This window comes from Castor canadensis, chromosome 11 (assembly GCF_047511655.1).
Source record: "Castor canadensis chromosome 11, mCasCan1.hap1v2, whole genome shotgun sequence".
Classification (NCBI taxonomy): Eukaryota; Metazoa; Chordata; class Mammalia; order Rodentia; family Castoridae; genus Castor; species Castor canadensis.
In genome coordinates, this window is record NC_133396.1 from 100,524,732 (window position 1) to 100,595,459 (window position 70,728).

The 70,728-nt window shown below is 43.2% G+C and overlaps 3 protein-coding genes across 8 annotated transcripts in view; 2 read left to right on the top strand and 1 right to left on the bottom strand.

The window, feature by feature from the left end:
- Positions 1–268: 268 nt before the first annotated feature.
- Cd244 (CD244 molecule) lies at positions 269–27,365 on the top strand. Its single transcript, XM_020174323.2, has 9 exons — positions 269–440; positions 15,739–16,086; positions 16,176–16,445; positions 18,100–18,198; positions 18,669–18,736; positions 20,924–20,989; positions 22,430–22,492; positions 23,923–23,979; positions 25,163–27,365. The coding sequence occupies exons 1-9, from the start codon at positions 374–376 to the stop codon at positions 25,241–25,243; spliced, it is 1,119 nt and encodes a 372-aa protein (XP_020029912.2). The 5' UTR covers positions 269–373; the 3' UTR covers positions 25,244–27,365.
- A 698-nt stretch (positions 27,366–28,063) lies between these two features.
- Positions 28,064–50,817, bottom strand: Ly9 (lymphocyte antigen 9). 5 transcript variants are annotated; one of them, XM_020174336.2, is made up of 11 exons: positions 50,621–50,759; positions 48,098–48,425; positions 47,106–47,435; positions 43,203–43,478; positions 42,401–42,727; positions 40,397–40,666; positions 38,923–39,024; positions 37,879–37,932; positions 31,253–31,557; positions 30,847–30,918; positions 28,064–28,244 (listed from the first exon to the last, which is right to left on the bottom strand). In XM_020174336.2, the coding sequence occupies exons 3-11, from the start codon at positions 47,395–47,397 to the stop codon at positions 28,176–28,178; spliced, it is 1,767 nt and encodes a 588-aa protein (XP_020029925.2). In that variant the 5' UTR covers positions 47,398–47,435; positions 48,098–48,425; positions 50,621–50,759; the 3' UTR covers positions 28,064–28,175. The 5 variants fall into 5 exon arrangements, with proteins under 5 accessions (XP_020029925.2, XP_020029922.2, XP_020029926.2 ...); XM_020174333.2 differs by lacking the exon at positions 48,098–48,425 and having other exon boundaries at positions 50,621–50,817; XM_020174337.2 differs by lacking the exons at positions 48,098–48,425; positions 50,621–50,759 and adding an exon at positions 43,592–43,658 and having other exon boundaries at positions 47,106–47,244.
- A 10,984-nt stretch (positions 50,818–61,801) lies between these two features.
- Positions 61,802–70,728, top strand: part of LOC109693189 (T-lymphocyte surface antigen Ly-9-like) — a 10,774-nt gene continuing 1,847 nt past the window's right edge. The window contains exons 1-5 of one of the 2 annotated variants that reach the window (XM_074047686.1): positions 61,802–61,909; positions 65,978–66,328; positions 68,844–69,116; positions 69,428–69,769; positions 69,866–70,132. In XM_074047686.1, the coding sequence (XP_073903787.1) occupies positions 61,861–61,909; positions 65,978–66,328; positions 68,844–69,116; positions 69,428–69,769; positions 69,866–70,132 (1,282 nt within the window). In that variant the 5' untranslated portion in view covers positions 61,802–61,860. The remainder of the gene's footprint in view (positions 61,910–65,977; positions 66,329–68,843; positions 69,117–69,427; positions 69,770–69,865; positions 70,133–70,728) is intronic. The other variant, XM_074047687.1, reaches the window with a different exon arrangement.

Below are 70,728 nucleotides of genomic sequence, written 5' to 3' on the forward strand. Positions count from 1 at the left end.
CCCCATTTAGGTCTTTCAGTATTGCCAGTAGGATGGCGGAAATTGGAATGTTTCTTGGGCAGGTACCCTTTGAATGAAGCTACTGGAGCTCAGGCAGAGCAAGGGATAAGGGTTTGAAGCTGGTTTTATGACTCACTGTGAACTCTGAGCACTTGCCCACTTGAAGCAAACTGTAAGACCAGGTCTAGGGACGGAGGCTTTCTCAGTGGCCTTGTCAGCTTGCAGCAGAAGTGAACAGCCTTGAGTTGAGGAAATTGTGGCTGGACAGGCAGTGAGGCAGTTCTGCTCTACCTCACCTTCCTGGCTGACTGGTGGCTGCTGTGCGTAGCTGAGCTCCCAAGGGGGAGAGGGGCCCATTTAACCCCTCTGTCCTATGGGAATGTTGGAACACACTGTCACCTTTGTACTCCTCCTGCTTCTCAAGGGGCACCAAGGCCAAGGTAAGGAGTCCCAGCCTGGTATGGGTGGAGACTAGCAAGGACTCAGGGATGTGCCCCTCTGGGAGCCCAGAGCCAACTACATGGTGACCTGGGAACAAGAGGAGAGATGAAGGGGAAGTGATCTAGGTCATTTAGCTCAGGTAGGGCATTGTCAATGCATGGCTTTTATTCTGTGAAATGGGAAGCCTTTGAAAGACTTTTGCTAAGCTGGAGATTACTATGTGCACTGGGGCTTTGCACCCCGCCCCCATGGCTTTCTCTCCCTGGGTGTTACTTCTGTATTGCTAGTGGGTTTGCTTCTTTACCCCTCCTCTGTTTTGCTTAAATACCACCTTCCCAATGATGCCTTCCCCACTGAAAATGTCAGCTTATCCTCCTACAGTGCCTTATCTTTTGCTCCACTTAATTTTTCTCCATAGTTCCCATCTCTCTTTGTATGCCACCTGCTTTGTTATTTATTTTCTGTCTCTCAGTCTTCTCTTCAGCCCACTAGAATGTAAGGTCTTTGAGATCAGGACTTGCATCTATTTTGTTCACTACTTCATCAGCATCTAGAACATATAGTTTAATCCGCTTTCCACAAATACTTATTTCCACAGTAAGAACCCCCTCTCTATTTCCAGTTGCTCCCTGAGTCTGTTTTGAGTAAGTCTGTACTGTACGGGGCTAGGCACTGGGGATTTAAGGGTGAATACGTTTATGACCTCTTTGTGGAGCTCACACTCTGTCATTTGAATGCATTGGAAACCACAGCCATGGCTATTGCACAACACCATGTCTCATAGAGCAGGTGGTCAAAATATATTTGTTGAGTGAATACTTGAGCTTTTTTCCAGCATTATAGAGGTAGACTTGGATGATTTTTATGTGGGAATATATGGAAGCAGGGATCATCAAATCATTACTCATAGGATGGACTTGAGACCTAAGTTCTTTTTGGATCTTAGATTTAGGCTTTGGTTGTCCAATCTAAGGAAAGCCCAAGGGACAGTCTAGAGGCTGTGAATCCCCAGGTGTTTCAGGGCCAAAATAAGAGGGTGGGGGCTGGGGCAGTGTTTCGCCAATTAGCCCTAAGGGAGTGGTCTCAAATTGCTACTGTTCAGATGGGAATCCTGGTAGGCTCTAGAAGGCTGGAGTCGTCTTCACTCATTTCTTCCTTACTGTACCTCCTCTCAAACCAACTGTGAATGGCAAAAAGCTGGCACAGGGGAGAGCACTGGAGTCAGAGAAGCCTGACCGCAGCACTACCCTGAAGGGAATTCAGCTGTATGGAAGCCACTCCAGAGATAGGCCAGGCCATTTCTTTATGAGCAAACTCTTTTCATTAAGGTGCAACTTGTATACAGAAGAGTGCAAAAATTATAAATGTACATTTCAGTGCATTATTGTTGGAACTACCACATGTTCTCTCCCATCCGTTACCCCCTCTCTCTTCCACAAATATAAACGTTACTCTGACATCAAACAGCACAGGTTAGTTTTGTCAAATTTAAATGGAATTGGTTGGTATGTACTCCTGTGTCTGCCTTCTTTTGCTCAATACCGTATGAGGGTTATTTATGTTACTACTTGTAACCGGTCATTTGCATGGCTGGAAAGTATTTCCTTGTGTGCTTTATACTATAGTCCATCCATCCTATTATTGAAGAACATTTGGGTTGTTTCCATTTTTAAAAATTGTTATAATAATGCTGCCATGAGCCTTTTGTACAGGCGTGTCTGTTGAGAGTGTTTCCAGGGTACAATCATGGGGTGTGTGTATTCATGGGGTAGTCAATCCAAAGTGGCTGAACCAAGCAGTGCATGGAATCCCACGTTGCTTCAGATCTACTGGCCTTTTGTTCTGAGGGCCTGCAGCTGGGAATTGAAATCGCAGTGATGTGGAACATGGAGGGGAGAGGCCAAAGCCAAGAGAGTCACATCTCTGTGGCTTCTCTGCTGTTCTGCATAAATTGCTACATGAGAGTCACTATTGGGAGTTAAATGAGAAGCTTTCTTGAATGAATGAATGAATGAAACAGATTCATTAAGATTTTTTTTTTTTGTGGTACTGGGGTTTGGACTCAGGGCCTACACCTTGGCCACTCCACCAGCCTTTTTTTATGATGGGTTTTTTTTGTGATAGGGTGTCATGAACTCTTTGCCTGGGGTGATTTTGAACTGCACTTCTCCTGATCTCTGCTTCCTGAGTAGCTAGGATTGCAGGTGTGAGCCACTGGTGCCTGGTGAGCCCTTACTACCTTCTAAGAATGATATAAAGTTTTGTTGGGAAACAGAGGTGAAACAGATGTTGATTCTATCCATGAGAATTTTTCAGATTAGGACTGTGGCATAGCTCAAGTGGTAGAGCACTTGGAGGCCCTGGGTTCAATCCCCAGTCACGCACACACACACTCACACACACACACACACACACACTCATTCAGACAGAGGAAAATAGGTATGTACAGTAACAACTACAAGGGAAAGTAGAAAGTGCTTAGTATCTATCAGGCAAGAAACATTTAGAGAAAAAAGGGGACTGAGAAGATGGAGATTTCTTCTAGCTTGGGACATTAGGGAACTGGCCTTGAAGAGCAAGGATTCAGGAGACAGGGATAAGCAGAACAATCCAGGCAGAGGAAACAGCCTAAACCAAAGCAAGGAAAACACAGGGCTTGGTTGGGAGGCACGAAAGGCAAGCACAATATTTATCTTGGAGGAAAATAGCACTGGGTTCTAGATGAGATAATTCAGCTAACTGGTGCAAGGACTAGGACATGGGCCAGATCAACTTTGATAGAGGGAAGGGCGTTGCTTTGCCTGAGGAGAGGAGTTAATGTGGTCAGTAGGAAGCTAATTTTAGAGGAAAAAGGAAGTAGGCTGCCAGCTGTGAATGATGCATTATGATTTTATACGTTTGCCTTGACTAGGGTGGGCCCTGCCTTGGTTGGCACTTTGGGGATCTCATGAGGCTCTTTTCACTTAGTTCTTAGCAGGGACTACCTCTGTTGCCTGCCCCCCAAGCCTAGTAGACAAGCCCAAGCTGAGTGAACCTCAACATCCTTTTGTTGGCTGGTGGAAGTTGTCTTTTGAGACTTTCCCCTGTCCCCTCTCCCCAGGGCTCAGGAAACTGAACTGACTCTTGCTTTGGAGGCTGTAGCTCCTGTCAGTGGACTGAGCCTTGTTTCCTGATGGTCACATGGTCTTGATCATTCTTTGTACTTACTGCCCACTTCTTCCTGGGGCTGCAGTAGAGTTCACCACCTGTCCTCTGCCCTCCCTCTGCACGCTATTATTTACCTCATCCGTTCTTAACCACCGGAAAAGAGCCCCCCCCCGGCTGCTGAGCAGTAGCAACAGCAGTGGCTGTGGTCCCCGGGCCTTCCCTGACCACCGAATCTACTATAGCCTCTCTCTTCTGAGTAACCATACCGATGTGGCTCCTCTTCTCTCTCACTTTAAGCACACGAGAACTGGTGTTGAAGTTATCTTTTTCACATTGGCATTTCTTATCTCTTCCCTTGACACGTCCACTTCTCTGGGGGCAGGGACTGAGGTAATATTTGCCTTTCCACTGTATCCACCTATAGCCTGGCCCCCCATCCTCAACTAGCCCATCTGTGGAGCTCTCCCCAGTCATCTCTCTCTTTCCCACACTGGGCTGTTGAGGGCTGCAAGAGAAAATGCAGCAACAGAGAGCAGATAGTCACAGCCTCCAAGGGCTGGACCCTCAGGCTCCTGAGTCCCCAAAAGATGACTCCAAACCATTACCATCTCTTTATGGCCTGGTCACCATCACGGTCACTAACAGCTGACAACCTCCTCTGAGAAATCGGAGACTCCAGTTAGGGATTTGTCCAAGCCTGTCAACAGTTCCCCGATGTCAGCCTACCTCATCACTTCCACAAACTGCTACTCTTGCCCCTGTTCAGGGCGACGGTACTCTTGTCCTGTCCCTGGCCAGTGCTGGCTTTCCACCTTAGGTCATTTTCCTCCCATTGGAAAAACCAAGCCAACAAACCAAAATGACACTTAGTGATCCCCCAGCTCCTTTTAAAATTTGTGGACAAAGCCATCTTAAGTATATAAACCAATTCTATATTACATAAAAATAAAATATAAGTTTTAAAATGACCCCAAGTGTCATACAGCATCAGAGCTATTGTAGGTTACATATTTGTTTTTTTTTTGTCTTTTCAGAATACCTTATGATTTTTATAGAAGATTTGCCTTTTCTCTGCATATTTAAAAAAATGATAAAATATAAAACGTTTCAAAAACTAAAGATAGTAGAAGGAAAAATGATAGAGTTCTTTCTGCCTTGTCTTCTGAACTTCTCAATCTAACTATTTTGGAAGACTAAATGGATCTTTCTAAAGTGAAACTTGATTCTTTAAGTACTGAACAGTCTAGTTAATGACACTTTTCCTGTATAATCCATATTTAATTTTGTGATAGTGGAGAACTACGTTTTTCTATGTAGACCTCCATGTTCTGATCTGCTATTGGTTACCCAAAAGTTTATAATTATTTATTATATTGTATGTTTATATATTAAGCACCTTTTAACATTTGTGCTACCTCTCACAGTTTTATACCCACTACAAACACCTAAAAAATTAAACTCATGTCTGTCACTCCACTTTCCAAACCTGCTGAAGAGAGCTTTGCGGCCACCCTACCAGACCCATGACAATATGTGGGTGCCTTTACCCATGCTGCTGTGACTGTAATACCCTCTTCCCTCCTCCTTCCTCCACCCACCGTGTAAGCCCTGAACTTTTCAATGGCAGTTCCTGGGCACCTCCTCTGAACAGTCACTCCTAATGCCCCAAGGCAAAGAAAAGCTATCCTTCTGCCCACCATCACACCTTGGGGATACCTCCATGATACCTCTCCCAATACATCTTACTTGGCTGTTTTAGATTTATCTTTCTCTAGATTATAAGCATTTTAAAACAGGGATTAAAACTTTTCTTTTATGTCTTGACCCAATGCTCTTAATAACCTCACTCTTTAAAATACAATTGATGAGGGGTGGAAGCAGTGGCTCAAGCTATGGAGTGCCTGCTTAGCAAGCATGAAGCCCTGAGCTCCTAACCCCAGTACCACCACCAAAAAAATGCATTTTCTCTAGAAAATCATCAGTAACACAAACAACAAAAATGCTGGTAAGGGTGTGGGGAAAAAGTAACTCTTACTCACTGTTTGTGGGAATGTAAATTAGTACAGCTATTATGAAAAGCAGTATGGAGGCCCCTCAACAAACTAATGATGCAGGCATACCAGTCCTGGGCACATGCCTGAAGGAATGTAGCCAGGATGCAAAAGAGCCGCTTGTACCCCATTTTTATTGCAGCACTATTGCTTATTGCAGGTTATACATAAATATGTATATTATCATATACACATACTTGTCTATGCAGAAAGAGAAAGAGAGGGAGAAAGAACATGACTGCAATAGTGGGTCTGTCAGAGGGGACGAGAGGGAGGCAGGAGAGAAAAAGTGAATAAGAGTAAATAATATCAAAATGCATTGCATCTGTGTTTGAAGATAGTATAACTAAATGCACTGAAAACTGTTAAATATTAGGGGAGCAGGACGATAGAGAAAGAGTAAGTAATAGAGGGAGTTAATCTGATTAAAGTGTGATCTATACATGTGTGGAATGCCATGGCAAACTCCCACTTAACAATCAATATACATTTAATGAAGGACAGGAAGGTAAAACAGGTTCTGTCCAGGAGTAGGTAACATTGAGGGGGAAGGGTAAATGGAGAGGGTGAAGGAGAGTGAATGTCATTGATGTACTTTGTATATCTGTATGAAAAAAGAACAATGACACCTGTGGAAATTGTTCCAAGGGGGGAGGAGAGATGAAGGAGAAAGATGGAGAGGCTGAGTCTAACGGTGTCTGTTTTCCCCATTTAGTATGATGTTGCTATCAGTTTGTCATATATAGCCCTTATTATGTTGACTTATGTTCTTTTTATTCCTAGTTTCCTCGAAGTTTTTATGACTAAGGGGTGTTGAATTTTTGTCACAGGACTTTTTTTTTTGCATTAATTGAGAGGATTTTGTGATTTTTGTCTGTTATTCTGTTTATATGCTGTATTGCATTTATTGATTTACATATGTTGAACCATTCTTTCATTCCTGGGATGAAACCAACTTGATCATGGTATACGATCTTTTCAGGGTGTTATTGAGTTTGGTTTGCAAGTATTTGTTGAGAATTTTTGCATCTATGTTCATCAGGGAAATTGGGCTATAACTTTCTTTTATGTGTGTTGTCCTTATCTGATTTTGGTATCAGGGTAATACTGGCTCCATAAAATGAGTTTGGTAGCATTTCTTCTTTTTTCTATTTTATGGAATAGTTTGAGGCGCATTGGTGTTAGTTCTTGTTTAAAGGTTAGAATTCAGCAGTAAAGCTGTCCAGTTCTGGGATTTTTTTTTGTAGGGAGACTATTACTGCTTCAATCTCATTGCTTGTGGAATTTGTTGTTTATATCCTCTTGGTTCAAATTTGGTAAATTACGTGCATCTAGAAATTTATTCATTTTTTATAGATTTTCCAATTTATTGAAATATGTTTTTTTAAAAAATTTTATTTTATTCATATGTGCATATGAAATATAAGTTTTTGAAATATTCCCTAATGATCTCTGAATTTCATTGCTATTTTTTGTGACATCCCCTTTTCATCTCTAAATTTATTAATTTGGGTCTTCTCCTTTGGATTTTGTTTATCTTTTCAAATAACTAATTCCTTCTTTCACTGGTTCTTTTAGTATCCATTTTGTTGATTTCTGGTCAGACTTTATTATTTCTTTCCATCTACTGTTTTTAAATTTGACTTGTTCTTGTTTTTCTAAAAGTTTGAGGTATATCATTATTTGAGAGCTCTCTGATTTTTTTTTTTGGTGGTAGTAGAATTTGAACTCAGGGCTTTGTGATTGCTAGGCAGGCACTTTACCACTTGAGGCATGCCTCCAGCCCTTTTTGCTCTGGTTATTTTGGAGATAGAGGCTTACTTTATGCCCAGGCTTGAGTTTGTGTGTTTGGCATCTATGGCCAAATCATTGATTTGAGGTTTTAATCAACTTTAGTCTTTTAGTTGAGGTATTCTCAGTGTTCAGTAAGACTGAGTGTGGCAGAGTTGGTGTACTATTTCTCACCACTTGACTGTGGGTATAGCTCAGTAGCCAAACATCCATTCACATGCTTAGGGCACCAGGCCCTATTCCCCGGACCACACAGAGAAGAAACCTAGCTGGAGTCTCTTGTAGTTCCTAGTGTACAGATTGGTGTCCTATGTGGGCTAAGGGTGGAGCCAGTTAAGGATCAGTTATTAACTTTAGGACTGTTTTTACTTTCAAAGCTTCCCTTACTGTATACATGAAGCCACTGCTGGTTGCAAGGAGTTTTGCAGATTGTGGGCTGGGTTTGCTCCCCAAACCTTACCCGTACCCCGGTTTGTGCCTCAAGGGGGAGCAAGCATTCAAGTCTAGGGATGTACTGCAAAAGAGACCATGTGGGGAGCAAACAGAGCACTGAGTTCTAGACTGGAGTGGGGAAAATGAGGGAATAAGGCACACTGCCTGTAAGTCTCAGTGCTTTCAGACCCCATCTAGCACTTAACCACCTAATGAGAGGGATAAGGCTGGGGAAATTGTGTGATCCATGAGACTAGGGTTCAGAGATGTTAATGCCACCCAATAATGATCCCCACATGACTGGGAGGCAGAGGCTGAGCACAAAGGTCAGTTTCTACAGTGATCCTCAAGCTATAGAGATCACTCCTCACCAAAGAGGGCCAGGCTACCAAACCACTGTGGCATGACTGCCCAAATTCTCTGCTCCTTTAACTTCTCAGTAGGTCCATGCTAGACCCTTCCCATCTCATGATATCTACTGTGGCTATATCCCACCAAACACTGTGGCAGGGTGTCCCCAGGCTCCTTGAGCCACAATTGTTCCTTGTTTTCAAGTCCCCAGAGTAGCTTAGTCTTACAAAATAGGCCCCTTCTCAAGATGGTGCCTGGTTATCCTCTCCCTTCCCCCTCCTACTGATCCCCTGCTCACGCACTACTGACACTGCTACAATCATCACCACCACCACCCCCGCCATCACAATTGTCATCATTATCATTTTAGATCTGAATTCCACATATGAGTGAAAACATACACTGTTTCGCTGTTTAAACTTGGCTTATCTTGCTCAACCTGATGAACTCCAATTCCACCTTCTTCTTTATGGCTGAATGGTACTCCATGGTGTATATATGGCACATATATTTTCTTTACCCATTTATTGGTCGTTGGGCACGTAGGCTGATTCCACTGCTTGGCTCTTGTGAATAGTGCTGCAATAAACATGGGTGTACAGGTATTTCTCTTGTATGTTGATTTATACTCCTTTAGATGTATACTCAAGAGTGGTATGTCAGGATCACAAATTAGGTCTATTAGTTTTTTGATGATCCTCCATAATGATTTGCATAGTGGTTGCACCAGTTTATATTCCCATTAACAGTGTTTGAGGATTGCTTTTTCCCTGCACTTTCACCAGCATTTGTTGTTTGTTTTCTTTTTTGGTGGAGCTTGGGTTTGAATTCAGGGCTTTGTGCTTGCAAAGCCGGTGCTCTACTGCTTGAACTGATGGTCTATTTTGTCCTGATTACTTTGGAGATGGGGGTCTCAAGAACTGTTTGCCCAAGTTGGCCTTGATCCACAATCCTCCTGATCTCTGCCACCCAAACAGCTCATGTTATAGGCGTGAGCCACTGGCACCTGACTTATTGCTTGTTTTTTTGATGATTGTCATTGTGACTACCGTGAGTTTTGATTTGCATTTCCTTCATGGCAAAGGATGTTGACTGTTTCTTCATGTGTTTATTAGCCATTTGCATTTCTGAGAACTGTCTGTTCAACTCATTTGCCCTTAATGAATGGCAATAAATGAATTGAAATGAGTTTGTTTTTTGTTGCTTAGTTTTTGTTTTTAGCTCTTTGCATATTCTGGATATTAATTCTTTATCCATTGAATATCTGGAGAAGATATCTCCCAATTTATGGGTTGTCTCTTGATTCTCTAATAGCTTATTTATTTATTTTGGTTAGAGTTTTGGGGGCTTTCTACATAAGATTATGATATCTGCCAACAGTGATAATTTGACTTCTTTTATTTTGAAGTTTCTTCATTTCTTTCTCTTGATTGATCGCTCTGGCTAGGACTTTTAGCACTATGTTGAATTAAAGTGGTGAAAATGGAAACCCTAGTCTTTTTCCAGATTTTAGAAAGTTTCAGCTTTTCTCCATTGAGTATAATATTAGCTGTTGGTTATTTATAATGGTCTTTATTATGTTGAGGTATGTTCCTTCTTTTCATCATGAAGGGATGTTGTATTTTATCAAATGCCTTTTCTGCTAGTATTTTGTTGAGGAGTTTTGCTTCTGTGTTCACCAGGATATTGGCCTATAGCTTTATTTTTTTTGTTGTTGTGTCCTTTTCTGGTTTTGCTATGAGGAAAATAATAGCCTCATAGAATATGTTTGGAAAATATAACTTAAGGAGAATTGGTATTATTTCTTGATCCTCTCTTCTCTCCTCCCCTCCCCTCCCTTCCTCTTCTTTCCTCTCTTTTCCATTCCTTATTATACCCATTTTGTAACTTATTTTCTTGTAGCTTCTTTTTTCTATTTGTCTTTCTCCTTCCTTACAGTCTTACCTTGCAGCTAAGTGATTAACTCTAGTAGTGAGCTATGATTCCTGGATTCTTACTTTTGTTTTGTCTATTATAGTTTTTTGCTTTGTGGTTACCATGAGGCTTTCAAACACACCTTGAGATTATAACAACCTATTTTCAAATAATAGCAACTTCACATGATTATAAAGATTAGAACATAAACAAAAAGAATGAGAGAAAATACACTAAAATTTCTACATGTTCATTCCATTCCTCCCCAAGTTTGGAATTTTCAAAATCCGATTTTATCTTTTTATAGTTCTTATCTCTTAACATATTAATGTAGTTATTATAATTATTATTTTAGTAGTACTTAGGTTTAAACTCAGAGCCTCGAACTTGCTAGGCAGGCACTCTATCACTTCAGCCATTCCCCCAGCACTCCCTGCCTTTTTCAGGTAGATTCTTGCATTGTTGCATGGGGCTAGCTTCAGACTGTGATTCTCCCACCTACAGGTGGTGTGACAAGTGCACACCACCTGCCCAGCTTAGTAGTTGAGATGGGCTCTCACTAACTTTTTGCCTGGGATTGCCTTATTCTGCAATTCTCCTTAGCTCTACCTCCTTAGTAGCTGAGATTATAGGCATAAGCCACCACTTGGCCCATATTTTTGTTTTGCTTTTTAATCTTTATACTAAAGACAGGAATGGTTTATGCACCATGCTTACAAATATTAGACCATTTTTTGGCAGTACTGGGTTTGAACTCAGGGCCTTGTGCTTACTAGGCAAGTGCCCTACCGAAGGGGGCGCTGTTTCTCGCGCTCCTTCCTTTGCTGGAGCAAGGTTTTCTCTCTTGCTCCTTGGTTATTACTGGACTAACTGGGCTAAACTGGGGGAGAATGGAGATTTTAGGAAAGACACAAGACAGACAGACAGACAGAAAGTTGGGGTCAGGTGTGTTGTATGCTTGGCTGGAGACGCACAACCCTCATTGCTTCTTTTCTCTACCTTGATTCTTTAAGGCCTTTCTCCTAACCTCTTTCCTTAGACTCACACGGTCCCGTGTTTGCTCTCAGCTTATCTTTAGCTTAACTGCTCTTAAAGTCTTTTGCCCCCAGGCTTGCATTGTCTCATCTCTCTTTAGCGCTCTCAAAGTCTAGGTGCTCAAACTTGCAAACCAGCAGCCGAGCCTAAAAACTGCATATACATAACTGTTAAGGTCTCAGTCCTTAGACTTGCACTGTGCACTGTCCCATGTTCTCTTTGGCTTTTCTTTAGCTTTTCTAAGGCTTTTCAGAAAGCTTTGCTTTCTGAATCCTATGTTAAAGTTCTCAGTGCAGACTTTCTATTAACCCCTCTTTAGCATTTTCCCTTCAACAATTCTTTTCCCTTCAGCAATTTTTCCCTTCAATAATTCTTTTCCGTTCTAAAAGCCTCCCAGACCAAAAGGCCCAAAGTAAAAGCTTCTTCCCAATATTCAAAGGCAAAAAGCCCTCCAAAGCAAAAAAAGCCAAAAGCCAAGCAAAAAGTCCAAGAGCCCAAAGCAAAAAGCCCCCAACCTTCAGTGGGCCTTTTATAAACAGTGGCAAAAGGGGTGGAGCAGAGGCTCTTGGGGAGGGGCGTGACATTGTAACAGGAGAAGCCTGTGTTCCTGCTTCTCTGAATACAAGCTTAGGAGAGAGCAGCTGTTCTGCTTTTTTCTGTTTTGTGCCTGGGCTGTGCCTATCTCGGCCTACAGGTAACAGCAATTAACTGCATCTCGCCTTGCTTGTGTCCAGTTCTCACAAACTTTAATCCACTCCCCACACCCTACCACTTGAGTCATACCCCAACACTTTTTGCTTTAGTTATTTTTCATATAAGGTCTCATGCTTTTTGCCCAGGTTGGCCTCAGACTATGATTCTCCTTCTTATGTCTTCTGCATAGCTTGGATTGCAGGTGTAAACCACCACATCTGGTTTGTTTTGTTGAGATGGTGTCTGCCTAATTTTTTTGTCTGTCTGGCTAATTTTTTGTGGGGACCAGACTTGAACCATGATCCTTCTGATCTCTGCTTATAAGTAGTTGGAATACCCCATAATATTAGAGCATTCTGACTTTGTTTAATTATTCTTAATATCAAGCTTTCTACTTTCCCATATTTCCTCTTACTTATTACTATCTCTTTCAGTTTGAAAATTTTCCATTACCATTTCTTGTAGGATGGTCTGATGGAGATGTATTCTTTCAGCTTTTGTTTGTCTGGGAATGCTTCATCTGCCCTTCATTTCTGAAGGATAACTGTGATGGGTTAACAGTTTTCTCCTTCAGTACTATGAAAATCTCTCTCCTGGCCCATAAAGTTTCTGTTGAAAAGTCTGTTGCCAAAATTCAAGTAGTGTTGGTGAAGGGAGTCCCCTGGCCACTTAGGCTGATGCTAACCTGGGTCATGCTTAAGTATCACAGCTTCAAGGACATGCACAGCCTCACGAATGTGCTGAGCCCATGCCACAGCTGGAGGTGACACAGGCTGAAACATGAGTGTGTCCCACCAGCACAAAGATCTTTTCCTGATGCTGGTGGTCTGGAGGTTCTGACTGACCTTTGGTCTGCATGTGTGGGCCTTCAGTTTCTACTATGTGTTGGCTATCACCATGGCACTAAGTTTAAGACAAAGTCCTGTGCTAATTTTCATTCCCTATTTTCCAGCAAGTGGAGTCTTGCTCCCTGCTCTGCCCCCTGAGGTTGGAGGAGGGATGGCGGAGGCACTCAGCTACCTGAGCTGATGCAGGTCTAGTGGCTCAGTCTATAGGTACTGACCTGGTGGGAAGAGTCATAGGACTCTATCCTGCAGTGGGTTTCACTGTGGCAGGCCTGGTACTGGGTTTGAAGTCTAAGGCTTGGACTTAACTTGCTCATTTCCCCAAATGGGGGGCATCTTCTTTCACATTGGACAACTTGGAGGTGGGGAATGGATACACAGGCAATGTTTTCCTCTCGCCTTATTTAATAGATGGCTTTGTTTTCTTATGAACAGGTATTATGGTCATTCACCTGATGTCCTTAGATCTTGTGAGGTTAGCTCAGTGTGAGAATAGATATTCAGACTGATGTACCTGTGGGGAGATTATCCCTGAATATTATACTCAGCCACCATCTTGCTCTACTTTCCTCCATCTCCTCTTAATGTCCTCAGTGTCAACAGAGGCCCTTGTATAACTATCTCTACCTTTTATTTTCTTCTCCAAATGCTTCCCAGTTCTCCTGAACTTATGCAGACTGTTATTACCTGTAGTCACTGGACCATGCCACATATCTTCCCTATCAAAAATGGCTGTAGGAACTTGCTCTTTTCTCCACTGACAATACTAGGCTACTCTGGAGTGTCCCATCATTAGCTCTTGGCTCAATCCCTACAGAGGGAAATGCTGCGATATCCCTGGGATGTATAGTTTCTTTTTCTTTTTCTACTACTCTGATTTTATAGAGCAATCCTTGAAGAGACTTTCCAGCCACTAAAACAATGGGAAAAACTAATGAGTAATGTCTACAATCCAATGTGCTGAGTGCTGTAAGAGATTATTATGAATTCAATTTTATGGGAGAACAGAAGAGGATTCACAGTTTAACTTGGAGGGTTGGTCTTACTGGGTCAAGCCATTCAGAATTTTGGGCAATCACCACTGCCTCTTTACTTCTGGGAGGGTGTGTAAGTCTGTCTTTTTTGTTGCTGTGACAAATACCTGACAGAAACAATTTAAAAGGAGGAAATACTAATTTTGGCTCACAGTTTCAGTGCCTGGTTGGCTTTTCCATTGCCATGGGCCTGTGGTGAGGCAGAGCATCATGGTGGACAGGTGTGGTGGAGTAAAGTTTCTCATCTCATGGAAGTCAGGAAGCTGAGACAGCCAAACAGGAAGGGGCCAGGGCAAGATATACCTTTCAGAGACATGCTCCCAGTGACCTACTTCCTTTAACCAGGGCCCACTTCCTAATAGCTCATCAATGAAGTCAGTACCCTCATGATCCAATCACTTCTCCTACTGGCTAGGGACCCAGACTTTAACACATGAGCCTTTTGGGGGAACATTCCATATCCAAATTGCAATGGAGGGAGTCACATCTAATATGGTGTTTATAACATTGTGATTAAAATTTGATCTCCTGGAAGATGGGCACTGTGGCACATGCCTATAATTCCAGCTTAGGATGCTGAGACAGAAGGATGGTGTTGTGAGTGATCTATGTCAGAAACATAGGCCAGACATGTCAGAATTTATTGAACAACAAAAAATTTATAAGGTACATCAATTTCATTGGCATTAATTTACCAAGTACTACTGATATCCCTTGGTAGCTAGGGTCATTGGCAATCACAGGTTCTTTTATCACAATCTTAACTACCAGTATTAACTCTCACATTACAATTCACACAATAATATATAGGTTATAGAATGGTTAAGAAAGGGTTAAAGTGGCTCTAGGGTTCAAAGGGGCCTTATTAAAGACAAGGGCAGAGAGTTGATACAGATGCAAAGCAGAATCATGGTGGTTAGTTAAGGTATTAACATAAGCCAGTCATAGAGATATTATGGAAGGAGGGGTGTCAAAGTGAAGAGCTGGCTCTAGGCACAATACTGTTTCAAGGAGCAGAGATGGTTCTGGGTTTATTGGTTCTAGAAGAAGTGCAAGTTGAGTGTGTCACTCAACCAGTGGAATCAAGCTGAGCTGATGTCAAGGGGGCAGAGTAGGGAGTTCATTACCTGTCGACCCAAGACATATGCACTTGATGGTCTGCAGACAGGTTGGTGGGTGCTGCTCTAGCTCAATGTTAGGTATCCTCCTTTTATATGATTCATGTACAGCGGGATTGGTCTGGTGTGTTTGAAGCTTGTGGGCCTGGTTTTCCTGATATGGTTTTGATCTGTCCGTGTGTCCATATGTCCCTGATTTAATCTGATAAATTCACAGTTGATAACTTTTTTTGCATAAATAATCAGTCTGTGCCTCATGGTTTGTACTAGATAAATGGTGGTTGCTCACTTGCACAAACAAGATATAAAGTCATTCAACCTCAGTGCTTGTTCTCAAAATGGAGGAAACTGCTGTTTTATAAAATGGAGTCACTCAGAGCAAGACGCAGCCTGAAAGCTACTGTTCTACACAATGTGAAGTAACTTTGGAGCAGGGTACAGTGCCTGATCGTCACAGATGGTCAATAATTCAATGCCAGTCTGGGCAGCAGAGTGAGACCTTGTTGCAAAAAAAAAAAAAAAACTTCCCTAAAGCCAGATTACCTAGCTTATCGTTTTCATTGTGTAACTTGGGACAGCTCCTGAAGTCTTTTCTAACTCAGTTTCCTCACTTACAAAACAAGGACCCTCAGAGAGTTCTTGTGGAGTTAAGTAATTAAAATATGGCAAAATTTGCCTGTCGCATAGTAAGTGCTCAAGAGATTCTAGCTATTATTTTTGGTCTGTGGCTTCCTTCAGACTTCAGGAGGAGAGGGAAATAATGGCAGTGCATGCGAAGCTTCTCATAGGCTCTGGCTCCTTACACTTGCCCCATCCTCTTAGCTTAAGGGAAGTCGCATGCACCTGCCCACACTGCTCAGGCCTCATTTCTTCCTTCCCCCTTCAGTCTCTTTCCCAGAATGCATGGTTTCTACCAGCCGTGTGGTTGGGCTCTCAGGAATACCTCTCCAGCTGCAACCTTCCAATATACAGACAAATGCATCTTCTGTCGAATGGAAGATGCGCTCATCCTCACGTCAAGAAACTTATATGATAGTGACTTGGAAGAATAAGTCTAGTGTGAAATATTCATCTGCAGCTTTGAATGGTTTCAACAATGCATTTCATTTTAACATTGAGAACTTTAGTCTTCTCATCAAGACAACTAAGCCACAGTACAGCGGTCTGTACCAACTGGAGCTCACCATGGCGTGTGGGAAAACTTCCTCTGAGTGTTTCAACGTTTCCGTATTTGGTGAGTTTCCATGGATACTCACTCTGTCCTTCTGATTCCTGTAGGACTTGTATTTCTAGCACCTTTCTGATGAGAATTTCTGCTTCCAGATCATGTTGAGAAGCCCCGACTGTGGTGGCAGTGGAAGGCCCTGGATGAAGGGATGTGTCAGGTGAATCTGTCCTGCTTGGTCTCCCAGGATGATAATGTGAACTATACTTGGTACAGAGGAAGCGAGGTGATCTCAACATTGAGAAACCTTACCTTTGTGGAGAAGCAGATTGATGCCAATGGGCAGTACACATATACTTGCAATGCTAGCAACGCTGTCAGTTGGAAAAGCAGCAACCTCACCCAGGGCTGCCCAAGAGACCCTCTGAGTAAGTGGAGCATCCCACAACCAGGCTTATGTGCAAGAGAGATCTGGATGTGAGATCCTTTGGCTTCCTCCCCCAGTGCCTTGTAGCCCTTCCTCCACAGGGGCCCAGTTTCTAGACATATGGTTTCTGTAAAGCCAGGACTGTGTTAGTCTGGGAAGAATTCTGTCTTCATCTTCTGGAGATGCACATTTTCCCTCTATATAGAGGATGCCCAGTTGTTTGATGAGATTTGTAATGGCTCTTGACTATAATTTTTTCCTCTGAGAGAGTTATGGAGACCTGCTTCCTCCTGAGTGATAACTTAGCTCAAGCCAGGTAGTTTCCTGGGAGGTAATGATACTGTACAACAGGACCCTGGGTCAGTGGGAAAACCAGGAAAATCACAAGGTATCTAAAAGAGTTCTGGGTTTATTGATTATTCAGAAAGTTGCCTGAGTTAACTTCAGTTTTTATTAGATAAAAAAAGACTTAATGTGTCACCAGCCTGGATATTACAGGAAAAAAAAATAACCACACAATCTCTAACAAAGCTAAGTACTCAGTGAGGAAATAAGAAACAGACTAGACTGAGGCAATGTGTAGTGACAAGGACACCAGCTTTTGGCCCAATCATGGCTTCATCATTTACAAGTTCTGTGATCTCAGGCAGATTCATTAATCTTTGTGAGTTTTTATTTTTCTCTTGGATAAAATAGGAACAACAATAAGAAGAGTCTCATAGGATTGCTGTTAAGATTAAATGAGATAATGTTTGGTTTGTTTTGGTGGGACTGGGGTTTGAACTCAGGGTTTTGAGCTTGCAAAGCAGGCACTCTACCACTTGAGCCACACCTCCAGTTGAAATAATGTTTAAGAGCTAGTCAGTTGGCACCTGGAACATGAGTTCTTTCCTTTCTCCTCTTGGTTGGATTGTGTGTCAGGCTACACGTGGGACACAAACGTTAAATGTAGAAGTTCACATGAGGGAGAGTGATGGAGGTAGAAAAACCAGGAAGGTAAAATGGAAGACTTGTCTTATGCATAGTAAGTGTGTAATGAATGTTAGTCAAGTTAAAGAACGATAGCTAAATTTGCTGTGCACGTTTTACCTATGTCAGACCATATGTATTAACCCCCATAAGTAGGTAACAGCATCTCCTTTTTACAGGTGAGAAGAGTGAGGCTCAGAGAGTTAAATAAGTAGTATAGAGCTTCTAGAATTTATAATCTGGACCAGGTCTGTCAGATATTAATATCCATACTCTTGCATCACTCAGGGGAAGTCACACAGTTGGGCAGAAAGACAACCTTGGTGGTGAACTCATAGGGCATAGGAGCCACACTAGTGAGGAGAGGTTTTTGTTTTATTTATTTATTTATTTATTTTAATGGTAGTGGGGATTGAACCCAGGCCCTTTGCCACTTGAGCTTCACCCCAGGCCTTTTATTTATTCATTTATTTGTTTATTTATTTTTGAGATAGGGTCTTGCTAACTTTTGCCCAGCCTGTCCTCAAACTCAAAACCCTCCTGCCTCTGCCTCCTGAGTAGCCAGGATTATAGGCGCCACCACACCTGGCTGGAGAGTGGGTTTTGAGATAGCCCTGAAGATGACATGAGGGAAGCAAGAAGAAGGGAAATGAGGACTTACTTCTTATGCCTTCTGTATCCCTCAGAATCCAGATTTCTGCCCTCTTTGGTGATCTTCCTGATTCTACTCATACTGCTTACTGGCAGCCTCACTTGCTTTTGTGTGTGGAAGAGGAAGCAGTCACGTAAGTGAGATGTCTTTAAAGGAGGAGCTGTTGCTTGAAGCATCATATCTAGTGACTTGGCCCTGAGTGCAGTGGGCTGTGTCCAGGCACACAGTGCTTCCTCTTCCTGGGGAAGTGTTGGCTTATGTGTGTGCATGGGTCTGGGAAGGCAGCCAGTGGCTGGAAGGTCCTTTCTTCCAGTTCATGCCTGCTGTGGTGGCTGCGGGGATATTTACAGTCTTGTCCTTAATGTGCAGCTCTATCTGTAGGTGCCAGGTTTGTTGGGGACCCCCCAGCTTGATGGAGGAGGTATGTCAGGGATGCTTGCTCTTTGGAAATGCTGGGAAGAGCACTAACCTGACTCCTTTCTAGAGTGCTCTTAAGGTCTCGGCCATCTGTGGTAGAGATGGGAGCTGTTAGAAATGGAACCCTCAACAGGAGACTCCCTGGGGGTTTCTGAAACTGTGTTCTTTGCTTCCTTCTTCCCACAGAGGCCAGCTCCAAGAACTCTGTGACAGTTTATGAAGATGTCAAGAATCTGCAAGTCAGGAGAAATCAAGTAAGGCATTCTAGTAAGGCATTCTAGGGGCTGTGATATCTCTCAACTGGTCTGGAAGATACTCTTGGAGAATGGCCATTCAGAGCAGGGGGACAAAAAGACCTGGACAACTGTCCTTTCAAAGCTATTCTCAGTTTTCCCCCCATTACTTTTCTTCATCAATTTCCTAACTGTGGTCATACAGAAAAGGGGGAAAACAATGGGAGGAGAGAGGATGAAAGGGAAGCAGAAGGGGCATCCTGGTATGGAATTGCACTTGCTGAGGAGGAATGGTACACAACAGAAATCAGAAGCAGAGTGCAGAATGCAGCTTCTTCCTCCCTGCATGGCACCATGGTGTCCTCATTTCTGCTCTGTCTCATCACTGGGTTGAGCCCAAGGAGGAGTGCAGCCTTCTTGTGTTCATTGTATCTGACCACAGTTCTCATTTCCCCGGAAGGTAAGAGCTTACTTTTGTAGGTTCCTTAATTGTTACTCAGGCTGGGGAGTGTGACCAGCCAAAGCATAGCGGTTTTGTGGGTCGCAGTGGCCTGAGATCACAACCTTTTGAGAAGAAGAGGCCCAAGTGTAGCAGAGAGAAACCAGCTTGGTACAGAACCAATGAATCAGAGGGCTCTCCTCTGGGAAGCTCTCACCAGCTTTCTGCAAGGCAGTGGCTAGCTCTTCCAGTCATTCAGGGATGTAGAAGAGGAGGAAGCATCAGAGGGACTGAGCAGGATGTGGTGATAGGCCTAGGGAAAGGCTCAAATCAGTCAGGCAGTGCCAGAGGAGGGGCAATGGGAGTGGGAAGAAATGCCCTCTTCCCCCACCATGTCTGCCCCTTAGTTGGAGGAGGCACATGTTGGGGTTCTTCTTTTCTGGCAACATGGGTGAGGCCCTAAGAGGCCTCACAGAATAGACAAGCAGTTTCTATCCAGCCTATTTCCTCAGTGGGAATGTGGGCAGCTCCTTTATCCTGTTTCCTTGTCCCAATAGGGGCATATTGGGGGTTGAAAACTGAAAATGGAGACTGCTTTTCCCACTGCTACCAGACACGGATACAAATTTGCAAGGGTACATTCATCTGCCCATGGCCACTGACTCCCAAAAGCTTGCATTTCTTTTTTTCCAAAATGAGGATGATTTTAGATTAGGTAAAAAAAGAAGGAAAGAAAATCTCAAGAGAAAAGATCAATTTAGAGCAAAAGAAATCTCTTGGAGACTCAGGTTGCTACCCAGCTTCTGTATTGGGATTCCTCCCACCTGGTCTCAGCCCCTCCTTGTGTTTCTCTACGGTCACCAGGTTTTGGCTTGAAGAAATAAATCCCAAGTTTCATGTGGTCTCACTTTGGGACTCAATTGCTGGAGACAATTCCCATGAGTGAATTCATACCAGAAAAAGCCACAAACTCCTGTTTGATGACAGATGCCCGTGACTGTCCAGCCCCCAAGGACGACTGATGTTTCTCTGGTTCTCTTAGCTTCTTCTTGCTTTTGGGAAGTTCAGCTTCTACCTTGCCTGATGAACACTGCAGGCCTCTTTGGCTCCCTACTAGAGCCGGAACTGGCACCATGTGCCCAGGGACATACAGAGCGAAATGTCTTCACCTCTAATTTCCTGTGGGACAGGCATGAGAGAAGGGCCATATGCTCCCTGCTCTTGGCCTTGGGCCAATGCTTCACCCAGTATTGAAGCCACTCATAGGCTGGCTTGAGGCCAAGGGCAAGCTGGCCATGAAGGCTGGATCTAGAGGGGGTACTTCAAAGTACTGAGTCTTTAAAATGTTTACCACCCCTGAATTTTAGTGCCCTGAGGAAGGACACAGATTACAGCCCTACCTGGAGCTCTGTCCCTTATTAGTGCTTATGTAGCAAATTAGTCCAGAAGTCAGCAAAGGCAAGGAGGGGTTTCTAAATTACCAAAATGAAGGAAGGGGCAGGGATTCCCTTGGGCATATGGCTTGAATCCTGTGACCCTGGGTGGTTCTTTGTTCCTGACACTAATTGATCCAGGTGTTGCCATGAATTACTCTTCTTCCTGTTTCTTCTCATCCTGGGTGAGAGGTTCACCCTAGACCTCTCTCTCCCTGTTAACGCCTTCCTCCTGGACCCCCCCTGTCTGTGCTGTCTCTTCCTACTCACTCCAAATCTGGACAGCCCCTGATGTCTACTCATGTTACTTCATGTCCCTGACTGTTTCTTGTGTAGCAGCAGGAGGAGGAGCAGCAATCTCCTGGACTAGGGGCCACCATCTACGCTATGGTCGAGTACCAGGTACCACTCTGGGTTCTTTAATCCATTCCATTCCCATCCATGGTGTCTCCTAATGCCTCATTCCAGACTTACCCCCTTGAATGCAGAATGGGACCTTGGTGCTCCTGGGGTTCAGAAGACAGCTTCACCAAAGGTGCATTAAGTTGTTTGAAAAGATCACTGTGGCTTTGGAGTGCATTAGTAGAGCTGGAAAGCCCAAGCCAGGCATTTCTCCTCCTTCCATACTTGCCAGAAGGCCTGGCCCAGACAGTCTGTAGGACAAGGAACCTTAGTAGGGGACTCAACTTTTGTTTTTCTTCTGGATGTTTCCAATGATTGGGGTCCTTATACTAATTAGCCCCATTCCCATTCTAATTGTGTTCAGGAAAGAATTGATAGGTTTTGTTCCCTTTATCTTATTTAGACTTAAAGTAATGCCCATTTTCTTAATAAATCTCACATGACAGCCTCATGAAGCAGTCCTACTACTCTAACACTAACACTTTGAGTAGTTTAAACCCCATATCACAAACGAAGGACTGAGACTCAGGTTAACTGACAGGTTCAAGGCCAGTTGGGCATGGGCAGTAGCAAAGCTGAGCCAAACGTTTTCTGAATTTCCATTCCACCTTTTCCTACATTACTCTAAATCCTAAGCTTCTAGAAATTTATCCACAAACTGGAAAGGCCTCCTCTAACGTTGACAACTAAGATGACTTTATTGATAACCAACACTGGGAGATTTTTCCCAGGGGAGGCTCTGCCTTGTGGTGGACAGTAGTGAAGTTTCTGATAAAAATATAAGGTGAGAAGCAGCAATGCTCTTAAGCTTCGTGGGTAAGCTGCATGGCAAGGAAACTCCATCGTAAGCGTGATCAATATCTGCCAGCTTTCTGGCTTTAGCTGCATTGAACTCCAGGAAGAGGAATTTGAATAAATCCAAGGAAGAATTCGCAGCCTAGGGAGTTAAGTGAGAATGAGCTTCCTCCTCTGGAGCATGTTAAAAGGAGGAAGGTTACCTGCCCCAGAAAGCACAGGTTTTAGGTCCAAGAAGAAAGGTATGGTGCCAAAGGGAGGCATTGAGTTAATGAAGAAAAAGTCCTGTAGAGTCTTGGGTTTGAATTCTGCTTCTCCTGTGTACATCCTGTCTGACTTGGGCTTGTCATCTTTTTGTAAGCTTATCTGTGGCAGGGGGAAAAATTCTGATCATTCCTATATTATAGGAGTGGTATTAAGGGCTAGGGGAGAACAATATGTATGATAAGTGCTCAGCAAATATCTGACATTGCTAACAGGGTGGGACTAGCATTTAGGTTGACTGACCTCCTGGCTAGTCCAGGGTTCTTTTCACTAAAACTTAAAGCTTCCATGTAGGTAGGGCTGAGACAGAGGAATGGAAGAGCTAGCCTCCCTAGGGTTGTGCTGGAACTGTTTCTGAAGTACTTTTTCTTTTCTCATTAGTCTTCTGCTTCTACATCACAAGAAACGAATACGTTATATTCAGTAGTACAGCCTTCCCGGAAGGTGAGTTGGTTCCTCTGGGTGGTGTTATTGATGCAGATATATATTTTTCATGTGCACACACAGGTGTGTTTGTAGGCAGAGTGGTGTGCATGCTCAGTGAGTTGTCCTTCATTGTGTGTATCTAAGCAGCTTCTGTTAAATGACTATTTAAATGTTAATGGGCAGGAGAAATGTCTTTCTAGTTCTATCTGGAGAAAAAAAGAAACAGTTCTAAAACTTCAGGCAACAGTGGATTATAGGATTTTCCAGGACTTTTTGTGGGAGGCAAAGGACAGAGATATGACGAAGAATGACCAAAGGATCCTTAGTAGGTCAGCTGAGGCTATGGCAAGGGATACTGGACAGATTTCTATGTCAAGTATTTCCTGCAATTGGAGGAGTGGACTTCAGTGGAGAGATACAATGCTGATTTCCAGAGACCAAAGTTTCTGGCTAGTGCTCTGCTGGTGGAGGCCTCTGGACAGAGGCAGCCATTGTGGTCTACTCGAATCCGACTTCAAGCTCAGCTCAGAGATTTTATGCATATCTGGAATCACTGAGTTGGGTATTCTGGGAACTCATTCTTTAATTTTTTTTTTTTTTGGTGGTAGTGGGGTTTGAACTCAGAGCCTCATGCTTGCTAGGCCAGTGCTCTACTACTTGAGCCACTCTGCCAGCTCAAACTCATTCTTTTAACTGGTATGGGAGGGGATAGGAAGAGAAGTGTTGCCATGACTGGAACCCCCAATATGAAACTATAGTCTGTGACATGGCAGAATGGGAAGCTGGAAATCCATAAAACTGTGGAAGTCCAGGTAGGTCAGAGACTGTGTTTGAAGGAGTTTAGGACAGGTTTTCAGACTTTTTATTCAACTTCCTTCTAATAAGTCATTCAACGAACTTGGATCCCACCATGAAAGATATTTATGTTTAATTATATGCTGCAGTATAAGGACATGTAGATGTTACAGGTACCGTGTTTATATGCTTTGTTATTTTATTATGAAAACACTACATGCTACTGAAAGTGCTTCTTTTAGATCCAATGATTCCCCAAAGCACTGCATTCAAGCTATGTGCTAGGGTTGGCACTTATGTATGTGCCAGAGTTGTTTCTACTGGGGTGTGTGTGTGTTGAAGAGATACATGGTTTGAGGGAAATTTGCATTAGGACTGCCTGAAGGATATGTGTGCATGTGTATGTGTGTCCCAGGAATGTGTGTTGGTGGATTTTAGGGATATGTGGGTTCTGGGATAATAAACTTTGACTTTGGTTCAAAAATGTCATATCATAGGCCAGAATGCATTGTGCTTCCCCAGAGACCATAAACAACACCATTGCTTCATTCCTGGCAGAGGAAACCCGGGGCCTTTTGGGACCTCTCATGTCAGTCAGAAGTAGCACATCTTTTATTTTGAAGTTAATCGTCTTTACCCTTTTAATTTCCTAGTCTGTATCTAAGAAGAGGAACCACAGCCCTCCCTTCAACCTCACCATCTATGAGGAGGTAAGTTTCTGGAACTCCTTCTGAGTAGGTTTAGTGTCTGTAACATATTCCTGAGGTCCAATTATGAAGAGTGTAGTTATGAAAGGGTCATCCATACAGTCTCAGAGTCGTAGAGATTTTAGGGATCCTCTAGTCCAAATCTTCTTTTTAGAGATGAAAGCACTGATGCCCCAAAAGAGTGAGGATGTAACCCAAAGTCATATCATTTGTCAGTTTTTTATTAAGCAGCTTGCATTCTAAACTGGGGCTGTCCCCAGGCTAGGGCTACTACGGCCCACAGGATGTGTGTATGTGTGTGTGTGTGCATAGGGGAGGCTCAGAGTGGGGAAACAAGTGATTCTAAAAGATTTCCTAAAATTAGCAAGTCATTGGGAGCCATTTCAGGCCGTGGGTGATCTTAAGCTTCTGCTGAGGTTGACATTATTCAAATCACTGAGCCTGACAGCTGAATTGATCCCTATGAGGCTTAAATGGGAGGAAGGAAGAGGGACTCAACATTTAGTGGAATTTACTATACATAAGGCAACCTGTTAGTGTCTTCAGATGAATTATCTCATGTAATGCTCACAGAAAGCTGTAAGATAGAGATACAAGCATACACCTCTGCCCCTCACCCCCTGCATTCTTTGGTGTAAGGATTAAACCCAGGGCCTTGTATTTGCCATGTAAATGCTTTACCACTGAACTATATCCCCAGCCTCTGTACTTCCTATTTATATCCAGAGAAGCTAAGGCATGGAGATCACCCCATTCTTTAGCTTCATAACTACACCCAAATCTCCAATTTTGTCCAACAAAAATGCCTTTGGTCATAAGAGACAAGCTGGGTGGGTGCCTTTGAGGATTACTGGCTCTTCAGTAATAATACAGCATTAAAGCCAAATGGACTGTCCAGGGTTACAGAGAACACTGTAGGGGCCAAGACGACATGAGGGGTCAGGAAGGAGCATGGTGTCGTTAAAAGAGCGCTGGAAATGGAGCAAGAGGAAGTAGATTGGAAGTTCCTCTTTTGTCTCACAGTAGTCATTTACTCTGAGTAAGTTCTTTCTTGCTTGTTTCTTTAACCACTCCAAAGTTCATTTCTTAGTCTGTAAAATGGTAACAATAATAAATATCTTGGATGGGATTGCTATAAGGATCTTGTAGAGTGAAGGTCCCAAGTTTCTCCTTTTCTTCTCTATAGTTTGGAAAGAGATGTTGCAAAGCAAATGACCCTGCCTGGCTGAACCGCGAAGAGCTGGGTAGCTCTGACCTCTATTCCTGATCGCCTCTCTCACACACCAGCATCTGCTCTGGGGATCCGCACAAGGGATGATGCCACATGAATCTCTTGGAAACAGTATCTAGTCTGGAAAGGATACAGAAATTTGCTTACAGTCTATATTTTGATTTGAAAATGAATGATTTCTAACAGGCACTGTAAGAGCAAGGTTGTTACATAACATCTCACGATTTAGAGACAAGAATGAGTGGAGAGGTTGGATTGGTCACATTCTGAGTCTTTAGAATCTACAAAGTGCTGCATAAATGTAGGGAAGGGATTCCATTCCCCTGGTTTTCTAACCTGTTATTTGTTTCCCTACCATATTGATCTGGGATAACCACATTTTTGGTCTCCTCACCCCTCCATGCCTCAGACTCCCCTTCCAAAGCAAGAGAAAAAGAGCAATGAAAGGTGATGGTGACTCAAAGGAAGAGGAAGCAGCTTTCCTTCATGAGCTGCACTATCTGTCTGTGAGCAGCTGCCAGCTTGATGGGGATGGGGGGCAGGGTGGTGCAGAGCCTAGGCTTCACTCAAATGCAGGGGAAACCCTCCCCGATCTCATACCTTTACCTCTGGCCACTTGGCCACAAAAGGCAGCAGGAAGAACTGAGAACAGATTTTGATGCAAAGCAAGCCCATCTCTGAATAGAAAAATCACTCAAAGCATATGCCGTCTTGATAATGGGCAGTTGAGGCCACCTTTGTTCACAGAATATTTGATTTACAAAGTCACATTATTATAAACCTATTTTGGCTTCTATCCAGAAGAAAAAGCTTCTCAGAAATCATATTCTATCTAAGTTCTGAGTCCTGATGAATGCTCTCCATGGTACATGCTAGATGGAGGGCTCAGACAGCTGAGCATTGAAGATGAGGCAGTTGTGAACCAGACACTATGCTGGGTTCCCAGAGTTTTCAGGCAAGGCTGTGGAGAGCAGGAAGGCAGGCCTAAGATTCGAGACCACAGAAGGATAGGAGTGAACTGGGAAGGAACTCACCCAGAGACTCCAGCAGGTGGTACTGCTTGGAGTGGGTTCTTCAATTGTCTTGCTGTGCACTTAACATGAATTTAATATAAAACTTTGATGTTATAGAGTCTGAATTCTTTCTTTGAATTAAATTTATGTATTTTCTGTATATTTTGCATTTTTACATTCTATAGCAGCCAAAGAGCACTTATGGGCCATCAATTGACAAGTTTGTTTAAATACTGCTGGAGAGGGATCTGAATTTTTGGTGAACTCTCAGTCTCTGCTCACACTGGGACAGCAGAGAACAAGAAACCTAGGGCCATTCCATCTCACCAAAACAGCAAAGGCATGCAGTAGCTCACTCCCTCCTCATCCTTTCCCCTGGAGACTGTGGCCAGGCTAGTTTCTCTCTGGAGAGGAGTGCAGATGGACCACACCTTAAAGCAAGTGTAAAGAGTAAAAAACCAGAGTAATAAATTCATGGAGTCCTGAGGTAGGTATTCAGAGCTGAGTTGCAGAATCAGGGAGTTTAGTTAGCAGAGGCAACAAATGATGGGGTAAGAATAGTCCAATGAACACCAGATACATTGGCCATTGACTGCTGGTGCTTTTCAAGTGCCTTGTGTTGGCCATTGACTGCTGGTGCTTTTCAAGTGCCTTGTGTTGTATGGGTCTTGAGCTGGCCAGATAAACTTGAGCAGAAGAAGAAAACCTATAGGCCCAGGGCTTTGAGGGATGCTGCGCTCTAGAGGGTGATAGGTACAACATTGACATATTGTTTGTGGATTACTGAGCATCATGAAGATAATGATCCATGCAACAAGCCAATGAAAAAGCAGTAATTAAGCCCCTGTTGAATGTGAAGCACTTCCTGAACCTCCGGGAGCCCTCAAGCATCCTCCAAAGGAGAAGAAACCATATTGACTGCAAGGCCATGTGCAGGCGAGTACAGCAGCAGAGGTACAACACTGAAGGACGAAAGTGGCTCCAAGGTGCATGAAACACCAATGAACACTACAGTATCATGAATAAGTAAGCAGTGCATCCGACAGGCTGGAGGCTGAGGCCACAGCCTGGGGAGAGAAGAGATCTGTTCTGCATCTAGACTGGCAATAAGAAGGGAAGCTCTTGGGGGTAAATTTGGGTATATTATATGAAGGAGGCATTTTAAGCACTTTTAAGAGCTGTCAAAAGAGAAATATACATATTTAAAAAAATACCCAGCAGAACAAAAAGTATTCAGTAAAATTATCTCCTTAACTTGAGATTCCCAGCTCCTCCCCTAGAGATAAACACTGATAAATTTTCAATATTTCCTTCCAGAACTTCTCTATGCCTACATAAGAATATAGACAGACATACATTTTTCTAATCCAACTGGTAGCATACAATATACAACATCCTGGACTTTGTTCTTTGCACTCTATAATGTATTTCAGAGTTCATTCCACACTAGCATAGTCTTTATTTCTTTAAAGTGGTAAGAATGGTCACAGCATGGGCATGCTATGATGTGGTTAATGAGACTATCAAAGTGGACATTCAGGTTATTTCCCATTTTGCATGAATACTTGTGTCTATGAGTGAGAATAGCTAATGGATGTATTTTCACATATATCTAGAAGATGGTATGAAAGATGGTCAGTCCAAGGTCCCCCTTGACCAGGTTTGGTAACTTTAGAGTTGAGAGGAGCAAACAGTATGAGTATGCAAGAGATAAACAGAATAACATATCTGAAGCCCACTGGCTCCAAGAAAGATTCCAATTCTGAAATACTAATGGACTCAGGAGGCCATGGTGTGTGTGTGTGGAGGGTGAGAAGAAGAGGGTGAGGCCAAATCCAGGCAATTCTGAGTCATTGTAGTTTATTCTGATGTGCTTCTGTCTGCAGAGCACCAGGGTTTATGAGTCCTGCTGCTGATCCAACCCCAGGACCACAGGAGAGAGGTAGAAATTGTTTTCAGGTGAAATTTTCATATGTAGGGATTTCAGAAGACTCAGGGTCATCCTGCTGTAGTAGTGGCACTGCCTGTGAAACAAAAGAATGCATAGGAAAATGGTAAATAAAGGCTTGGGAGACTTAGTTCCTCAGTCCTGTGATGGTGAGTGAAAGGAGACAAGGTCAGGCTCTGAATGATCCAGTCTACAGAAGTAGGGTCATGTGGAACAGCCTTTATAGGGAGTCTCTGAATGGTAAAGGCCACGGGTTGGACTCTCTGAGGGCAGCAGTAGAAAGGGTTAGTGTAACAACTCCAGGGGATTCAAAAAATGACAACAAAATGCCCTGCCTTTAAGATGCTACCATTGTTCTGGGAGTGGTGAGGCACACTTGTAATCCCAGCACTTGGGAGGCTGAAATAAGAGGATCTTGAGGTTGAGGCCAGCCTGGGACCTTGTCTCAAAAACAGAAACTACTGTTTAATGATCCCAATCTCTGCCTAGCTGGAGAAACAAGGTAAACATTTACATAAAGACAGTTCAGATGGTAAAGGTGAGATTCCAAGGTAATGGTGTAGACCATTAGAACTTCACGTTCCAGGGGTTCTGAGGACTCCTTGTCTGAACGTGTTTCAGGGAAGGTCTACAGAGCAGATGAGGCCAAGCTGATGCAGAGAGGATCAGGTGGTTAGGTACCAGCAATAGCATGAGGGGGTAGAGTAAACCATCTTGGAGATGTGCAGAGGTGTGTGCCAGAAAATAATAACTAAAGGGTTGAGAGTTTCCTGATCAGGTGGGCAACAGTGGCCTTAGGAGGCATAGAACTAGAATTCTTTGTCCTGAAAATTCTGAAGACAAGGGATAAATACTTTCAGGAACTTGACTGGGAAATGTAGATTTCCACTTACATTGTAGGTGAGGGTGGGGTTAGAGGTCTTAAGTCTCTGAGTTGGTGTGGGTGCCACAAAGGACCGATCAGACATGAGGTGACTCATGGTCATTCTGAAACTCAGAGGACAGACAATATTCATGGTCTTTAAGTTAGGTCAATTTACACACAGCCCAATGACCAGACCAGAGTGGAAAGAAGTGCTGGGAAGGCAGTAAGCAGTACAGATTTGCCCTCAAGGTCAAAGGTGAACTCTGTAGTCGGCTTAACTGGTGGACCAGTCTTGAAGTCAGGATAAGGCACATGATGCTTGAACTCAACTGCATATCTGAGCAAGTGATCACTGAGCACCTTCTATCTTTTTTTCCCCTTTGAAACAGGGACTTTTTATGTAACCTAGGCTGTTCTCAAACTCATGACTCTCCTGCCTCAGACTCCTGGGATTATAGACATGAGCTAGTATGTCATCTTTTAAGGTCCAGTTCAACTTTCTTTTTCTTTTTTTCCACAAAGCCTTTCCTCTATTCCTCAGTGCAGTGATATCTCCCACTTTCAGTGCCTCAAAAGCCCTTGGAACTCCACTCATAATTTGTTGAGTAGTCAGATAGAGTTCTCTCTATTCCCAATTGACTGAATCAACTCCATCTTTCCTCCACCAAAAGATAATTAACAAATCCTCAAGGTCAGGGATAGTGCCTTAAATATACCTGAATCCCCATAGCACTCAGCCTCGTCTGGACAAACAAAAGGTATTCAATAGACATGATTGATTTTCCAATCACAGATAAATAGCATAATTGAGGAACTTTTAGAGTTTTTTGAAAAATCTTTTTTGAATGTGTTACAGAGAGGGAGTTTTGGGGACTATTTGAAAGCAAATGTGTGAATGGGCTCAATGTTTTCAGGAAGTAAAATGGAGTGGGCAACCAGAATTAGTTCAAAGCTAATTGTTTAGTATTATTTGAGATTTTCTTTAAACATGCTGTGGTTCTCAACACTGGAACTACCATCTATGTGACCATAGGCAAAATTAACTGCTCTGAATTTCAGCTCCTTCAGCTCTCACATGTGAATGACAACACATCTCTAGAGGCATGACAAGGGTGGAGGAGAGCATGTTTATTCAATGTTTTGTAAATTGTAAGGCTTTCTATAGAAGTTAGTTATTATTATCATCTTTCTTATTATTAAATGGTAAATTCTATCCTTAAGAGACATTTTTGATATTATAATAAAATCAATGTATTATACTTAATAGCACATTTTCTTGACATTAGGTTGTTGGCTAATTTAAAACTGTTTTGGAACATTGTATGCAAATCTGAATTAAAAAAAAAGAAAAAAAAATTACAGTTATAAGCTAAAAGAAAGCTAGGACTAAGAAAGCATAAATAAAAGTTAAAGTTCATACCTGGAAAAAAAATCTGTTTTGGTAAATAATAATTTTGGTAGTTAGGATTAGGGTAGATACAGATTTATGTTTACATATATATCCTTTTATATAAGATATGTATATATATGACTATAATACAGTGTTTGAGCTTATAGTTTCTCATTCTGGTCAATGTTAAGAACAATCAGCATAACATATCATTAAATATGAAATGTTTAGGCTTTGGCCACACAGGTGAAAATAAGGCATATGTGCTTAAGCATCTCTGCTGACCATGGAGTGTACCAGAGAAGTGTATAGTGGGTAGCTCAAACTCTTCAGCCATGGTAATCTCGGACTTTCAGTTAAAAATGGTCTGGTGAATAGATCCTTACTTTATGCACGTTGGGAATCAGAGAAAATTACTCTCACCTTTTGAGGTCTCTGTACAGAGCAGTAGACTGTGAATGAGGTATCTTTCTTCTGAGGACTTGGGGTCTTTTTCTGTAATAGACCAATAGCACACTGGCTTTAATCATTGAATGAGAGTTTTGCAGAGTTTCACCCTTAACTCTTGAGGAGAGAAGACAATCCACCAGGTTCTGGTCTCACTGTGCAGTGCTCTGGTTCTCTGACTCCTCCCTCATTAATGGCCCAAGAGAGTTGGAGAATGGCTTCCTCTATTCCAAGGGATCCTGAAGTTTGGTAAACATGTATGGAGTCATGAGTCCCTGTTCATATGTCCCTAGTCTTGCCCCCAGCCCTAGGCCCCCAATTTGAAGGAATTTGTCATCCAGGATATCAAATGGTCTTAGAAGTAGTTAATAAAAAGGCTCACCTGTAAAGTACAGAATAGTTGGACATACTCCGGTTGCCCTTCATCTTCACAGTCAACCACTGTGTCATCTGGAGTGATGACATCATACTGTGTTTGAACTTCAGAGGCCAAGTCATCTCCAGTGTCCTCTTGAGTGGCCAAGTCATACACCTCATCTCTTCCATTGGCAGTACTATCTATTTCAGTATTCTGTTCGTCCTCCTCCATTGTGACATTGCTGTCAGAGGAGGTGTCTGAGGTGGGCCTAGGGAGGATGTCTGGTTTCTCATACCCTTGGGAGACCAAGGTATATATTGTGTGGTCAGCTGTGGGTTCAGAACACATTGTGCAGAGTTAACAAAAGTGTGCCAACCCACCTCTACTGCTCTGACTGCTATCCTAGCTAAGGCCTAGAGAACTGGAGAAGTTTTCTTCTGTTTTCCCTCTGTGGGGAGGAGGGTCCACTATGCTCTCCCTTCCTCCTTCCTTTCATTCATTTATTCATTCATTTGATAAACATTCATCGAGTATGACATGTGGTGGATTCAGCAACATTTAATAAGCAGAATTGGCCCAGTTTGATAAATCATGCCAAGCACTGAAACAGGCACTCTGGGGAGACACACAGGTAAACTAAACTTAGTCCCAGAGGTGTTCACTATCTAGCTGGGGATGGTGGTGGTGGTCAGATTCATAATTAAATTATTGATGTAAGGTCAACTGTAACAAGTATCATGTGGAAAGTTTGAGAAAAATGCAGAACTGAACAGACATAGCTTCTGGTTAGTAGGGCAGGAAGGCACTCTTGAAGATGGCAGAATTGAGGGGGGCCTTGAAGTATGGGCAGGATTTTGCTGAGGATTCTTGGTGGAGGGAGCAGCATGATTAAGGTAGGTATGAAACATGGAACACTTCACTTTTGGGAAGGGATGGTATTCAAAATATTTAGCAACTGTAATGCCTAAGCATAGGACAATCAGAATGGTGCCTGACACAAGCAACTAGCATGGCACACTGAGGGGATATCAATTCTACCTTGTGGCACATCAAATAGATCATCTGACCAGAATGTAGAATAAACATGGCTGGTATTTACTAAGTGTTCACTATGTGTGAGGCACTGTTCTACGTGCTTTTCATGAATAAACTTATTTAATCTGCATAAAGTTCCATGAAGCACAGACAAAAACCATACTTAATTTTTGCAGATGAGGAAATTGCAACACATAAAAATTAAGTATGTGCTCAAGTAAGTGGTAGAGCAAGGATTTGAATGGAAGTAGGCTGGTCCATTACTCAATACTAAGCTGTGTGTAGGAAAAAAGCAATAAGGAGTAGTCTAGTCCAGTACTTAGTAGTAATAGGAATACCACCCATTGAGTGACCATTGTGGGCATCACTCCACTTGGTCCTCACAGTAACTTTGATAGGTAGGTACCCTGATTTTGCAAGACTAGCAAATTGAAGCCTAAATTCTGAATTACCCAAGACAAAGAAATGAGCAAAGGTCTAAAACCAGGGTTGGGGGACTGGGCTGTAGTTTCAGTGGTACAGTGCTTGCTTTGCACATGTGAGGCCCTGAGTTTTATCCCCAGCACCAAAAAGAAAAGACAAAAAAATTAAAACAAGGATTGTCTGACCCTAGAACTAGGGTTATGCTGCAATATACCCAAGCACTAGGTTATGCTGCCTGTTGAACAACAGACAAAGGCCATGAAGAGCCACTGATAAAACTGACAGTTTTAGAACAGTCAGACTTGAGTTTTGCAAAGTGGTGAGCAAAAGGACAGAAAAGAGAAACTTGAGAGGGAATGGCCACTTTGGAAACTATTACAATATTTTAGGGAAGAAGTAAGAAAGAATGGGAATAAGGACTGGTTAAATAAATCTGTAGAATGAGCTAAATGGGAGTCTGTTTTAATCTATATTAATATTGCTAAGATATAATGTTAAATTAAAAAAAAATCAAGATTCATAATTGTTACAGATTGCTCCCATATGTAGAGACACATATGCTTAGCAATGGTTATTTCTGGGGGAAAGACCTGGAACCTGGAGATTTGGATTTGGAAGGATATTTGCTTTTAATTGTCTACCATGTGAATATATAACTTTTCAGTTAAAAAGCTATTCAATAAAATAAAAATTGGCGACAGCATGAACTAAGGCAGTGGCTCTAGAGTAAGAGACTTTGGGGAGGTTGAAGAAACGGTGGAGATAAGCTTACTTTGTTAGTAAGCTTAGAGGTGCTGGGGAGTGGGTAGGGAGAAGGGCCAGGGATGATGATGGTGTCCTGTATCCATCTTTACTGCCCCTCCTTTGCCCAGGGCCCAAGGAGGGAGGGCCCAGGCTGGGAGAGATGCTGTTCTTTCCTGCTGGGTGTGATGAAGAAGCCAATGAAAAGCCTCACAGTCCAGCCTCATTCCCAAATTTTACTCTTTCCTATCAGAAAAGTCTACATTGTCTGATAAGTTGAGCCTCCAGGCTTCCACCCATTCCCTCCTATGAGTCTATCTCTTTGGGGGATCCCATGAGATAGCCATGAAGGGGAATTTTTAAAAGCTGGATTTGGTTTGAGTAGGCAGAGTTAGGAGTTCCTTAGCCCTCCAGAGCTCTGAGTTCAAGGTGGTAATTTAGAACACTGTAGTTTGGGAGTGAGGGAGTAAGAACAGTCATCGAGATCTCCACTCGAACATCGGTCAGAACAGTTCCACTTCTACATGCTGTACTCGGGAGTTGCACAGTAGTTTGCTTTAAGAGAGCATTCCTTGCAGGGGTGGTTCAACATATGAAAATCAATAAATGTAATAAACCACATTAACAGAAGCAAAGACAAAAACCACTTGATCATCTCAATAGATGCAGAAAAAGCTTTTGATAAGATCCAACACCATTTCATGAGAAAAGCTCTAAGAAAACTAGGAATAGAAAGAAAGTACCTCAACATTATAAAAGCTACATATGACAAACCTACAGCCAACATTATACTTAATGGAGAAAAACTGAAACCATTCCCTCTAAAATCAGGAACCAGACAAGGATGCCCACTATCCCCACTCCTATTCAACATAGTACTGGAATTCCTAGCCAGACCAATTAGGCAAGAAGAAGGAATAAAAGGAATACAAATGGGTAAAGAAACTGTCAAAATATCCCCATTTGCAGACAATATGATCCTGTATCTTAAAGACCCAAAAAACTCTACTCAGAAGCTCCTAGACATCATCAATAGCTATAGCAAGGTAGCAGGATATAAAATCAACATAGAAAAATCATTAGCATTTCTATACACTAATAATGAACAAACTGAGAAAGAATATATGAAAACAATTCCATTTACAATAGCCTCAAAAAAAATCAAATACCTAGGTGTAAACCTAACAAAGGATGTGAACGACCTCTACAAGGCAAACTATAAACTTCTGAAGAAAGAGATTGAGAAAGACAATAGAAAGTGGAGAAATCTCCCATACTCATGGATTGGTAGAATCAACATAGTAAAAATGTCTATACTCCCAAAAGCAAATTTTTTAATGCAATTCCCATAAAAATCCCAATGACATTCATCAAAGAGATTGAAAAATCTACCGTTAAATTTATGTGGAAACACAAGAGGCCACAAATAGCCAAGGCAATACTCAGTCAAAAAAACAATGCTGGAGGTATCACAATACCTGACTTCAAACTATATTACAAAGCAATAGCAATAAAAACAGCATGGTACTGGCACAAAAACAGACATGAAGACCAGTGGAAAAGAATAGAGGACCTGGATATGAAGCCACACAACCATAACCAACTTATCTTTGACAAAGGTGCTAAAAATATACATTGGAGATAAGACTGCCTCTTCAACAAAAACTGCTGGGAAAACTGGTTAGCAGTCTGCAAAAAAGTGAAACTAGATCCATGTTTTTCACCCTATACCAATATTAACTCAAAATGAATCAAGGATCTTAATATCAGACCCCAAACTCTAAAGTTGGTACAGGAAAGAGTAGGAAATACCTTGGAATTAATGGGTATAGGCAAGAACTTTCTCAATGGAACCCCAGCAGCTCAGCAACTAAGAGATAGCATAGATAAATGGGACTTCATAAAACTAAAAATCTTCTGCTCAGCAAAAGAAATGGTCTCTAAACTGAAGAGAACACCCACAGAGTGGGAGTAAATATTTGCCAGCTCCACATCAGACAAAGGACTGATAACCAGAATATATAGGGAACTCAAAAAACTAAATTCTCCCAAAATTAATGAACCAATAAAGAAATGGGCAAGTGAACTAAACAGAACTTTCTCAAAGGAAGAAATTCAAATGGCCAAAAAACACATGAAAAAATGCTCACCATCTCTAGCAATAAAGGAAATGCAAATTAAAACCACACTAAGATTCCACCTCACCCCTGTTAGAATAGCCATCATCAGCAACACCACCAACAACAGGTGTTGGCGAGGATGCGGGGAAAAAGAAACCCTCATACACTGTTGGTGGGAATGTAAACTAGTACAACCACTCTGGAAAAAAATTTGGAGGCTACTTAAAAAGCTAGACATTGATCTACCATTTGATCCAGCAATACCTCTCTTGGGGATATACCCAAAAGACTATGACACAGGTTACTCCAGAGGCACCTGCACACCCATGTTTATTGCGGCACTATTCACAATAGCCAAGTTATGGAAACAGCCAAGATGCCCCACCACTGACGAATGGATTAAGAAAATGTGGTATGTATACACAATGGAATTTTATGCAGCCATGAAGAAGAATGAAATGTTATCATTTGCTGGTAAATGGATGGAATTGGAGAACATCATTCTGAGTGAGGTTAGCCTGGCCCAAAAGACCAAAAATCGTATGTTCTCCCTCATATGTGGACATTAGATCAAGGGCAAACACAACAAGGGGATTGGACTTTGAGCACATGATAAAAGCTTTAGCACACAAGGGAGGGGTGAAGATAGGTAAGACACCTAAAAAATTAGCTAGCATTTGTTGCCCTTAATGCAGAGAAACTAAAGCAGATACCTTAAAGCAACTTGAGGCCAATAGGAAAAGGGGACCAGGAACTAGAGAAAAGGTTAGATCAAAAAGAATTAACCTAGAAGGTAACACACACGCACAGGAAATTAATGTGAGTCAACTCCCTGTATAGCTATCCTTATTTCAACCAGGAACACTTGTTCCTTCCTATTATTGCCTATACTCTCTCTTCAACAAAATTAGAAATAAGGGCAAAATAGTTTCTGCTGGGTATTGAGGGGGTGAGGGGGAGAGGGAGGGGGTGGAGTGGGTGGTAAGGGAGTGGGTGGGGGCAGGGGGGAGAAACGACCAAAGCCTTGTACGCACATATGAATAATAAAAACAATAAAAAAAAAGAAAATGTGGTTTTTATACACAATGGAATTTTATGCAGCCATGAAGAAGAATGAAATGTTATCATTCGCAGGTAAATGGATGGAACTGGAGAACATTATTCTGAGTGAGGTTAGCCTGGCCCAAAAGACCAAAACTCGTATGTTCTCCCTCTTATGTGGACATTAGATCAAGGGCAAACACAACAACGGGATTGGACTTTGATCACGTGATAAAGCGAGAGCACACAAGGGAGATATGAGGATAGGTAAGACACCTAAAAAACTAGATAGCATTTGTTGCCCTCAATGCAGAGAAACTAAAGCAGATACTTTAAAGCAACTGAGGCCAGTAAGAGAAGGGGACCAGGAACTAGAGAAAAGGTTAGTTCGAGAAGAATTAGAAAGTAACACACATGTACAAGAAAGCAATGCAAGTCAATTCCCTGTATAGCTATCCTTATCTCAACTAGCAAAAAACCCTTGTTCCTTTCTATTATTGCTTATACTCTCTCTTCAACAAAATTAGAGATAAGGGCAGAATAGTTTCTGCCTGGTAGCGAGGGGTTGGGGAGTAAGGGAGGGAGTGGGGGGTAAGGGAAGGGGTGGGAGGAAGGGGGGAGAAATGACCCAAACATTGTATGTGCCTATGAATATAATAAAAAAGGAAAAAAGAAGGAGAGCATTCCTTAGCTTTTCCTACTGCCTTGGTGATATTCTGGTGTAATAGGTGTCTACACAGTTTCATAAGGTTAAATTTTAATTAAGTTTTAATTTTGCTCCCACCACAGATTTACTATTTCATTTGCCTTTGTTTCCCTTCCTTTTTTTTTTTTTGGCAGTACCAGGATTTGAACTCAGGGCTTTGTGCTTGCTAGTCAGGCGTTCTACCACTAGAGCCACACTACCAACTGCTTCCCTATTGTCAGAATAGAGAAAATAACTCCATCCACAGAGTAGGCCACCTTCAAGTGATGAAAGTCATTTCTAAGGAACTCAAGAGACCCCAGAGGACGGACTACCCCTCCTAGCTTCAGTGATGTTCCCTACTGGGTCCATCTGGGTTGAAGCTTTTGTTCACCAAAAGTTTGCTTCTTAACCTTTAACAGGCATATGGATCACCTATGGATCTTGTTAAAAATGCAGATTTTGATTCAGTATTTTGGGGTAGTGTCCAAGATTCTATAGCTCCAATAAGTTCTTGGTGATGCTAAGATTGCTGGTAGGCAGGCCAGACTTTAGAGATTCCTTCTTGACTGGGGCCCCATAGCCTGTGTCATTGGTGATATTACCTTGTGTGTCAGCTGGGGCTTCAGCTTGGTTGGAATTGAAGACTGCTGTTGAACCTGAGAAACCAAGTTAGAGAAGGTTATCAAGAGGACTGTGAGGAGAGAGGTGTCTTTGATTCTGTGAGAGTCAAGGAGAGGGGAGACACTTATGGGGACACAAACAGGGAAAAGACTCTAGGGAAGAGTCAGCACAGGACCAAGGGAAGGGATGCCTAGAATCTAGTGTTATCTTTAGCTGAGAGGAAGGCTCTGGAGTTTCCTGCTTTCCTCTGGGAGAGAGAGCTTTAACTCCTCTGTTGGCACCATTAATGAGAGTAGTTTGTCTGCTCCAAGTAATTCTTTCAGGGGCCAGTGCGTCCTTGACCTCCTGTTCTTTTTGGGAATCACTGGGTTTCCACTCCAATACTAAGATTCTAAAGGGAGCTATCAATATTATTAGCTCATCCCCTTGCCTACAATGATTGGTCTAAGCAGCAGCCACTTGACCTTAACCAGGCCAATCAGAGGTATTTCTGACATTTTTCAAACTAGAATTTGGAAGGAAACATCTTTTTCCCTTTTCTGGTGTCAAAGCTATCAGTATGTGTGAGTCTGGAACTACCAGTTGCTGTGCTGTGGTACACCTCTTCCCCTTACCTGCGCTCTTCTTCCCAGCTAGCTGCAGGATCAGTTAAACTGACTCAAAATGAACAGAAAAATGAATAGAAATGAGAGACGGACAGCTCTGGGAAGTTTTTGAACCTCTGGTGATATTTGTCATTAAGGCCAGCTCCATCCTTGCCTCCCCCCAGGCTGAGTATATGAGTCATGATATCACAAATCACACTCCTGCCTCTCCACCACCCGACCCTTTAAAAAATCTAAGTTACTTTGAGTCGGGTTGCAGTTATTTGTAAGCAAAGTGTCTCAACTAACATCCTCCCTCATCATAGCTGGGAGAAGAAACGAGGTCTTGAGAAAGCAAGGGATTATTTAAGGAGAGAAGCCTCCAAAGGTCCCAGGTAAATGGCATTCAGCTGGTCGGTGCCATTGGTCTCAGAAACCCACACTGTTTTTTTTTCTTCCAAATGCAGTAGCCAGAAATCCCAAGAACAAGAAGGATGAAAACCACGGTGAGCACAATCAAATGTTTCTTGCTTTTGTCAGGGCCTTTGAAAGGAAATGTGTGATATTAATACAAATAATAACAAGAGGTAAATGACAAGCAGAACACAACACCCATCCTACCTTACTCTTAAAATCCCATAATATTTCCTAAGATACTTCTTTTCATTCATTCGATAATCATTTTTTTTTGAACAAGCCTCCTAGGTAGAGAGGTTACTACAGTACACAAGGCAGACACAGTCCCTGAGTAGAGCGATTTAAGGCTTAACCAGCATCACAGAATTTTATGTATCTGACCTTTGAACACAGGCTGTCAGTTCCAAAACACCCTCAACCCCCTCACTACAGTGCCCTCTCTGTAAATGAGACAGAGCAGATACGAGCCTTGGGTGGAAAAAATCCAGATTACTCCACATCTGTCCACTAGACTCAGCCAGACACAACCTTATTGGATTCTCAATAGACTTGACCTTTTTTTTCTTCCTTTTTTTTTTGCTTCCCTCTAGAGAAGAGCACAAGATAGATCTCAAGGTTTCGTTCCTGCTTTTACTGTGTGACCTTGGGCAAGCCCCTTATTCTTTCTGACTCTTGTTTCTTTATATAGTGAGGAGTAATAAGACTGTCTGCTCTGTAGGACTGTTGTAAAGACTGTGCAAAAAAAATGCACAGAGATTTAGAATAGTGACTGGCATTTTAGGAAGAGCAGCCAGGGGTTCCTTTTCAGTTCTCACTCACACAGCCTGTTTTCCTTCACACTTTCCATATCTCTCCATATCAGCTTCCCTTCAGCTCCTCTTCACAAGCTTTAAACGCTGCACTGTCCAATATGGTACCATTGTGTGTGAGCCTTTGAAATGTGACTAGTGTGACTGGAAACTAAATTGGCTTACTTTATGTAATGTAAATTTAAATGTTAAAATGGCTATTCAATTCCTTCTTGAAAAACTGATACATATGTTGGGAACAACTTGGGTATATGAACCTATTGTTCTTACTGCAAATTTTATGAAATCTGAATAAGATCAACTACTTCTGGTGAAAAATTTAGTATCTGAATTGAGATGTGCTGTATAGTGTAAAATACATGCTGGCTTTTAAATACAGCACAAAATGAAAGTAACGTAAATTGTCTCATGAATAATTTTTTGGTACTGAATACAAGTGAAATGTTGATTTTTGGACATATCAGGTTAACTAAAATATTATTACAAATAATTGTACCTGTTTTTTTTTGCTTTTTCTAACATGGATATTAGAACATTAAAATCACATATTTCTATTGAAATGTGATGATCTGAAGGACTCTCCCTTACACTCCTTCACTGACTTTCATAAAGAACCCTTCAGAACACAAACTCTCTTGGATCTGAGTCCCCAGGTTCTGCAGCCTGAGTGAACAGAGAGGGAGTGCAACCTGAACAGATGTTCTTAGAGAAAAACTGGCTGGAACTGTTGCTGACAGGATTGCTGGCTGTGCATGTGAAGTTGGGGTGACTTTCACCACTTTTCCAGGAGACATTGAGTTGCGATCCCTCTTGGGACACAACAGCTTCCTTCTGCAGGTAGGTCCATATGTATATCACATCTTTTCCACCATCCTCCACAGAGCAGGTCAGGTTGACCCTGCAGATGTTGTCCTCCATGTGTATGGAGCTACTGGTGACGTTCGGTTCCTTCAGCCTCCCTGTTTGAGGAGAAAGGCAGAGCCAATGTGGAGTCAGGTCTCAAAACATACTCATGAAGACATGTGTTGACAGTGGGGAGAAGTGACTCCAGGAGCCACAGGCATTTTGGAGTGCACCTGGCCTTCCCACAATCTATGAAATCTCAGGCACATGGCTTCACCTCTGTAGACCCTGATGCTCAGGTGTGAAATAAAGCAGTTAACGAGAAGGGAAAAAAGAACGAAACCACCGTATTCTGCACGCTGCATTTACAGCTGTGCAAAATGAAACAACCCATCAACACAAGCTCAACACTGCCATGCACACAAAGGGCTGGCAGGGCTTACGTTTCTGGTCCTATCATCTAATTTGTTTACTCACGTGAGCGAAGGGATACAGAAAGGGGAGCATAGCACCGGACAGAGTGTGTGCTCAATGAATGTTAGTGCAACTTAAACGTTTCTTTTAAATGTTATTTAAAAATGTCATTTTAAAAAGAAAATTTGTTATTTAAATAAAGATTGAATTACACTTTGCTTTTTAAATAAGAAGGTATTGTTAAAAAAGTAGTTCAATCCCAGCTACTCAGGAGGCAGAGATAGGTAGCATCTCAGTTGGAGGCTAGCCCAGGTAAAATGATAGTGAGATCCCCATCTCAACAGATAAGTTTGACATGGTACAGGCTGGTAATTCCATCTATGCAGGAGGCTATAGGTAGGAGGATTTCAATCTGAGGCTGGTCCCAGGCAAAAATGCAAGACCCTATTAAAAAACATAACCAAATTCCAGGAATGGGGGAAGGGATATAAAGGAGAATGATGGAGGGGGTGAATTCAACTATGATATATTTGATATATTGTTAAGAACTTTTGTAAGTGCCACCTCTGCACAACTGCACCCCTGCACAACAATAAAAAAATTAAAAAAAAAAAACCAAAACAAACAAAAAAGGACCGGGGGTGTGGCTCAAGTGTAAGAGTACCTGAGGCTCTGAGTTCAAATTCTAGTACTGCCAAAATAAATAAATAGTAAGGCTGATTCTGTTTTTTCCCCCAGAAGATTATTATTTTTTACTTAATCTTCTTGCTTGTTCCTTTAGCATTTGAGTCACTATACGTAATAACTGTGAACTTGACCAGCTTGATGCATGTTTTCACAGGATCATGGATGGATGCTGACTCTTTTCACAGGTACCTAGATACCAACAAACTTAGGGAGGGGTTATGTTGCCCATATCTGAAAAATGTAGGTGAAGGAGCTGGTAGACTCAGCCAGGAGTCTGTGAGCCCAGGACCGAGGAAGAAGAATGTGGTTCAGTTTCTCACACTCTGGCATCCAAGTGGCCCATCCTCTCAGATGACATGGTACCTTTAGACATCAAGGGCTTCTCCTCAATGTATTCTGATTCCACCCCAGTCACCCTTATTCAAAATGATCGTGGCCTATAAAGGTACAAGTTGGAGAGTTCCTGGTCCCATCTGAGAATTAATGCAGGACAGGCAAATACCAAAAGTTGGGTGATCTCCTAGTGCGAAGCCTAGAGCAAGGGGCACATAGTGGGTGGGTTTTGCTTAGCTGTTAGTTGTAATTTTTCCTCCTGTGAATTCACTGGTGTGAACTGCCCAATTGTTCTAGTGGTCTGAAGCATTAAGGAAGGAAAAGAGGCCTGAGAGACGAGGGAGGTGGGGAAGGCAGTGGAAGAGAAACCTTTCAGGTAAGGAAGCTGATGATGTATGCTCTGCTCAAAGACTCACTGTAGGGGTGCAGGTTGATGTGCCTCATGCTGGTGACTCTGGAGGCCTCTGAGCACACGCAGGCATGGTAGAGGCCGGCGTCCTCCATCTTCAGCTGGCTGATCTTCAGGGAATAGTCCTGGTCAGAGATCTGCACCCTGTCTTCTTCAGGACCTTTGGGCTTAATGGGTGGATCTGCTTCTTCCCACCTTTTGCTGATAATAGTTGTGTTAGATATCCAGACAATCTTCTCTGTGTCCTTACTGGCCCGGAGTGCCAGGGGCAGGATGATTGGCTCTCCCACGGTCCCCCGCACTGTCTCCCCCATTGGTTTTCCTCTGGAGTCTCCTGGATTTGTAGTTAGAGATGAGACATTGCAGCTTCAACCGCTGTTCTTTCCTCCTTTGACCCTCAGTCAGCCTGAAGGGGAATGGAGCTGTCCTCCTCTTTCTCTTCCCCGCAGCCTTCTCCTCTAATGAGCCATCCCTACTGCTTTGCCACGACCACCTCTTCCACCTGACTAGCCCCCTCCTCCCACTTCTGACACTGCAGGGGACACCTCCATCCGAGCAAAAATCAATCTGGATCCCTAAATCCATACTCTCTTTTCCCTTGTTTTGCCCTTAGAATGTTACAGTGCCCCGAGGAGTCCAAGTCCTGCCAGCCTCTCTCAGGTCCCTGAAGGTAGAAAACAAAGGGTATTTGGAGCTGTCGTCTTCCTTCTCTATCCCATCTGTGTTCTCTCAGAACCTTAAGACTGAGGCCCCACAAACACTCAGACTGCTTCTGGAATCCCCTACAAGACCCACAGGGAGTCATTTACCTGTACAGAACTGCCAGATTTGGACAGGCTGTGAGCGGCTCTGGCTGACAGGGTTCTGGGCTGTGCAGGTGTATATCAGGTCTGGGTCACAGGGATTTGGGGAGATAGTGAGGGTGGAACCCACATAGGATTCAGAAGAGCTGTAATCCTTTGGGGTCCAACTATACTGGACATCTTTTTCAGCCCCCTTCACGGAACACATCAGGGTGATGCTGCAGGAAGTGTTCCCAGACGTGTTCATGGATTTCATGATTACTTGAGGCTCCTGTAGATGCTCTGCAGGGACAATGACATTGAGAAGACAGCTCCCTTTTCCAGCAGAAAAGGGCTGACAGAAGAAGGTGGTGATGATAAGGATTCCGGGGCAACAGAGAAGAGGCCAGTATTACCTGTTCCAGGAAAGTATTCTCTGCAGTCTAGGTTGAGTGCCTCTCCTCTGTGCTTCCAGAATATTTTCTACAGGGATTATCAACATCGCTCAACACGAATAGCAGTATGATTAATTCTCTCCTCCCCCCCCCAACAGTATGCAAACTCCTTATGGACAGGGACAATGCCAGGGTCTGAGCATTTAACACCCAATCTCCCCATAAAAACCACTCATGAATAAATGAATGAGTAAATGACCCAGTCCCAAACACTAGGGAGTGGGAAATTTGGCCTCTAGAATTTGAATTGTCCCTGCCTTTTGGTTTGAATTTAGGACCCACTCTGCTTCAAGACCTTCTTCTTGGTCTTCCTCTTTCCTTTTGTTCCATCTCCTCTATTTATCCTGTGTGTGTGTGTGTGTGTGTGTGTGTGTGTGTGTGTGTGTGTGAGCACGTGCACATTTAGTTAACTTCTGTTTCTGTAAATACATGCACAAAAATTGAAAAGATACAAAAGGATACATAATGGGGAAAAAGTAAGCTTTCTTGCCCCAGCCCCCCTATTTCTTCTGCCCAAGAATTACCATACTAACAGTAGTTACTTTTATGACTTTCTTATCTATCTTTTCAGAGATATCATAGGTGTAATAGTATCCTATACATATTGCCTGGAATCTTTTAAATATTAACAATACCTCTTGGAAATTGTTATAGTGAGTTGATTCATTCTAATTCTATTAGCTATGTAGAATTCTAGTTCCTTAGTATGTACACAATGCTTTATAAGTCAATAAAAATGGTCAAACTACCTGACCAAAAAATGGAGTGAATCATGTCCTTCCAAAGTTCATATGTTCAAGTTCTAACCTCCAATATCTCAGAACATGACTGTACTTGGAGATAGATCTACATTTGGAGATAGCAGTAACTAAGTCAAAATGGAGTCATTATAGTGGGTGTGGTAGCACAAATCCATAATCTCAGCTACTAAGGAGGCAGAGATTTGGAGGATCACAGTTTGAGGCCAATTCAGGCAACACAACAAGCGAGGCATGGTGGTTCACCCGCTTGGTATGAAGCAGACTCCAGGCAGACAGCATGAGAACCTAGCTAAAGAAATAACTAGAGCAGAAAAAGGGCTAGAGAGAGCAGTTCAAGTGGCAGTGTGCCTGTCTAGCAAGCATGAGGCTTTGAGTTCAAACCCCAATATCACCAAAGAAAAAAATGAAGTTGTTAGAGTGGGCCCCCTTCAATATGATTGGCATCCTTATAAAAAGAAGGTATTAGGACATAGATAAAACAAATAGAGGGACAGTCAAGTGAGGACATAAAGAGAAGTTGGCTATTTGTAATGTAAGGAGAGCCCTCAGAAGAAACCATACTTGCTGACACCTTGATTGGCCTCCAGAGTTGTAAGAAATGTACTTTTGTTGTTTAACACACTCAGCCAGCAATATTTTGTTATGGCAACCCTGGCAAACCAATATAGATTTTGGTACCAGCAGTGGAGTGCTGCTATAACAAACACATAAAAGTATAGAGAGTAGCTTTAGAACTGGTTAACGTGTAGACTGAGAGGCATGTTAGAAAATGTTTAGGTTGTTGTCAAGAGACTTTTGATAGAAATGTGATGTTAAAGGCAATTCTGCTGAGGGCTCAGGAACAAAACAGGAGCGTTGTAGGGAAATCTGTTATCTTCTAGATATGTGTATGTTATCATGAACAAAATGCTGGCAGAGATATGAACATTTAAGGTGTTTCTGGTGAGCTCTCAGATTGAGGAAAACATTATTAGGGACTGAGAAAAGAAGATATTTATCAAAAAATGACACAGAACTTGGCTGAACTGTGTTCTAGTGTTTGGAAAAGTAGCATGTTTAAGCAATGAAATGGATATTTAGCTGAGGAGATTTCTAAACAAAATGTTGAAGATGCTCCCTGGTTGCTCTCTGTTACACAAAAGTAGGAGCAATAACTTGAAAAGGGAATTGTTAAGTAAGATAGAACCAAAATTTGGGAAAATTTCAGACTATCCACTTTGCAAAAGATGAGAAGTTATAACGGGAGAGGACTCCAATATTGTGGCTGGACAATGTTTACTAAAGGGATTATGAGTATGACTTATGGATTCAGTAAACCATCAAAGCAAAAATGCTACAAATTTAGAGGGATCAGAGACAGGACAGAAAGAGGACAGGCTGTCTGCCTTTTGGTATTCCATAGTACAAGCCAATGGAGCTATATGCTATGAGCACATGTGATTCTTCAAAAAAAAAAAAGGGAAGAATGACACCAAAGGCAGTTCATAGGTTATCCGGATGCCACCATCACCTTTGGTCTTGGGGTAGAATGATGCCAAGGACCAAAGGGTGGGACTATCACTCCAGTGAGCAATTTCAGTAAGCCCAGAAGTTAGAACAAGGAGCCCAAGAGGATTATCATTGGGTCTTAAAATCTAATGGAAATTGCCCTGTTAGGTTTCAGATATGCTTTGGAACCTGTGACTCTTCTTTCCAATTTGTCTTTTGGCTGATGGAGTGGCTCAAGTGGTAGAGCACCTACCTAGCCAGCGTGAGACTCTGAGTTCAAACCCCAATACCACAAAACAAAATTAAAAAAAAGAAAACCAGCTTGTCTTTTGGAGTGGGAATTTGTGTCCTATGCATGACTCACCTTTGTATTTTGGAAGCAGATACAGGTTCACAACTGGAGAGGAATTTTGCTTCAAGATGAAGCATATATGATTTAGATGAGATTTTGGAGTTAGTTTATGCTGGAATGGGTTAAGATTTTGGGGGTTATTGGGATTTGGTGAATGTGTTTTGTACGTGTAGGTACGAATTTTGGGAGGGCAGAGTTGTTAGGAATGAATTTCTCCTCAAATTCATTTGTTGATGTCCTTGCCTCCAGTATATCAGAATGCGACTGTGTCTGTTGATAGGGCCTTTAAAGGGATAATTGAGTTAATATGGTGCTGTTATGGTGGACCCTAATATAATATGACTGGTGTCCTTACAAGAAGAAATTAGGACACAAACAACATAGTGAGAGGAAAGACCATATGAGGACACAATGAGAAGACAGCCATTTACAAGACAAAGATAAAGGTCTCAGGAACATAAAAAAGTGCGTATACCTTTTGTCTCAGCAACTTGACTCCATGCATATAGACTATTGATTTTCCTTCAGAATATAACCTACTCCCTTATACACAGAAGGACAAGTGCACAAGAATATTCACTATAGCTGTATTTGTGAGAGAAAATACAGGAAACAAGTAAATATCTACAGGTAGAAGAGTAGTTTCATGAATTATGGCAATTACCTAACATGTAAGGATTTTGTGACTATATTTTCCATTTTTGATGTCTTAAAGAAAAGGAAAATCTGTTTTTAAAAACAAAAGATCAGGCTGGAGTTGTAGCTTAGTAGTAGAGTGCTTGTCTAGCTTGCCTAAGGCCCTGGATTCAACCACCAGCACCAGGGGTAGGAGAGGTATGAGGCTAAAATCCCATACAAGCTCTCTGGAACTCACCATATATGTTCAGGATGAATTTCTTCTCGGTGGTGTGTTTAGAATTCTTCTGGTTTATCTGGGCTTTGAAGGATCCTGCATCATCCCAGGTCAAGTTACTGATATACAAAGAGTAATTCCAGCTAGTGATGTTCAGTCTACCCTGGTAGCTTTTGGCCAGCAAGGATACATCTCCTTTGGGGCGTGCAAAAACTAGAACATTTTGGGGACCAATCCAAGTGATGTCTTCAATCTCTGTGTCCATCGAGAGGTTTAGGGGGAAAGTTACTGAACCACCGAGGATACCTGACATCACTGTCGGGGATGAGTCCTTTCCAGAGGCTGCTAGTCCTGAAGAGATAGAAGAGGGCCTTAGAGGAGCAGCTGGACTCTTCAAGCCAGACTTTATTCATTCATTCACTCAGCAAACGTGTATTGGGCATAAATGCCAGATGATAAGAAATGAAACGAGATTTCTGGTTGCCCTCCTTCTTCTAGGCCCATTCCCTAGTAAAGTTGTTCATTCATTCATTCATTTATTCATTCATTCACCAAACACACTCTTCCATAAAAGTGGGTACAACAATCAGTAAAACAGACCTTCTAGGTTTCTGTTCCATTGGGGAAATTAGCCTTGTTTCTTTGGAAGAATTTCTGAATTTTTCTGAGAATTAATGTATTGTTTGTAAGACTGAACTGTTCAGACATGCATCATCTTCCTCAAGGAATATGATAAAAATTGAATGAAAGCAGGTTGCTGTGAATTACAAAGAACCAGTAAAGTATAAAACAGCACCTTTTAAAAAATAAGATGAGTACCTGGATGCCTAGAGAGATGGAGCAATGGATGGGTGACTGATGGGGCAAGTGACGTAAAACATCAATGGTAGAACCTATGTGGTAGGTATGTGACTATTCACTGTAAAATTCTTTCAACTCTTCTGAATGTTTGAGAATTTTCATGACAAATTGTTGGGGATGAAAGAAGCCTCTCTACCTCTGTTGCAGCCTACCTTCTTCCTGATTGTCCAGGGGATCTCAGATTGCCTTTGGCTTGGTTGGGTTTGGGGTTGGGATTAGTTGATAGCATTGATGTACTCCTGATTGTCTCATTTCGGGCAAGAACCATGTTCCTGATAAACATTGTTGTCAAGGCTTCCAGGAGGCTAGCATTTGGGTAATGTAACTCATTTTCTTGTTCAGACCCTGTGGATATCTTCTGAGTAACCCTGGCTTGAGTTCCCAGATTTCAGGGCTTCTGAGGCTCCGGAGAGCATTCTGGTGATTCTAGACCAAATCAGATGGGCAGATGGGTTCAGGACCAAGGTTACTTCAGGGATTCTGGATGGAAAAATCCATAAAAAATATTAGAGATGCATAAGTACAGCCTGGAGACTCCTCCAGGAAGGAGGCTGAGGCAAACTGAAAATCCAGAGATTTCAGAATGTGTAGACACAGACAATAGACACTGATTGATGTAGATCTTGGGGTTCTCTAACCAGATCAACAACAGCTGAGCACTTAGGTATTGTAAAGAGGCAACTAAGGAGGACATGGGGCTGGGGACCCTGGATGTGAGATTAGTTCAGATTCTGATCTTCTGTGGGCAGAGGCTGAAGGTAGAAGTTGAGTTGGTTTGAGACTAGTTTAAGTTTTTCTAGAGAAGGACTCTTCCTGTTTGGAATAGCTGCTTACAATTGCTAGGTATGTAGACCATCTCATTTAATCATTTAATCCATAAAATTATCCTATAATTAGCCCCTTCTTATAGACAAGGAGTTACAATTTAAAGAGTTTAATCCACTTAACTGAAATTAGAGAAATGATCCGATGCAGAGTCTAGAGTCTATGTGCATCGTACTACTGGAATATGGAAACCATGAATACTGACCACCACTACCAAGAAGATGCTGGGTCTTGGTTGAGTACATGTGATCTATTGTAAGTTCATATTTCCTCACATCAGAAACAAATAAAGCCTCATAAACTGTCAGTGGGAAGAGCAGGATGTGGGTTTTATAGGTCAAATTCTGTTGCAGAAAACAATGCTACATAGCTCCCAGTATAGTGACAGTGTACCAGCCATCTTACTTTGACCCACTCTATTTCACAAATAATAAAAGAGGGCTCAAGTTTGCAAACACTAAATTTGAGTTGCCCACCCCTTAATAATTTCCAAAGAAAATACACGACAGTAATTTTCCTAACAATCATAGCTTCCATTACATGCCAAACACTTTATATGCAGTGGAGGGATATTCCCCAGAAACTAAGCTGGAGTTGGGCTTTGGGGAAGAAAAAATATTGGAGAAGTCTAGTGTATAAGAGTCTTCCAGTACTAACTGAATTCTATGCTTAAGAAATAGAGGCTCACACAGCTAATAGGTGATGGTGCATGAATTTAATTTCAGGTATTCCTGATACTAAAGCAGGGTGTGTCTTCTAACTGCACTGAATTCTACTTCCTGAAATGACTCCTTGAAGACACAAAAACATCACCTTTTTAGATCAAGAGAATGAGATTTGATGTTATCCATATCAGTGGAACCAGATTATGGGGATGCCTCTTTGTCCTGAGTTGTTTGAAATTTACTGCATTGATCATTTGAGACTTGCAGCACATGGATGTAGTTTATTTCAGGTTCACACAACACATCTGAGGAACACCCCAAGAGATGGCTGTGGGTATAAAATGGTCCTTCTGTTTTCTGTTTTTTTGTAGTGAGCAAACTGAGAGTGAAGGGAGGTTGTACTGGGCCTTGGGGCTGAGGACTAGGCTCCTGGTCCACCTATGCCTGCACCTAGGAATTTTTCTAGAGCTCCCCTCACCCCTTCCCTAAACTCCCACTGCTCTCAGGTCCCCAGTGCTGCCTGCACCATCCTCCCTGAGGCCCTGGGGAAAGAGGGACAGTAGCCACCATGATTTTAGGTGGCCTGAACACCAGGTGCCTTGATTCTGGTCCTGAGGTCTGGGTCATGCAGCTGAAGGATGTTCCCCAGAAACTAGCAGGAATTGGGCCTATATGAGAAGGATGAATGATGGGGGAAAAAAGATTACCCAGATACAGGCTGTCTTTCCCAGGGCTACCTGAAGTCTGTACAGTAATTCAAAATGTCTAGAAGTGAAGTAGAAAGAAGCTCTAGTAGTTTTCCCCAGGAAATCGCAGGTGGCCTGTCATCAGGAGAATTTCCCTAGTCTCTCTGAGGATCTATCCACGCTGTACAGGGAACAAACTCATAACTTAACATCTTGTAGCAGGTAAATGTAAGGGTGAAGGGAACATAGTTTGAGTTCAGAGTTATTTGAGACTGGGATAGAATGTCATTTCCTCAGGGTGCATGAATGTTCTCTGTCTCTCTCTCCCTCCCCGCCTTCCTTCCCTCTCTCACGCAAGCACACACACACAGAGCTCAGAATAATTACCATAGGGAGGGGAGCTTCCTGATTTCACCAACAAGACTCCTCTAGGCATGGACTACGACCAACCTCAGAGGAACATCAATAGCGAGTAGCAGTAGCCATAATGTGGACTTACCGATGAGCAGGAAGAAAAGGATCCATAGGAAAGAAGAAAGTATTTGCAGCTGTCTCTTTTGTGGCTTTTCGGAGAAAGACTCTAGAGTCCAGGAAGCTGTTTGCTTCTTTGGGCCCACCATGATGGTTTCTTTTCAGAGCTCAGGCTGAAGGAGGAAGTACTCACCACAGCTTCCTCAAGTGTGTATGTGCACACGTGTGCGTACATGAGTGCGTGTCTGTGTGTCCCAGGAAGGCTTATTTATGCTGAGCACCACAGACTCCTCCCACCTGCCTAGGTTGGGGTAGCAGCTCCAAATCTATTCAGTGCCTTCCTAGGATTTGCAAACCAATGTTGAACATTCTTGTTTTAACCTTAAGGGTCTTGGGGATTTAAAATTTGTCCCCTAACAATGACTGCTAAAGATCTCCATATCTTGGAACTTACACACTGTGTAATCTCTCTTCTTGAGTATGGGCGGATTTAGCGACTTGCTTATTGAATAGACTATGGCAGAGGTGATGAGGTATCACTTCTAAAATTAGATTACCAAAAGGCTGGAGCTTCCATCATGGGTTCTCTCTGTCTCCATCTCTCGTTCTCTCTCTCTCTCCCTCTTTTCCTCTTCCTTCTCTCTTTCTCTTTCCTTCTCCTAGCTTACTCTGAGGGGAGTCAGGTATTAGGTTGTGAGATACCTTATGAAGAAAGCCCCAAGATAAGGGATCAAGAGGAGATGCCTCTAGCCAACACAGAGTGAGAAATGATTTCTCCGGCCAACAGTCAGTGAGGACTTGAGTCCCACCCGGAGGCATATGAATGAGATTGGAAGTGCATCTTCTCCAAGACCTTGAGATAACTGCAGCCCTGGGTGACCCCTTGACTATAGCTTTGAGAGAGACCCTAAGCCAGGTATTAGGTTGTGAGATACCTTATGAAGAAAGCCCCAAGATAAGGGATCAAGAGGAGATGCCTCTAGCCAACACAGAGTGAGGAAATAATTTCTCCGGCCAACAGTCAGTGAGGACTTGAGTCCCACCCGGAGGCATATGAATGAGATTGGAAGTTCATCTTCTCCAAGACCTTGAGCTAACTGCAGCCCTGGGTGATCCCTTGACTATAGCTTTGAGAGAGACCCTAAGCCAGAGGCACCCAGTTAAGCCGTGCCTGATTCCTGAGCCACAGAAACTGTGAGATAATAAATGCTTATTGTTTTAAGCTGCTAAAGTTTGGGGATAATTTGCTACACAGCAATAGATAACTAACACAATGGTCCAATATTTTCCTTATTTAGCAAAAGCCAGTTTGTGCAGGCTTCTTGTCAAATAGAAATGAAAGACTATTAATTGATATGGAAAAATGTGCCAGCAAAACTGCACTGGGGCTGATGTTGCCAGTGGAGATGTGAAATTGAATTGAAAAGGGAAGTTGCAGGGGCAGTGCAGCATAATTTTTTTATCCTGCCTTGGGAAACTGACCAAATGGGTTCTTCTGCTTTTTTATCCTATTTAGGCCCTCAAAGATAGGATGATGCCCATATTTCACTGATGAGGGCAATCTTCCTTTGATCTAGTGCTAATCTCTTCTGGAGACACAGTCACAGGCACTCCTAGAAAAAACATTATACCAGCTATCTGGGCATCTCTTAGCCCAGTGATGTTGATACATAAAATTCACCACCACAAATCCACTCCTTGTCAATTTGGTACCCATACTCATCTTCTTAAGCCATACTTAATCCCCATACAGAGACAATAACAGGGTCATAATTCAACCTAATGTGATACAACAATCTTTCCTTGGAAGAGAAGGTAAAGTCCTTGGGAGATGTTTACTCTTTTCTTGAGCCAATTGGGCGATGACTGAGAGAGATGGGAAAGAGGCTGCTCTGTCATGGCTATGGTTTGTTCCCCATAGGTTTTATGTTAGAGCTTGGTCTCCAATATGATGATGCTGAAGGGTGGTGGAATGTTTAAGAGGAGGTGCCTTGTGGAAGGTTGTTAGTGGAGCCAATATCCCTGGAAGATATTAGTTTGCTTTCATGGAGTGAGTTAGTTACCACAAGAACGGGTATTTTGTTTATGTGCCATATTCTTACGGGAAATTACAAGCTGAGATACAGGACATTGAGGCAGTTTAGCAGGAAGCAATGTTTATTGTGCCAGCACAGACCTAGAGGACTCATGTCCAAAGGCTGAGCCCTGAGAACAAAGAGGTCTCACCTTATATATCCTTGCAAACAGGTTACAGAAGCAAAAAAGCAAAGCTCAACCCACATATGGCTGCATGTGACTTCATTGGCTATTTCATTTCCCTAGTGCTATGTGACCTTCATGTTTCAATTCTTTAAGTTTTATCTCTCTGCTTTGCCATCCCCTCCCCCTGTCTCATTGTCAGAACACAGTCTGTCTGTTTGATTTGCATATGTTGAACCATCCTTGCATCCTTGCAACCAATTCCATCATGGTGTCTGATCCTTTTTAATTGTGTGGTTGAATTCAGTTTGCAGTTGAGAATTTTCTGTGTGTGTGTGTTACTGGGGATCAAACCCAGGACCTTGTGCATGCTAGGCAAACACTGAACCACTGAGCTAAATTGCCAACCTCTTACTGAGATTTTTTACATTGAACTCCTGAATTTCACTGGCTCCCTGTTTCATCATGTGATCTCTTTTGCATGCTCTTCTGTCTTTGCAATGCTATCTGCTATGTGATGGAGCCAGAGGCCCTCACTAGAGGCCAAACTTATAGGGCTGCCTGATCTTGGATTGCCAACCTCCAAAGCTGTTACTAAATAAACGTTTCTTTATAAAGTTCCCACCCTAAAGTATTTTGTTGTTGCAACAGAAAACAGACTAACAGAGGCCAACTGGTATCTGCAGAATAGGTCAATATATCCATTTGATTAACATAGTCCTGTTCTTTTGAGATTACCTTTTGGTGAACATTCACACAGGACAGAAATATTTTCAAAGTTTTGCCCATTTAGAGAGGGTTAGCTACATATGTCTTCTCCAAATATCTTTGTCATTAATTTTCTTGTCATAATCCTTCCAAGTCCCTGAGCATCCAGCCCAAGCACTAGCTGCAGTCCATGACTCAATATATAACCATGCATCTGGCCATTTCTCTTCTAAGCCAAATGCACAACAAGGTGCACTGCTTGAATTTGTCCACTTGGAAGATTTCCCTTCACCACCTTCTGGGATATCCCAGAGAGGGGCTACAGCTATTCACTTTTTGATAGTGCCCATCTATCTTGCCCCCCAGTCTTCTGTCAAATGACCTTAAGAACTTCTCATGAGGCCATAGGTACAGACTAGGAGACAGAGGCAGTGCAGTGGTGGGGGGGAGAGGAGCACGGACACGTGGGCCACTTTCTGTAACTTATGGCTTCAGGAATCTGCTTGACACTGATCACATGTATACAGCTTCCATTTGATGGTGGAGTGCTGTTGCACATGCCCAGCTTTGTGGTTTGGAGGATCAGATAACACCCGGTTCAAGATGGGTAACTCAGGTTGTATCATAACTTGGGTATGGTCAAGTGTTCAGTCTCTACTAAAGTCCTGTAGCAGGCTGCATTAGTCAGCTTTGCTTTACTATAATGAAATAGCAAAAGCAGATAATTTTATAAAGACAAAGTGGTTTCTGTTTTTTTTTTTTTAGCTCACCATTTTGGAGGTTCAAGAGCATGTGCTTGCATTGACTCTGTTCTAATGGGGTCCTCATGATAAATGGAAAATGGCAATGGCTGGAGTGTGTGTTGGAGTGAGCAGCCACATTTTGGATCAAAAAGAACACAGAGAATGGAAGGGACCCTCCTTTCCTTCCTTCCTTCCTTGCTTCTTCTCTCCCTCCCTCCCTCCCTCCCTCCCTCCCTCCCTTCCTCCCTCCCTTTCTCCTTTCCTTCCTAGCATCTGTTAGTTTTACAGGGGGGTTCATTGTGACATTTACATATGTGTTTACAATGTATCTTAATTAGATTCATCCCCTCAATCATTCTCCCTCAACCCCTCTCCCTTCCTTCTTAGAGCAATTTCCACAGGTTCATTGTTCAATTTTTATACATGTATACAAAGTACGTCAATCACATTCACCCTCCTTCACCTCTTGGTTTACCTTCTTCCCTCCTACTGGCACCCTTCCCTGGACAGGTGCTTCTTTTTTTTTTAAGTGTATATTGATTTTTCAAGGGGGTTTGCCTTGGTATTTCATACATGCATATATTATACTTTAATCAGATCAACCCCCTCTATTATTTACTCTTTTTCTGTTGCCCTGCTCCTTTGTTATTCAACAGCTTACAGTGCATTTCATTACAATGCATTTCACACAGATGCAATGTATGGCAATGTTTACTCTCTATCATTCTTTTTCCTTTCTTGCTTCCCCAGAGTCTCCTCGGACAGACCTACTGTTACAATCATATCTTCTCTCTCTCTCTCTGTCTGCCTTACTTTGCTTAATATGATGATTTCAAATACCATTCATTTCCCTGCAAACAACATAATTTTATAATTTTATTCTTCTTTGTGCTGAATGATACTCCATTGTGTATATAGATCATATTTTAAAAACCATCCATTGGTTGTAGGGCATCTGGGGTGTTTCCAAAGCTTTGCTATTGTGAATAGTGCTGCAATACACATGGGTGTGCAAGTGGCTCTGTTATGTCCTGGTTTATGCCCAGAGTGCATATTATGTGTATGCCCAGAGTGATATTGGCGAGTCATATGGTAGGTTTACTTTTAGTTTTTTGAGGAGACTGTAAACCATTTTCCATAGTGGTTGCACTAATTCACATTCCTACCAATGGTGAACAAGGGTTGCTCTCCCCCCATCCTCACCAGCATTTATTGTTGTTTGTGCTATTGTTGATAGCCATTCTGAGTGGAGTGAGGTGCAATCTCAATGTCATTTTGATTTGCATTTCCTTTATGGCCAAGTATATTGAGCATTTCTTCACGTATTTATTGGCCACTTGTATTTCTTCTGAAAACTGTCTGTTCAGTTCATTTGCCCATTTCTTCAATGGATTGTTGATTCTTTGTGGGGTTAGTTTTTTGAGCTCCCTGTATATTCTAGTTGTTAATCCCTTGTCAGATGTGTAGCTGGCAAACAGCCTTGTTCCTTTTATAACAACCCTCTGATAAGAACTACCAAGGGGTATGCACAAAAAATACCTCATGCCCCCAATGATCTAAGGACCTCCATCAGATCTTCTCCCAAAGGCCCTACCACCTCCCAATAGTGCTACTTTGGGCGACAAGACTTTAATCACAATGGACCCTTGGGGGACACTTAAATCACATCCAAACCGTAGCATAGGCCAAGAGTTGTTTTTCAAAAGAATAGTTGTCTGCAGCTGATGGCAGGCTTTTGATCTACCATCCTAAAGGCCTGCATTACAATTTAACTATAGAAGCCTGCTAAAGACCCCTACCAGTGCCAAAGATTGATACATAGGTTTGGAGCCTGCCAAAGGCTATCTGCTCCAGACACTTCAAGCATCAATGGAACTTTTGGCTCATAAGGCCCAAGTGGCAAGCAGACATCATAGCATCCTGGATCAGTTGCAAAATCTTCTTTTGTTCTGGGGCTCACTCAAAACTAGCATCTTTTTAGGCTACCCAGTAAATGGAGAATGTATGGTCCTGAAATCCAAACTTGTCACTGTTGCTTCTTCTTATTGTAGGAGGGACCAGATGCAACAAATTATTTTTCACCATAGAAGGGGGGCAGATATCCTTAGAAGGGGTATACCTCCACACCACAGCAGCCCCTAGAAACTTCACTGAAGTAGAAGGTCCCTCAATTTTAGTTAGGTACATTTTCCACCCTCTGACACACAAATATCTTACCAATAAGTCTAGAGTAGTGTCCCCATCTTACTTACTAGGTCCAGTTAGCATAACACCATCCATGTAATGAACCAGTGCAATATCTTATAGGAAAGGAAAGGTGATGAAAATCCCTGTGAGAAAACACATGAAAAAATGCTCACCATCTCTAGCACTAAAGGAAATGCAAATTAAAACCACGCTAAGATTCCACCTCACCCCTGTTAGAATAGCCATCATCAGCAACACCACCACCAACAGGTGTTGGCAAGGATGCGGGGGAAAAAGGAACCCTCTTACACTGTTGGTGGGAATGTAAACTAGTACAACCACTCTGGAGAAAAATTTGGAGGCTACTTAAAAAGCTGGACATCGATCTACCATTTGATCCAGCAATACCACTCTTGGGGATATACCCAAAAGACTGTTACTCCAGAGGCACCTGCACATCCATGTTTATTGCGGCACTATTCACAATAGCCAAGTTATGGAAACAGCCAAGATGCCCAGCACTGACGAATGGATTAAGAAAATGTGGTATCTATACACAATGGAATTTTATGCAGCCATGAAGAAGAACGAAATGTTATCATTCGCTGGTAAATGGATGGAATTGGAGAACATCATTCTGAGTGAGGTTAGCCTGGCTCAAAAAACCAAAAATCGTATGTTCTCCCTCATATGTGGACATTAGATCAAGGGCAAACACAACAAGGGGATTGGACTATGAGCACATGATAAAAGCTTTAGCACACAAGGGAGGGGTGAGGATAGGTAAGACACCTAAAAAACTAGCTAGCATTTGTTGCCCTTAATGCAGAGAAACTAAAGCAGATACCTTAAAGCAACTGAGGCCAATAGGAAAAGGGGAACAGGAACTAGAGAAAAGGTGAGATCAAAAAGAATTAACCTAGAAGGTAACACCCACGCACAGGAAATCAATGTGAGTCAATGCCCTGTATAGCTATCCTTATCTCAACCAGCAAAACCCCTTGTTCCTTCCTGTTATTGCTTATACTCTCTCTACAACAAAATTAGAAATAAGGCAAAATAGTTTCTGCTGGGTATTGAGGGGGGGGAGAAGGAGGGGGCGGAGTGGGTGGTAAGGGAGGGGGTGGGGGCAGGGGGGAGAAATGACCCAAGCCTTGTATGCACATATGAATAATAAAAGAAAAATGAAAAAAAAAAAAAAAAGAAAATCCCTGTGAACTAAATTATGACATAGGGTCAGAGAGTTATGCCTATGTGGTAGGACAGTGTAGGTGGATTGCTGGCCTTGTCAGCTGAAAGTAAACTGCTGACAAGCCTGTGAACAAGGAAAGAAAAAAAGTTAATTACCTGACTTTTGTTATTCATCAATTGTATGACTGCTAGCTGCGTACCAGGTCTTAGAGGATGTGATGGCTTATTTGAGCAATGAAACTACATCTGGTATAATAGCTTTAATTAGAGTCACTATCAGCTTGGTCTTATGATAAATCCCTGCTATTCTTTAGGTCCATCTCTTCCGTACAGGCCAAATGAAAGAGTTGAATGAGGATGGGCGGGAATCACATCTTTCAACTCCTTGATGGTGGTGTTAATCTCTGCAATCCTCCAGAGATATGGTATTGCTTTCGATTTATTGTTTCTGTGGTAGAGGAACTTCCAATGGCTTCCACCTGGTCTTTGTTACCATAATAGACCTCATTCAATAGGTCAGGGAACCAATGTGGCGATTCTGGCAGCTGCCAATCATTTCTATTTCAATTATGCATTTCAAAACTGGCGGGATAATCACAGGATGAGTTCATGGGCCTGCTGTGAGCTGGATCTGAGCTAGAACTCTATTGATCACCTGACCTCCATAAGTCCCTGTTCTGACTAAAGAGCCATAGTGACCTTGCATCTCTTGAAGTCAGTGTACAGTACTTCTTCTTTTTTTTTTTTTAAGGCTCTGAGTTCAACCCCTAGTGCTCCAAAATAAAACAAAACAAAAATGAAAAAAAAGTGCATGTTGGATTTTGTTCCTACACAACTGATTAGGCTTTCTTTTTCTTTTTTGGTATTGGGGTTTGAACTCAGGTCCTCACAGTTGCTGGGCAGGCGTTCTACCACTTGAGCCACTCCACATGCATCTGCATTAGAATATTCCTGATTATTTTCTGAAAGTTCTGTTTATTTTCTTTTATCCAAAGCATGTTGCCCTGATTAAATGCTGTAGGTACCTTTGAGGGAAGGTTTGGAGAAAAATTAACAGCATAATATTGCAGTATGGTTCCAGCATCCTTTCTCCAGGGGACTTAGCCTCTCCTTCATTCAAGGGTTCTGGGTCTGTTGGCTGGCTCAAATCTGGGAATTGATTGTGACTTTCTGTTTTTAGCATTCAAGTTTGACTTTTGTCCACTTGATCTAGAACATTTCTGCTTATACAGAGCAAGTAAGAACTTACTAGGCTTTGTATCTATTTTACCTCTAGGAACATCATGATCAACTAGCAATATCATAGCTGTCTATGAGTCACACTACTCCTATTGCTTCATTGACTCTGCTGTCTAGTATGATAACCACACCCACCTTGCCTTTGGGTTGCACTTGGTTGGCCCTGCCACCCCAGGACAATTATTCCCTTGCATTTGGTCCTTCAGCAGAGTGTTGTGGTTCCCACTGTAAGATCTGGGCTACATTAAAGAGTGTTCATGAAGCCCTTAACATATGCTGGGACTCTTCTCACAAATTTCTCAAAGTACCAGTGAAACTTAGGCCTTCTAGACCCTTCTAGATGCTCCCAGTGTGGGTGAGTAGGCCTTAAATGACAAATCCTCTCTAACATTCCAATCTTCCTAAGTCTTAGAGTCACTTCTTTTATATTAAACCATGGGAAGTTGGGTTTTTCTAGTTTGCTCATGTTGGGTGTTCTTTTGGTCCATATTTCATCTAACCAACCAAACACCAGAGACCCTTTAACATCTACCCCTAGGATGTAGCATTAGATGCAGAATCAACTTGGTGAGCCCATATCAAATTTAACTTGATCCAACTTTATGTTCTTTCCAACATTATTCATACTGTTGGTATCTATTCTCATACATGTTCCCTGAATTTCTGCAATATCAATGAAAAAACTTGAACTAGTTCTTTTGGGAGTGTAGCGTATCTCCTCATAGGTCACACTTTGTATCTTCCTTTTACAGATTTGTTGAGACTTGCGTGTAGTTATAGATATATAAGCAAAGAGCCCTGATGGAGATGGGTCCTGAGGAGAATCAGTATTGTCTTGCAAGCAATTGTCTTAGGGGGAGCCATTGCTGCTTCCTCAGGCAATGCATGGTTAATCCCCACAGAAAAGTGGAGATCACTGGGTGTGGAGAGGCCCACACCCTGTGATTGGTGAGGCTACTACCACTGGGGGTAGGGCTGCTGCTGACATTGGGGGTCTACTTGGATTGGGAATCCACTTTTGTAGGAGATAGACAGGTTTTCATTGTATGTGGGAAGCTTTCTTCCACTGGTAAAGAAGACTCAGCAGAATTTAGGGACTCAATGTCCCCAGTTTCATCAGGGTTTTCTCACATTTCCCCATCCTTGTTTATAGCATCTCATTTTTCTGCTTTGCCCCCCCTCTTTTTGAAATTGGAGTTCAACTTCCATTGTAGTTCAGCCAATTTCAGGATGAAATTCTGTTTGATTTTCAGATATTTGTGGCTACAGGAGATAAGGCTCTTCTTTAGGATATACCTAGAGGCTATTAGATTATTTATGGTGCATTCAAGCTTGGGATTTGAATTGCTGAGCGCTTTCTTTTCTTTCATGACTTTGTGATATTAGGAGAAACCAACTGTTATGGTTTGGATTTGAAGTATACCCTAGAAAGACTCATGTTTTGGGGCTTGGTCTCGAGTTGGTAATGCTATTTTGGAAGGTTCTGGAAAGTTTGGGAGGTGGAACTTAGCTGGAGTAAGTAGGTCACTGGAGATGGGCTCTTCAGAGTGTGTTTTCCCGTATGTCTTCCTCTTGTCTCTACTTTCTGCCCACCATGAGATGAACAGCCTCCTCTTCTACTTGCTCCCACCTCCCTGAGGTTCTGAATCACTATGGACCCAGAATCAACACAGTCAAGTACTGTGGATTAACATCTCTGAAACTGAGCCAAAAGAAATCTTTCCTCTCTTAAGTAGTTTTTGTCAGGTATTTAGTCATAGCCATGTAAAACTAAAACACCAACCACCACCATCATAGTCCTTGGTTTTCCAAAGATGTTCCTAAGTGCCAAATATAGTCAGTTATGTTCTTACTTCAGATAAATAGTTGACTAGGAATATCCAATACAGATATTTTGCATATGTCTATAAACAGCTCAAATAGTGGACTTTCAGTGCTCCCTTTACTATTGGATATATAGAGTAATTGACACTTTAAAATCTAATCAGGTTGCTGAATTCTCAGAACCAACTCAGAAAAGTCATCCTTAAAATTCAGTTCCTATAGAGCCATTCTCAGTAATAAAATAAGTATTAGGGTTGTCTAATTATCTATAGAGAGATATACACACACATACAGAGAGAGAAAGAGAGAGAGACATAGAGACACAAAGACACAGACAGACACAGAGAGAGACAGAAAGAGCATGAACTAATAGGATATATACATATAGGAGACAGAGAGGAACAGAGAGATTTATTACAGGAATTGCCTGATGCAATTGTAGAGGCAACAGTTCCCATCATCTGACTTCTGCAAGCTGCAGAATAAAAAAACCCCCTGGTGTAATTCAGTCTGAGTTGGAAGAACTGAAAACCAGGGAAGTTGATAGTAAAGTCCCAGTCCGCAATCAAAGGTCCAAGAATCAGAGGTGCCAAAGTTCAGTGTCAGGAGAAGCTGGATGTCCTAATACCAATCTAGCCCGGAGCTTCCACGAAGCCTTTCCCAAGGTACTGATGGATTCAGCCTTGAGATGGGCAATGGGAGGATGCTGTGGTAAGGCACGTGGCAGGGTACTCCAATAAGCAAAACTGTACTAAGTAGGATTGCACTTACAAAGATAAGAAATCATTAGGAAACTGCTTTAGAAGCAATCTGCAGAGTTTGGAGTCCAAGGTGTGAAATTTGATGACAGAACATGAAGCTAAGCTTGTTGGCAAGATGTGAGTCAATTGTGGAGGGTCTTGTCCACCATGATTTTGACCCTAGCCTTGTAGGGGATGCTAGAGCCCTAAAAGGTTTAAAGCAAGCTATGATATTGTGACATTGTTAACTTTGACTTTAAAAAGCTGATGATTCCTATCCTTCCTTCTTTCATGCCCCCTCACTTTCTTATCTCGTGACTCAAAAACTACATGATTAAAGTGGTGACACTAAAAACAGGAAATGCTTGTGGGCTGATGTTGACACATGCACAGTCCAGCAGCTGCTTTTGAGGCAGCTCAGTCTATGGGTGAATAATATGGACCATTTTCCACAGTTGTCTTTGCTCCTTCTCGGTCTTCTCATTGGTAAGTCTGCCCCTTCCTCACCAACCAGGCTTTCAAACACTGGTTTGCTCTTCCCACTGAAGGTGCTGCTTCTCTGAGAACCAGGTTCTGCATGTATAAGTGTGCAGGTGTGTGCATGGGCTATAATTTCAGGTCTTATAGGCCCAGATTGTATTCTTGCCATCATCACATTTCTTCTATTTGATGATAAACAAGGAGCTTGGGCATTTCCAGGGAAGCAGAATGATGGCAGGGTGTGAGATGGGGATTAGCTACACCTACTTCAGGACTTTTGGTAGGTGCTGGAAACTTTGGGAGGTGGGACTTAGCTGGAGGAAGTAGGTCACTGAGGGGGCAGGTCTTCGGGGTTACCTTGGGAGACTCAACTTTTTTTGCATCTTGCCATTTTAAGGGTGTTCCCTGAGACTTTCAGGTTTTTAAGAATCCATGGGATGTAGTACCTTGGGATTTGTGTTCTGTGTATCTTTCCCCTTTCTCCTCCTGCCAGCCCCTGAGAGGCACCCTTCAGTCTGAATCGGGACTTCCTTGTTCTGTAAGTGACTGAACAGTGGATCTCAAGTCTGGCATGTAGTTGGCGTCATTCTGAATTCTTACTACTCACACTCGAGGATCTGAGAGATGGGCTTGGGTGTTGGTTAGAGGAAGACAGTTCTTGAGAAATTCATGGTGAGGGCTTGGGTTCTTAGTCTCTGGAGTTTCAAGCTTTCACTTTCATTCTCCTTTAGGGGAGTCACCTGCCTTCAGGTGTGTCCTCTCTCCAGCTTTAGGTGTCCGGTTAACATGCTGACAAAGCTCTTTGATATGTTGAAAGCTTGGCAATTTATGAACACTTTCATTTAGACTTTTTCTGGTAACATTGTTTATTTTTGGTGGTACTGGGGTTTGAACTCAGGGCTTCAAGTTTGCAAAGCAGTCAATTAGATTTTTAAAAAATTGACTCCTATGAGGATCGTGTAATATGATAAGGCAGATAGTCTTACACCTGTTTTACAGATGATAGCCTGAGAGGTTAGGTAGCATGTTCTGGCACCATGGTTGGTGATCTGGGACACGGGTCAGCATAACCCAATGGTAGGAATGCAGCAGCAGCAATGAGGAAAGTCTGGGAAACCTGCAGTGTCCTCAACCAAAGGCTCAAATAGAACCAAGAAGCTGGATTCTTGTAACATTTCTCCCACCCCCATTTTCCTCCTACCTTACAGAGAACATGCATCTGGAGCTTCCCCACTTCCTGGTCTCTAACCAGACCCTTGATGGTCACTGTCCACAGGGGCATCTCTTGGGCCTAAGGCAAAATTTGGGTCTTGCCTTAAAAATGTGTTCACGGTTCCTCTGTTCAGTTCTAGAAACACCTTTTGAGGCTTCTTGTGTGCCAGGTCCTCTGCTGTGTGTGAGGTAGGAAAAACACAGTGTCAGTGTAACATAAATTGAACTAGCATAGAGAAATTCTGCTGCAGGCAGCACAGTGTAACTAACAGAGCATCAGTTTTGGGGTCAGACGTGCCTAGGTCTTATTTTTGTTTTTTCTTTTTTTTTTTTTGGTGATACTGGGGTTTGAACTCAGGACTTTGTGCTTGCTAGGCAGGTGCCTACCACTTGAACCATCCCCCAGCCCTGCACCCAGGTTTTAATTTAGACTCAGTCCTAGCTAGGGATTTTGGGAAAGTTTCCTAAGCTCTTTGACTCTCATGGACTTCATCTGTAAAATGAGAATAATAATATGTGCCTTATAGGACTGGGCATGGTGGCTCCTGTCTATAACCCCAGCTTCTCAGGAGGTGGAGATCAGGAGAATCAAGGTTCCAGGCCAGCTCAATGGGGAAAATTTTCGTGAGGCCCTATATCAGCCAGCAAGCTGGGTATGGTGGTATGTATCTATGATACTGGCTATGTGGAAAAGTAGGTAGGTGGATCTTGTTCCGCAGGTGGCCACAGTAAAAATGTGAAACCCTACCCAAAAAATAACTAAAGCAAAAAATGAATAAATATAATAAAATAAAATAAAAAGGAATGGGGGAGTGGCTCAAGTGGTAGAGTGTCTGCCTAGAAGGTATAGGTTCAAACCCCAGTATTGCCAAAAAGAAAGAAAAAAAGAAAAACAAAGAGTATGTAGTTTACAAGATTGTTAGAAGGATTAAATAAAATAACATACACTATGTGTTTGACTAAGTGTCTGGCTGTTGACATTTATGTCCTGCATCTGACTGTTCGATGTCACTTTCCCTTTACTTGAACTTGAAAACAGGGTGGAGGTGTGGCTCAAGCAGCAGAGCACCTGCCTAGCAAGCACAAAGCCCTGAGTTAAAATCTCAGTACCACCAAAAAAAAAAAAAAAATCAGGAAACAGGATTCATGCCAGGAAGCCTGACATATCCTGCTCAGAACTTACTATGGGGTGACTCACCCGGCCTGACTTTACCTTACCAACAGAATCCTGTTCCTTCCATCTTCTCCATTCCTTGGGTAGCCCATGGACTCTGGGGAAGGACACACAACACAGCTGTTTATATGAGGCTGAATGAAGAACAAGCTTAAAACAAAACTAGCCAACAAAGCTCAGAAACCCAGAGAAGCTATGGCTGGCTTAAAAGTAGAAGCTGGGACAAGGCTGCAGGAAGGGAGAGGGACTTGAACCATGCCCACTCAGTTACTGTGCTGGGGATGCTGCTTACCCAAAGTGGGATTCCCCTTGGTCAGATCTCAGACTGCCCCAGCGTGTGGAGAGGAAGGTGTTGGGGTCTGTACCACACTGCTGTGGGATGCTTCTCACCAGCTTATAGCAAAGAAGAAGTGAACAGGGGCTTCCGGTGGGTTCAGCGGGCTCAGTGGTGAGTGCACCAGGTGCTGCAGTTACCCAGAGAGGTGTGCACGGCCCCCACAAGGTGGCCTCAGCCTCCCACTACTTACACCCACAGTTATTATCACAGGACTTTTCGGTTTAACTTTTAGCAAAGGACCTGCTTCCTCATTTGGCCTAACTGCAGTGATGTGGCCAGCACTTCTGGTTCCAAGTGTGAATCAGACCCAAACCCCCTTCCTGAGCTATGAGGCCCTTTTCCTCTAGATGACTGTGTGGAGACCTTGGTCAGCTTCCAGCTTTCTGCTCCTGGGATTGCATGTCTGTGTGACAAAAATACCGCTACCAGAGATGGGTCACACTAATGAGGAGTGGCTTAAAAGTGTCTCTACAAGATACTGACTAGTTTCAGTGAGATGCAAGAATCTTTTAGAATACTAATAAGGAATTCTAGTCAATTATAATAATTCACTATAATAGTTACAGTGAATGCTAACAGGGAATAATGAATAGTGTTTCCTTGTCTTATTTCATGTAACCTTCACAAAATCCTAGGTGCTACTCTCTGTTTCACAGATGAGAAATCTGAGGTTAAGTAACTTCCCTGAGATCACACAGTGCCTATAAGAGTGAAAGTTTGAACTTGGGTGATCCTCCTGGTCTTACACTCTTCTGTCAAATCCAGGATAGGCTGGGATCCTAATGACTGTCCTACTGAGTACCTTTAAACCAGCGTGGCCAGCACAGCACTGATCTTTCTGCTCCACAAAGACATGCTCCCAGCGATCCTTGCTGGGCCTCAGAGGAGCTGGCTTTTGTTTCAGAAGTGGTTGGACAAGCAGCTCTGGGGATGGCACAAGGCAGTCCCTGCTGGAAATGGGGCTGGACTCTGAATTCTGGCCTTAGCTCATCTGTCACAGAAGCATGACTCAGAGTGGCAGAGGGGAACATCAGGTACCTCCCCAAAATTTGCTTCCTTCCCTTCCACTTGGCATGTGCAAGCCCTAGGGTAGCATTCAGGCAACCATTTCACTTTATGTTAGTTAGTTCAACTCTGAAGCAAGGCCCTCTCCTGTGAAGGCCAGGTACTTGCTCGTGCTCTGTGTCACTATCAGATTGTGCGGTTCTGAGCAAATCACCAAAATTCTTTGGGTCTCTGTTTTCTCATCTATGAAATGGGAGCAACAATTCCTTCCCTGACTCACTCTCAGACCTATTGTGACCATCTGGCTTAGTCAGGATGCCCTGAAGCTTCTATTCTGTGTCCACAGGGTCAGCGACCACCAGAGAAGACCTAGCACCTCTGGTGGTAACTGGGATGCTAGGAGGGTCTGTCACTCTGCCCCTGGAACTGTTGCCTGGACAGCAGGTAGAGAGTATCTCCTGGATGGTCCGTTCAATTCCCAGGGCAATCGCTTCCATCACAGTGGTAGAAGCCGGAGGGCCACACACCTTTTACCAGGCGGAAACCCGGTACTGGGGTCGTTTGAGTGTTGTGGGCCCTAGCCACTCCCTGCACATCAGTAATCTAAGTCTGGAGGATTCAGGGTCCTATCGTGCCCACATCGACCTCAGGAGTTCTTATGTCACCCACACCCGGGAGTATCGCCTGCAAGTCTGTGGTGAGTGTCCTGGGGTAAGTGGATGAGGGCCATGTTAGACTCTCAGTCATTATCACAGCCTTCTAGTAACGTACAATTTTATTTCTCAGCATCAGACTAATGTTTGCTTACTGTAAAAAAGAAAAGTATAGAGTTGCTGGGGAGAATCTAAAAACTGTAGAGGCCCTTGCTGGGCACTGGTGGCTCATACCTATAATCCTAGCTACTCAGAGATCAGGAGGATCATGGTTTGAAGCCAGCCCGGGCAAATAGTTCGTAACACCCTATCTCATTCCCAACACAAAACAGGGCTGGAGGAATGGATCAAGTGGTAGTGTACCTGCCTAGCAAGCCCAAAGCCCTGAGTTCAAACTGCAAAAAAAAAAAAGAGGAGGTCCAGGACTTGCCTCAGACCAGTTGAAGCAGAACTCCTACCCAAGCAGTGGATAGGGAATGGCTTTTCAGACCCTGAGAGCTGGGTTTTTCCCCAACTTACTCATGGGACTTTGAGCTTCTGCATTGCTAAAACAGGAACACAATCTTCCTCTGAGAGCAAACAGATGCAAGGAGGAAGCTATTATATTCCTTAAAGAAAATTTGAAACATTTTAGCAGGAAACTACCAAGAGAACAATAAGGGCAAGCGTGGAGCACCACACAGCACCAAAAAGGCCAACACCTGGCTAATCTGGCCAGTAAAGACACCATGAGCCACTTTTGGATTCATACCATTTATTACTTAAACAGATAGTGAAAGGAAGGGTAACCAAAGGTTCCAAGCCCCTGGGTCCTTGTCCCACACACCTGCAAAGATGACACAGGCCTATGAGAGTATTCAAGTGGTGAACACCCCATGCTGAGGAGCCTGGTCTGGGCTGCAGCCAGGAGGTCTTATGGTCTGCAGCTCAGCTCGATGGAGGGCCCACACCAGGAGGAAGTGTCTCATGATGGCCTCCCAGAGTGAGATGGGCAAGGGAGAATTGACTTTGAGGCAGTGCCTCACAGCCTACTGGTCATTTCCTGTCTTGGGATTAGCTGTGGTTCCAGCTTTGCCTGGGAGAATTGTGCAAGGTCTCAGGGGGCCATGGCAGAGCCATTCTCCCAAATGGATAAAGGAAAGGTACAGATTAGTGAGGGTAGACATGGGGAAACTAACTGATGGGGGGGAAGGCACAGAGCCTTCTCCTTTTCTTTGGGTTGTGTGGCAGGAAATCTTCCTCTTAGATGGAGGCATTATTTTGGTGCCTCCTGGTCAGGTGTACTTGGCTGAGGAGGAAGCATTTTGGCTATGAATCAGACCTGGACTGGTTATGCCCTGATCTTTGCAACTCTGGGGGTGAGGCTACTAGAATCTGTGTAGGATAGCTCCCTGGCATAGGCCCAAAGCTGGTGGAGAGCCCTCTGGCTATGCTGATAGATGTTCAGGCAAGATGAGGTTATCCCGTGTACTAGTTCTGTGGACTAGTTGGTAAAGCTCTGTGCAGGAGAAAAGGCTGTGCTGACTGGTCAGGGGTGGGGTCTTCCACAAAGCCCTTCCCTCTGTGCTGACTCCAGTGTTAACAGCTATGATAATGGGCTGGGTTTTTAATTCTTCATAGGGCATTCCCCATGTCACTGGAGCCAGGAGGCAGGCCAGGGACTTTCTAGGCTAAGAAAACTGAGCTTCAGAGAGGAAAAATTACACACCTGCAACACAGCTAGAAGGTTCAGACATTGTGCTCTGTTCTCTGAGTTTCCAGCATGTCACCATGTGTAGCTGCCTGAGCTTGTGAAGACAATGAGGAGAAGACCTGCAGAAGTCAAAGGGGGAAGACTTTACCCTACAGAAGATACACTGGGGTGAGGCAGCAGAAAGTCACCTATAAATGGAAGTTCAGGTCGCCTTCTCCCAGGACACACTCTGAGTTGGCCTGTGTGATCCTATTTTTACATTTGAGCTGCCTCTGGGACTGCAATTGGCTGGGCCACAGGGCTGGGGCTGAATATCAGAGTGACCTCTCAGGCTCTGTGATCTTGTTGAGCCTGTTTTCGTCATCTGTCATCAGCAGTTGCTTTTGCTGCCTCCTGCAGTGCTCCTGGCTCTGGCAGATAATGGCAATGTGGACACCTGAAGAAGAGCATGGGATGTATGGGCCTAGGGAAAGAGGAGATGGGGTGCAGGTCCAAGGGAGTGGGAGGAACCTCAAAGGCTCAGAGAACCAACCCTGCTCAGGACCTAGCAGTCCAGTGTGTGATGTGGAGCCTCCTTCTGGGGAAAGGTGTAATTACAACACAGCTCCATGCTTGTAGGCCTTTATCTATTCTGTGCAGGGGTAGGAACCCAGGCTCGGGGGGTCAAATCATGGCATTTGGGTTTTGGATTCACCATTTAAATAGATGAGACATTGGGAAAATTACCTAAGTAAGAATTCTGAGCTTGTGAAATGGAACAGCTGTGACACAGGGTTTTTGTGACAACGCCTTGTGATTTTATGCCCTGTGAAGTGGAGGCCCAGAGGGGTTTCCCGGTCCTCAGTCTTTTCCTTTTGTGTGCACAGAGCAACTGGCCCAGCCCCGTGTTACACTGAGCTCCAGAACGGTTGAGGATGGACACTGCATCATCATCCTGACATGTGCAACAGAAAGCAGAGGATGTACTACCACCTACAGCTGGACATCCTTGGGTTCCCGGACTGTGGTGTCCCAAGGAGGGTCTGTCCTCAGTGTCTCCGTGAGGCCCGGAGACAGTGATCTGACCTTTACCTGCACAGTTAAGAACCCAGTCAGTAACAGCACCTCCCATCTGGTCTCAGTGCCACGCTTCTGCATAGGTACCTGGCTCCTCAGCCTGCCTCTAAGTGACCCCAGCAAGCACCTTGCCTAGCAGTTCTGGAGTGGGCAGAGAAAGTGGAGAAGGAATCTTGGTCCCCTGCAGGCCCTGTGGAGGGGGGATACCACCCTTGAGAGGGCAAGATAGGCTAGGAGTGGGTCTGGGCCTATGTGGTCATGAAGTAGAAAAAGAAGTCCCACTGGAGCTGATGGGGAGGTGGGAGGAGCCTTGGGCTAGAGGGGGCCTGGGGCTGCCCAGAGTGGGTAGGGAGACACTGAAGCTGACATTTTCTTTTCCTTTGTCTGCCTGCAGGGTCAGGAACTCTGCTAGAGGACATGGCAGGGGAGATAGTGATTGGCACCCTTGGGGAGTCAGCCACTTTCCCACTGGAGGTCCCAGTGGATCAGGAGGTAGGAAGTGTCACATGGAGCTCTGAAGGGCTTGTTGCTGTTTTGCAACCAGAACCAGGAGGCAAATCAGTCCAGGTTGGTGACATACAGGGATCCTTTAGCAGACGACTGAGTACCCCCCACCATGGCTATTCTCTTCAGATCAGCCCCCTGTGGCTGCAGGACTCTGGCCTTTATAGAGCCTGGATAACTCTGCGTACTCCTCCAGTCAACATCACCAAGGAGTTCACCCTGCGTGTCTATGGTGAGGAGGGGTTCACAACTGCTCTTTCACCTTTCCTCTCCCCTGCTTGACTGGACCAGAGCTTTCTCATAATTCTAGCATTTCCTCTTGGCACAGAGAGGCTGAAGAAGCCCAATATCACTGCCAGCTCCCAAATCATGAGGGACAAGACCTGCTTCATCACCCTGACCTGCTTCCTGGAACAGGCTGGAGAGGATGTTCAGTACAGCTGGGACCCCCCTGACCAGGGGGCAGTGGTGTCCCATGGGGGAGCCACTCTTAGTGTCTCCTGGAGATCTGGGGACAGCGACAGCTACTACTGCACTGCCAAAAACCCCGTTAGCCAGAACTCTAGCTCCGTTTCCACCAGACCCCTCTGCTCAGGTAATGGCTTTCTTCAGTGAACCTGCTCTTCCTGGTGAGCCTTGGGTCTGGTTCTCAGCATCCCTGCCTGCCTTCTTCTTGGATCTAGAAGCCGTTGAGGAAGGGGGATGGGTATTAGTTTGCAACAGGGAGTGTCTCCAAGGTGGCAGGAGATGAGAGCTCTGGAGCCACTGTCCCTCTCTGACAGCCTCACATCTTCATGCCTCAGCCTGCTGCAGACTCAGCTGGGTTTTGGTTTGTTTCTGGGACTCCCTGACGGAAGATGCTACCTATCTCCACTCAGTCCTTTAGAACCCCCTGAGGAGGGATCCCAAACATTCTTGGCTGTGTCCTCAGAGACACCTCAGCCCCTCCCTGCCTAGCGCTGCTCTGAGAGGAATCCAAGGCCGAGCTCCTCTGCTAGGCAAATGTGAACATCCCCTGGCTTCTTCTTTCAACTCTGTCACAGGCCACGGCAGAAAACCATCTCATCCATCCACACCCCAACTCTCTCCTCTTCTCAGTTGTTTTCTGAAACGATGGTCTCCGCTGTCTCCAGTTCTTCAGCCATTTACTCTCGAATCCCTTGCTGCTGGTTTGCCCCCAGCAGTATCCTG

Bases quoted from the DNA above. Each gene is read 5' to 3' on its own strand.
- Ly9 (XM_020174333.2), bottom strand. From the start codon at position 50,741: ATGGTGGGCCCAAAGAAGCAAACAGCTTCCTGGACTCTAGAGTCTTTC. The intron at 43,479-47,105 runs GTGAGTTCCAGA...TTGTCCCTGCAG, and splicing joins ATTCATCCTGAACATATATG to AGCATCTACAGGAGCCTCAA. The intron at 37,933-38,922 runs GTGGGTTTCTGA...TTGGTTTCTCAG, and splicing joins TTGGAAGAAAAAAAAACAGT to GTTCAACAGCAGTCTTCAAT.
- Cd244 (XM_020174323.2), top strand. From the start codon at position 374: ATGGGAATGTTGGAACACACTGTCACCTTTGTACTCCTCCTGCTTCTC. The intron at 18,737-20,923 runs GTAAGGCATTCT...TTTCTTGTGTAG, and splicing joins TGCAAGTCAGGAGAAATCAA to CAGCAGGAGGAGGAGCAGCA. The intron at 23,980-25,162 runs GTAAGTTTCTGG...TCTTCTCTATAG, and splicing joins ACCTCACCATCTATGAGGAG to TTTGGAAAGAGATGTTGCAA.